Here is a 72,089-nt window from a genome sequence, read left to right as displayed (position 1 = left end):
TCGACACGTCGGGAGGTCCTGCTAGTCTTGCCTTACCTTAGCGATATATCTTGTGTATAGGAATCCCACTGAAACTTTGGTTTCCCCTAGAGTTGAGGTTTTCCTCTAAGGAATCCGACGAGATCACGAGATTCGTGATAGAGGATTACTTTGCGGCCTATGTACGTTTGTGATGGACTAGTTGGAGCACCCCTGCAGGGTTTAATCTTTCGGAAAGCCGTGCCCGCGGTTATGTGGCAACTTGGAATATTTTGTTAACATCCGGTATTAGACAACTTAAACAAAAGCTAATAAAATTGCCAACTGTGTATGTAACCGTGATTGTCCCCTCGAAGACCTCTCTTCGATCGGGAACACGGTGGGGTTATGAATGACGTAGGTAGGTGTTCAGGATCACCTAGTGATCAAGTATTCACGACCGCTAGTATAGTCCACTCTCATTCATGTTCTATGTAAGTTAGCCACTAAATTAAGCTTAGGATGCTCCAACCTTAAACACTTCACCTTATCCTACCTAATAACTTGACTAGTTCTGGCACCAAGGTCTTAGATTGCTGAGTCCCCGTGGCTCACGGATTCCTCCAAAATCCCAACAGGTTCAAGTACCCCAGAGACAGATGATCCCGACGGCACTCAGCTGGCGTGGCAGTACGACGAGGAGACAGACCGCCTTTACGTGAACTATCCAGAAGATTGAGGCGTGGTCGTGATCGTGGGCCTGCAGGCAGGGTAGCATAGCCTTTCTATGTTTTGTAGCCCATAGCGGAACTACCTTGGTTCTATGTGTGATGTACTCTGAGATATTTATGAGAAGGCAATTGAATCCCTAATTGTCTATCTTTATTATTATGTATGTGCTGTGTTACCTGTTTGCGAACGCTTAGATGCGCTTCTTTCCTATTCGGGGCCTCGATCCCCAGATCAGAAAGGACCGCATCTTGGTCGTTACAAGTTGCTAATCAGAGCCTTACGACCATAGGAGCCTTTGTGTGATCGTACTTGTCCGAGTTGAGTCTAGAAAATGTTTTGAGTCTTAGTTATATCGGAGAGTAGGATTCTTTTTTCTCCTCTTCTATGCTCTGGTGAGGTTCCCGTCTTAGGAAATCTTTAACTCTACTCCTTTTCTTGCTCAAATTTTTTTAGGATCACGCGGGTATTTGTGAAATCTATATGATTTCGATGTGACGGAATCCTGTCCTGATGCCTCCTATCTGCTCTAAGTCTCAGGGGAGGTGAGCTCCGGGGGATTCTTGCGCACATCGCCATCATTCAGATTTCTGAGTATCTAAGAACGAAGGATGTTCGTTATTGCTTCAATACTGGTAGTGGTGAGATAACCCCGATGTCCCCAGTACTGGTGTAGATTGTTCGGGGGTACTACCACACTTGGTATCATTGTGATCACGAGGATCTGTTGTAGATGAAGGTCCGAGATGCTGGTTGTGTGTTGAAGGATGTGATACAGGTGACGGGTTAGTTTAGGAGTTGTGTGAAATACTCCTTGTATCCGTGTACCAGATTGCATGACCAGTTATTTTGGGAATTCATAGGTGGGATATCTAGTAGTATCTTATAGGACTATCTTCCTACAGACGCTTGATGGAGGTTTGGGGAATCTCGGTCATATGTTTGTTCCGAGCAATTCTAGCTCACACTTGTTTCCAGTGGTCCTTATCGGAATTTTGTCGTCCGTCACTTTGAGGATGCATTCTTGCTATCATGTTCAAGTGCAATTGCTTAATTCTGTTCAGATATTCTGTCTTTTGATTCAGCAATATCTTCAATTATTCTGTGGACTAATATGCTGTCCGTCTTCAGGATGGCTCCACCGACTCGTCAGACCCTAGGGCGTAAGGATATGCCGCCTCCACCACCTCCTCCTCCTCCTCCGCCGCCGCCTCCTCCTGTAGAGGTCTGGCAGGCGATGATGGCAGCTACTAATGCAAATACTCAGATGTTGTTACAGTTGATCCAAGAGAGAGCCAATCAACAGCAGGGCAATTTCCAGCAGGGTGGCAATCACTTCGCCAATCTGAGTCAGTTCCTGTCGAACCAGCCTAAGACGTTCACTTCGTGCGACCAGCCATTTGATGCAGAAGATTGGATCCGTGATATGAACAAACATTTCGAGTGTAGCAATGTGCGTCCGGAGGACTATGTCAAGTTTGCAACATTTCACTTGAAGGGTCAGGCTTCTATATGGTGGCAGCAGTTCAAGGACTCCAGAGGCGCGAGGGTGATGTCTTGGGACAAGTTTTGTCGTGACTTCAGGTCCCACTACACCCCTTCCAGTTTTGTAGAGGAGATGCGTGAGAAGTTCAGGCGTTTGAAGTAGGGCGGCAATTCTGTGTACAAGTACAATGTCGAGTTCCACGAGCTGGCCCGTTACGCGCTGCAGGATATCCCGGATCAGAAGAGCAAGATCTACCAGTTCAGGGGTGGCTTCAAAGAAGACTTGCAGTTAGCTCTTGCCTTGCACGATCCTGAGGAATTCGACAAGTTCTACAACCTAGCTCTCAGAGCAGAGGCAACCTTGCTCAGGGTGGAAAATTCCAAGAAGCGCTTCAGAGATTCCAGCTCTTCCTCGACTCAGGTGGTTTAGAAGCAACAGAGGTTTTGGGTTTCTCCTCCTCCTCCTCGGCACTCACAGCAGCTGAAGCACTCAGGTGGTCGTGGTTCTTCCCACCCACCCATCCCTGGCTTCCAGCAGAGATACCAGCATCAGAAGCAAGGGCCTCCTCAGACTCAGTACCGGCAGCCAGCAGATGTCACTTGTCACAAATGTGGGTAGAAGGGTCACTATGCCAACAAATGTATTTCTCATCTCCGACTACCGCCTCCTCCTCCAGGAAAACCTCCAAGCAGTGCTATTGTCAAATTCAACCCCAGATCAGCTCGAGTCAACATGGTGAACGCAGCTGAAGCAGAGAACTCGTCTAATGTGATCATGGGTAACCTCCTCGTCAATGATATTCCTGCTAAAGTGTTATTTGATTCTGGTGCTTCTCATTCATTCATGTCTAGACCATTTGCATGGAATCATGATTTCATTTCTAAGACCTTGGACAAACCTTTTCGTGTGGTTTCCCCGAGAGCGTTGTTGAGCTCTAATGATGTCATTCCGGATGTTTCTGTCAAGATGGGCGCTTATGCTTTTCTGGCATCTTCTATTGTCTTGGGCAATTCCGACATCGACTTGATTCTTGGTATGGACTGGTTGGCCATGAACAAGGCGTCAATTGATTGTGAAGCCACAGAAGTGAAGCTTACCCACTCTTCGGAAGACGTGATTATATTCGCGGCGCGCGATGATACAATACATCTGTTCTCCTTGAATGAAAAGGGTGAGATCAATCCTATTGAGCAAGTTCCAGTGGTCTGCGAATATCAAGATGTGTTTCCTGAGGAACTGCCAGGTATGCCTCCGCACCGTGAAGTTGAGTTTGTCATTGAACTTGAGCCAGGCACAGAGCCAGTCTGCAAACGGCCGTACAAGCTGGGTCCAGAAGAATTGAAGGAACTTAAGAGGCAACTCGATGAGCAGGAGCGTTTGGGTTTGATCAGACCGAGCTCGTCTCCGTGGGGCTATGGTGTTCTATTTGTCAAGAAGAAGGATGGCTCGGACCGGTTGTGTGTCGATTACCGTCCATTGAACAAGAAGACAATCAAGAACAAATCTCCACTTCCGAACATAACTGAGTTGTTCGAACAGTTGAAAGGTGCTAAAGTATTCTCCAAGCTTGATCTCAGAATGGGCTGTCATCAAATTCACATTCGCGAGGAATACATTCCGAAGACGACATTCAGGACTAGTTTTGGCTCGTATGAGTATACGGTCATGTCTTTTGGTCTGGCAAATGCTCCTCCGACATTTTGTCGATTGATGAACTATATTTTCTCCCCATACAAGAATGAATTTGTCTTGCTCTATCTCGACGACATTATGGTCTTTTCTAAGACTGAGGAAGAACATGAAAAACATCTCAGGTTGGTGCTTGATAAACTCAGAGAGTACAAGCTGTATGCCAAGTTTTCCAAGTGCGAGTTCTGGCTGAAAGAAGTGGTTTATCTTGGGCATATTATCTCTGCCGAGGGCATTAAGGTTGATCCGTCCAAGGTTCAAGCCATTGTTGAATGGGAGCCTCCGCAGAATGTGAAGCAGCTTCGAAGCTCTCTCGGGCTTGCTGGATATTGCAGAAGGTTCGTGGAGTACTTCTCTAAGATCGCCAAGCCGCTCTCTAGTCTTCTTCAGAAGGGTGTTAAGTATGCTTGGTCTCGAGAGTGTCAACTGGCCTTCGATACACTCAAAGAGAAGCTTATCTCCACTCCTGTCTTGGCCCCTCCGGATGATTCCAAGCCATACCAGGTCTTTTGCGATGCTTCTCTCCAGGGTCTTGGTGCAGTCTTGATGCAAGATATGAAGGTGGTTGCTTATACCTCCAGGCAGTTGAAGCCTGCGCAGAAGAACTATCCTGTGCACGATCTCGAGCTAGCAGCTGTTGTACACGCCTTGATGACTTGGAGACATCTCTTGTTGGAACGTAAGGCTGAAGTTTTCACCGATCACAAGAGTCTCAAGTACATCTTCACTCAGCCTAACTTGAATCTTCGGCAAACACGTTGGGTGGAAATGCTCCAGGATTTTAATCCGAGTGTTGAGTACACGCCAGGCAAGGGAAATGTTGTGGCGGATGCATTGAGCAGGAAGGCATATTGCAACAGTCTGATTCTGCAACCTCTCCAGTCGGGTCTTTGTGAGTCTTTCAGGAAGCTCAACCTTCAGCTAGTACCTCAGGGATTCCTTGCGAACCTTCAGATCTCTCCTACCTTGGAAGATCAGGTCAGAGCAGCTCAGCGTCTTGACGCTATGGTGAAGAAGGTGAAGATTGGCGTGGGAAAGAGTCTCCCCAAGTATAAGTGCTTCACTGTTGATGCCAGGGACACGTTGTTTTTCGAGGATCGCCTTGTCGTCCCGAAAGGTGATCTCAGGAAGGTAATCATGGAAGAAGCTCATAACTCTCTGCTCTCCATTCATCCTGGAATCTCCAAAGTGTACCATGACTTGAAGCATACATTCTGGTGGACTCGTATGAAACGTGAGATTGCTCAGTTCGTAAACGAGTGTGATTTATGTCGAAGAGTGAAAGCAGAACATCAACGCCCAGCAGGCCTCTTGCAGCCTTTGCCGATTCCCGAGTGGAAGTTTGATCACATTGAGATGGACTTCGTCACCGGGTTTCCGAAGTCCAAAAAGGGCAATGATGCTATCTTCGTCGTCATCGACAAGTTGAGTAAAGTGGCTCATTTTCTTCCAGTCAAGGAGTCCATTTCAGCAGCTCAGCTGGCAGAGTTGTACATCTCCAGGATTGTCTCTTTGCACGGCGTGCCTATGATGATCTCTTCAGATCGCGAAAGTATCTTCACTTCCAAGTTCTGGGACTCTTTTCATTCTGCTATGGGCACGAAGATCCGCTTCAGCACAGCGTTCCATCCTCAGACTAGTGGTCAAGTGGAGAGAGTGAATCAAGTTCTTGAGGATATGCTGAGAGCCTGTGTTATCTCTTTTGGCATGAATCGGGAAGATTGTCTGCCTTTCGCGGAGTTCTCGTATAACAACAGTTATCAAGCTAGTTCTGGCAAGGCTCCATTTGAAATTCTCTATGGCAGGAAGTGTCGTACTCCGCTCAACCGGTCCGAGACCGGCGAGCGTCAGATCCTTGGGAATGATATGATAGAAGAAGCTGAGGAGATGTGTCGGATCATTCGCGACAACCTGAGAGCAGCTCAGTCCCGTCAGAAGAGCTATTATGATAGCAAGCACCGTGACATGTCTTATGAGCTTGATGACTTTGTCTATCTCAAGGTGTCGCCTATGAAGGGTATGCAGCGCTTTGGCATCAAAGGCAAGCTTGCGCCTCGTTTCGTTGGTCCGTTCAGAGTGGTTGGCAAGAGGGGCGACCTTGCATACCAGCTCGAGCTTCCGTCAACCTTTGCAAATGTCCATGATGTGTTCCATGTTCCTCAGCTTCGGAGGTGTTTCAAGACCCCCCGAGCGCACTGTGCATCTTCAAGATATCGACCTTCAGCCTGACCTTTCTTATCGTGAGCATCCAGTTGCGGCTCTCGAGGCGACTGAGCGCAAGACCCGTAACAACACTGTCAAATTTCTCAAAGTGCAGTGGTCTCACCATGCCGATAAAGAGGCTACGTGGGAACGCGAGGATCAGCTCCGTTCCGAATTTCCCAATTTCTTTCAGTCTTAGATCTCGAGAACGAGATGTTCTTTGTAGTGTGGGAGAGTTTGTAGTGCCCCAAGTGTAAACCTTCCCTATTTGGAACCTATTGTAAGTGGGTCCACCTTGTCAGAGATATGATGATATCATTTATGCCATGAGTTCTTGTGATGTCCCTTGTATTTTTTCCTTCCTTCCCATGCATGCATGCATAGCATATCATTGTTTGCCTTGTCTTGTGTTGTGTTATATGATCTTAGCATTTCTTGTGGTGTGGTGATCTTGTGGTTAGCTACTTTGTGATGTTGTGTATGTGTTGGGGTGCTGTATGGTTTCATGTGTGTGTGACTAGTTCTAAATGAAGTGGGCTTGTCATATTTGCAAACCTCTCTCTCTTTTATATCTCAAGCCAATATTCACTTGTCCCAACCTTGATTCAAAAATGCCCATGATTTAGTATATTTTGTGGTGGATGTCAAGATGTGTTTTTGCTGTTTTGTAACTTAGTTTTAAGGGTGCAACTATTCACAAAACAGACCCAACAAATTCTGTTTTGTAAATATTTAATTGCTCTAGTGATTTCTTTTCTATTTTATTCAATTAGGTCATAATTTCTTATGACCAGGGGCATTTTTGTTTTGTTTTTAACCCCAACAGATTTGTCTGTGATTTACATCCTTGTCCCTGTTTGTTTTAATTAGAAAAACCCCTCAAGTTTTTCTCCTCTCCTATCTGGCGCCAACTAGTGGGCCTCCTCCCACTAGCACGCCCATCTCCCCTCTCTCACGCGTGGCTTACCTGTAGACGGCGTCCGTGTCGTCTCCTCCCTCCGTCAGTGTTACACTCCGGCGGGTTCAGAGCAGCGGCGACTTGACGGCGTCACAGATGTCGAGGAACGTTCCTCACCCCTTCCCTCCATAAAAGCGACCCCCCTTGGCGTCCGTGCAGTTAGGTTTACCTCTCTTGCGCCGCCACCTCCTTTCCCCTCTCCACCTCGCTCTCTGAAGATCTGCGTCAGGTAAGGTAGAGCCCCTCCGCCATGGCAGTAGGTTGAGTTTCTCCTCGCCGCCGCGTCCGGGTCCCTTCTTCCCCTCTAACGTCTCGGCGAGCACGCGGGGTCATCCACGAATCCATCCCCGCGGCTAGGACGACGTGAGCGCCCCTGCTTCCTCTTCTCCACGACGGCGACAACCGTCCCTGACGAGCAGGCCAGAACGGCGACCACCTCTTCTTCCCCTCCTTCCTCTCCGTCGCGGCCGAGTTCTCCTACCGTAGGGTGAGCAGATCCATCTCCTACCCCCTTCCCTGCAGTAGATCTTCGTGTCGGAGCAGTAGGGCGTCGACGTGCTGCGTCTCTATCGCCAGCGCTGCCGCGCACCGTAGCTAGGCCACCGTAGTTTGCCTCGGGCGAAGTTAACAAAGGAAATGAGTTTGTGTGTGTGCGGGCTTCCTCCCCTCCATGAGCCGGAGCTGGATTTGGCTCGCATCGCCGGCGAGACCCCTCCCCTGTTCCGGTCTGCCGCCGGTAGCAGTTCAGCAGAGAAGACCCCCTTCAGTTGTTTCTTTGTGCAATATAGTTCAGACATCGTTCCGTAGCGTAGTGGTAGTAGTAGTGGTGCCTGTTGCCTGTTGCCTGTAGGAGGGCGTGGGTTTGATCCCTCCCCTCGGCAACCCCTTTTTTCTCATTTATTTTCTTCGGCACGGTAGCAGGCAGTTTAAGCATACCCGGAGAGAACCCCCCCTCTCTGGTCAGATCAGAAGTTGTAGCAGAGTGGTAGCTGCCTTGTGCCTGTGTGTGCTCGAGCAGCAGGTCTGGGGTTCGACCCCCAGTACCTCCCTTTTATTTCTTTTCCCTTGTCCTCTGCATTTCTTTTTCCTTTGCTGTTCACCACCTTGCAACCTTGTTCTTTGTAGCTAGGTACTTATTTTTCTTGTGCACTTAGATGTTTATGCTACCTCCTCTCTTAATCTGCAAGTATGTTCATTTGTTGGTGGCTTGTGAATAAGTGGTGATACACTTGTGTGTGTGAATATGCACTTAGTAGAGTTGTAGATGCATGTGCTTATAGTCTTGTGCTTATCACTTTAGTTGAGATTGGCATTTTATCTCCTTGCTTGTGTTGTATAGTAGTGGAAGGTGATGTGGTGTATGTTTGGGTGCTTGTGAGAGGTGCATGTGTGTGTGTGTGCATACACATGAGGTTAGTCACACATGGGTGTGTGTGTATGGTGATGCTTCCTAGTAGATGATCTTATGTAGGTGGCTTGTGTTTATGCTTGTGTGACTAGTAAGAGGTGGCAGTAGGTGATGTGCATGTGTGTGTGTGTGTGTGTTGCACACACATGAGGTGTTGCTAGTGTAGGTATGCATGTGTGTGTGATTGCCATATGCATGTGTTAGCATTCTTTGTGTTGCTAGCATGTGTAGGTGGTGTGGGTTTCTACTAGATGACATGCATATGAGTTGATGATATGCATGTGGTGAAAACAGCCCCACTTTGCAACACTTGTGCTCCTCCTCATGTGCATATGAAAGAGGGCATGAGGTGTGTGTAATATATATGTGGAAGTAGTAGTGATTGTGGTGTTGTTGTGCATGACACAAGACATGGGGTCCAAACCCTCATGTCACTTTGTCATTGTACACATGAGCTCAACCATTTAGTAGTTGATATAGTGAAACTACAAGAAAGGATGCACTATTCACTAGGCATGATTTGGAGTAGTTCCCTCTTCCTTAATTTGTGGTCACTTGATCCAAGTAAGTGCCCACATATTATATATGATTTTGGGGTAGAATCTCCCAAGGAATCAAGTGGTCAAGTTAGTTTTACCATTAGGATACTTTCTGTAGTTAACATATTCAGATGTGTTGCAAGTTTGCTCTTTGTTTCCATGGAATAGGTGGACCCCAAGGGCATGAGCTTTCGTGTGGTAGTAGTAGGGATTTTGCTCTACACCATAGTGGTGTCATTTATCTCTTGGTGTTACTTGTGTGCATGTTAATCCTAAACAAAGTGGGCATGTGGCTGGAAATTCCAGCTTAGTGAAATCTGGAATTTCACTAAGTCTGAGAATCTGGAAACATTTTCTTCTTCTGTAGATGAGGTTGTGCTGGTCATTGTGTTGTGATCTAGCCTTATTTTAGTGCTAGGAATTCGTACCTTATATGTTTGTGAAGCTCCCTCTTAAATTTCATACCATTTGGAGTCTTGTAGGTTTTGTTTTGGCTGCTGTCAAAAAGCTTCAGAACAAAGACAGAAAGTCAGGTGCAGGAATTTTCACTAAGTCCCTGAGATCTGATGGTTTTGGAAAAGTTTGAAGACTTGTATCTTCCTGTGTATAATTCCTCTTGGTGTGATTCTTGCTTGTGCTTGTAGTGTTCTTGGTTGGCTACATCCACATATATTATTTGTCTTATTTGGAGGGCTGTAGCTATGTTGCATGTAGCTCACAAAGTGCTAAGATGCAGATTATGGTAGATTGTGTAGTTTTGTCATTTTGGTGTTTGTGAGTGCTTAGTTGGGGATGTGGTGTTCTTCCTTGCTCCAATCCATTCATGTTGGGTTGTTATTTGTCTTGCCAACCTGGAAACACCAGGGTTGTGCCAATTGAATGTGTGGTGAAGATTTTGACACGTAGGGCTTCGTATCTTGTTTTGTTGATTCCCGTTGATCCGTAGCTCCGATTGTAATGTTATTTATATGGTTTTGCATCGTTTTCACGAGACGCATTTGATCATGTCATTCTCATGCATGTAAAAATAGCTTAGGGTACAGTTCTGTCCAGAAACTTGTATTAGCTTCTTTTGCTTGTGCTAGTGATAGAAATAGTGATGCATGCTCATTTTTTCCATCTCATGCATCATGTGCTTGTTGTATCTTGAGGTGTTGTTGTTCATTGGATGTTATTCTTATGTTGGGTAGCACCGGGGTCGGAGAACGAGTACGTGGATTCGGGAGAGTACGTGCAGGACGAACAAGAACCATTCCAAGCTGAGGATATCACAGGCAAGATGATATGACCTTGATTCCATCTCTAGACTTGTTATGCTAGTTTGCGTATCCATGTCATATTGCTTGCTGCCTACCACTGAATTAAATTGCCTCTTGATATGCCATGATCCCATACACTGATCCCTTCCTAGCAAGCTTGTATGGCTAAGTAGGCTTTGCTCAGCTACTAATGTTAGCGTTGCTAGATGCAGGTGCTTTGACTCATGTGATAACATGAGCTTGATATCATTATCTTAAATGCTGTTATTTAATCAATGTACCTATATACTTGGTAAATGACGGGAGGCCTAGCCTTTTGCCGGGTGCTTTGTTCCGTTATTGCCGCCTTAGTTACCGGCTACCAGTGTTTGATTCCATAATGATCGCTCCTAACACGTTCGGGGTTGTTATGGGGACCCCCTCGATAAATCGTGTAGTGCTAAGGTTTGTCCGGCAAGACCCAACATTGGTGTTAATTTGCTAATCACTTAATAATTAACTGCATAGGGAATAGCTACCCCGAGGAATTTAATCAACAACCCGCGCCAGTGCTCCTCATGAGTGTTGATCCAAACTGGGCACTGCTCGGGGCCAACTCAGGGCAACTTGAGTGATTTCTATCAGGCCATCATGCGCGTAGCTCATCCGGCGTGTCCTGAGACTGAGATACGCGGCTCTTATCAGGGTCGTCGACACGTCGGGAGGTCCTGCTAGTCTTGCCTTACCTTAGCGATATATCTTGTGTATAGGAATCCCACTGAAACTTTGGTTTCCCCTAGAGTTGAGGTTTTCCTCTAAGGAATCCGACGAGATCACGAGATTCGTGATAGAGGATTACTTTGCGGCCTATGTACGTTTGTGATGGACTAGTTGGAGCACCCCTGCAGGGTTTAATCTTTCGGAAAGCCGTGCCCGCGGTTATGTGGCAACTTGGAATATTTTGTTAACATCCGGTATTAGACAACTTAAACAAAAGCTAATAAAATTGCCAACTGTGTACGTAACCGTGATTGTCCCCTCGAAGACCTCTCTTCGATCGGGAACACGGTGGGGTTATGAATGACGTAGGTAGGTGTTCAGGATCACCTAGTGATCAAGTATTCACGACCGCTAGTATAGTCCACTCTCATTCATGTTCTATGTAAGTTAGCCACTAAATTAAGCTTAGGATGCTCCAACCTTAAACACTTCACCTTATCCTACCTAATAACTTGACTAGTTCTGGCACCAAGGTCTTAGATTGCTGAGTCCCCGTGGCTCACGGATTCCTCCAAAATCCCAACAGGTTCAGGTACCCCAGAGACAGATGATCCCGACAGCACTCAGCTGGCGTGGCAGTACGACGAGGAGACAGACCGCCTTTACATGAACTATCCAGAAGATTGAGGCGTGGTCGTGATCGTGGGCCTGCAGGCAGGGTAGCATAGCCTTTCTATGTTTTGTAGCCCGTAGCGGAACTACCTTGGTTGTATGTGTGATGTACTCTGAGATATTTATGAGAAGGCAATTGAATCCCTGATTGTCTATCTTTATTATTATGTATGTGTTGTGTTACCTGTTTGCGAAACGCTTAGATGCGCTTCTTTCCTATTCGGGGCCTCGATCCCCAGATCGGAGAGGACCGCATCTTGGTCGTTACACTTCTCCTCCCACATCTGGAGACTTGGCCATCTCTGCTCTCCCACCAAGGATTCGTGTACAAGGGTAAGTCTTCTTTGTTAACCTAAGCTTTCTAAACAATAACATGTGCTTTTAACCTTGGTGCTTTCATCACAGGGCACAAGCAAAGAGGAGGAAAACCGGCGACTCTCCTTCTGCACACCAAACATCTAATGCCTTACGCACGGGCACCTATGTTCCTGAGGCTGAAGAGGAGCAAAAGGCGGCTTGCGACATTCCTGCAGGCGATATTCCCGACGACCGGGATGACTTATCCATCATTTTGAAAGATACTGCTGGCCAGAGTGACCCGCCAAGCCCTCTCAAGGCGACCGACGATCCAGACGTCATGGTTACCGGCTTTGGCTATTCTACTCCCCCAACTGTCGTGCTCTCCAAACATACTTCGAAGGCAAGTCGCCTTGCCCCGGATGGCGAAGCAGAACCCCTCAAACTCCCCCAATATGAGAAGCTGGAATTTGACCAACTGTGCTCCGGCTTCACAACTCACCTGGAGAAGGATTTTGAGTTGAACAAAAGTCTGCTCCGCCTTATGAGCACCAAACACGAGGTATGCGGATGTATATCCCTATACTCATTAGCCTTCCAAGGGCCGGGTCATTTTCTTTGAAGATGAGATGGGTCTTTGCATTAGAAAACTTCAACCTGTAGCCCCCAAGGGCTGGGTCATCTTTTTAGAAGATGAGTCGGGTCTTGTATTTAGAAAACTTCAACCTGTAGCCCCCAAGGGCCGGGTCATCTTTTTTGAAGATGAGCCAGGTCTTGCATTAGAAAACTTCAACCTGTGGCCCTCAAGGGCCGGGTCATCTTTTTTGAAGATGAGCCGGGTCTTGTATTTAGAAAACTTCAACCTGTAGCCCCCAAGGGCCGGCTCATCTTTTTAGAAGATGAGCAGGGTCTTGCATTAGAAAACTTCAACCTGTAGCCCCCAAGGGCCGGGTCATCTTTTTTGAAGATGATCCAGGTCTTGTATTAGAAAACTTCAACCTGTAGCCCCCAAGGGCCAGGTCATCTTTTTATAGGATGAGCCGGGTCTTGTATTAGAAAACTTCAACTTGTAGCCCCCAAGGGCCGGGTCATCATTGCAGAAGATGAGTCGGGTCTTGTATGTGGTATGACTTTTTGATAAAAAATTATACATTAGCCCCCAAGTGTCAGGAGTATTGCTTGCAAAAATTCTGAGAGTTTTCTCCCCGAATATTATGTGCAGGAATCTATGGCCCAGAGTGAGGCAGCGGTAGCCAACTTAAAGAAAGACTTGGCTGGTCAACAGGACGCTTACTCCGGGCTGGAAGCTAAATTCCTCTTGCTGCAGGCCGATTTAGAAAACATGAAGGCTGACTAGAAATGTTTTGAGAAGAAAGCCAATGCCGACCAAGCCGCCATCTTGAAGCGTGCTGAGCAAGTAGAAGAGAAGCTGGAAGCCGCCCAACAGGAGCTGACTCGCTTAAAAAAGCATGTGTCCAAAATGACAGTCGCCATGTTTGGTAAGCTTGACCGTTGAACTCTTTTGACTAACCAGGTTGGGATCGAAAATTACCAATACTTATGTCCCCTTTGTAGGTGCCCGAGCTGTCAATCTGCCAGACGACTGCCTGCTCAAATTGAGAGCCATATACAGCTTTGCTGAGCAGCTGTACACCGGAGGCGTGCTATCAATCAAGGCAGTGATGGGCACTAAGGGACCAGTAATGACCATCAAGCAAATGCTTGGCTTCTTGTCCATGTTGCCTCCTCAAATAGAAGAATTAAGGAGATCAGCCGCCTGAATAGGAGTTTTGAACACCCTAAGTCGGTACCTAGCATACGCCCCGGAGCTCAAAACCGAGGAAATAGTCACCGGCTACCCTAAGCTGAAGGTCGAATTCACCGAGGTGGATTCTCAGCGGACCATCGTAGAATCTCGCTATGCGGCGACTCAACTGGCAGCCAGCTTGGATCTGAAGAAATATCAAGCCGCCTATGACGAAAACAAAAAGAAGGTGACGCCTCCTTCATATCAAATTGCTAGCCTGGTTCCCAGCCGCCCCAAGAATCCTTTTGATCTTGACTTGGACCTGTCTCACTTCCTGGCTGAGGAAGACGAGTTCATCGCCTTGTCCAGGTGTAACTGGAAGTTGGGCGACTTACGAATTGAAGGCAGAGAAAGCTCAAGGCAAGGCGACTCGGCGGCGGCCTGACTCGCCCATGGATCCTTCCTTTGCCGGGGAATGATACCCATTCTGGCCGTGCGAGCCATGTAATTATCTTGCTAGTGTGTGTGTAACACCAAACATGTCGTATTGTCTTTTGGATAGAACCATTTGTAGTCCTTGAATCTTATGCATGACTCTCCTGCAACCGTTTGGTAAACCAAGGAATGTCACAAATTTTTTCCTGGTATGTTTAAGAACAATAGCAGCCGAGTCAGTAAATCACGGCCAGGAATAAACCAGCCCCCTGGATCAAGGCAAAAGATAGATTAGCCCCCGGGATATGGCGAGAAATATGAGCCGGGGCGAGTTATAATCAAAGCCGGCTCAAAGTAAAAAATTCATCGACTCAATGAGTTTCGATAGGATAAGACGAGTTTGCAAAACTCTAGTGTTACCCTTAGGAAGCTTTTGCAAAAAAGCCTTGTTGTTTTAGACCGGCTGATCAGGCGCGAGTCAAGATTCTGTGAAGCAGGTTCAATGAACCAATGGTTTCTCTATTTTCCATGTGCGACTCTGGCCGGTACCTTTTATGTTTTAACCAATGCGAGTTCAGGGTCCAAATAACGGATTGACTCGCCTCGAGTACATAGGTCTATGTGGCGACTTGTTCAACACATAGTCCAGTATAACCATTTGTAATGCGGTAATTTTTCGCTAGCCAAGAAGTTATTCAGGCTGAACTCAATGAGTGGAAGCCCCCAAGTGACTTATGGTTGAGGAAGAAACTAGGCATAGGATTACAGAAGCGTATACGCTCTTACTGCAAAACGACTTCGGAACTTGTAGCCCCCAAGTAAGCCGGTTCACTTCTCCAAAACCATATAAGGCACCTATGTTTGAACCGTGCGACGTGGCAACTTTGGTCCTCTTTGGCTTACCAGTATCCAATTTTGAAATAAGTGTAGCATGGCGACTTATGCTCTTTGATACTGATAGCGTCCATGTTTGGGCGACTTATAGAACAATAAAGACTCATGCTTTCAAAAGCTGAAACGGCAAAGGACCCAGAAATTAATGGGTGCCGGCTTATTGCTTTCATAATTTACAAAAAACTTGATAAAATAAAGAAAGGGAGCTCATGGCTCTATGTATAGTAAGGCCGCAGATGGGCTATGTTCCAGGGGCGAGTTGTCTCAACCTCCATAGTTGGCCGATCTGGAGGAAGATCCATGAAATAGTAGGAGCCGTTCCGAAGATTCTTGCTGATGACAAACGGTCCCTTCCATGGAGGTGACAGCTTGTGCATACCGGTATGATCTTGAATAAAACGGAGCACTAAGTCGCCTTCTTGGAAAGCTCGGCTCTTGACCCGACGGCTATGACAAGGGTGTAAATCATGTTGGTAAATCGCCGACCGTGACGCGACCAAGTCACGTTCCTCCTCCAAGGCGTCCAGCGAGTCTTGTCGCACTGACTCGTTGTCCTGCTCCACGTAAGCGGCAACTCGCGGGGAATCATGTTTGATGTCACTTGGTAACACTGCCTCCGCCTCGTAGACCAGAAAGAAAGGAGTAAAACCCGTGGAGCGGTTTGGAGTCGTCCTGATACTCCACAGAACTGATGACAACTCCTCAACCCAACATCCTGGCGTGCGTTCCAAAGGTACCATGAGTCAAGGCTTAATCCCTCGTAATATTTCCTGATTCGCCCTCTCTGCCTGTCCATTAGATTGGGGATGCGCCACTTCAGAAACATCAAGTCGGATACGCTCTCGCGAGCAGAACTCTTGCATTGCACCTTTGGATAGGTCAATACCATTGTCTCTAATGATACTATGTGGATATCCGAACCGGAAAATTAGCTTCTTCAAGAATTTCACGGCCGTATCAGCATCACAACTGCTAATAGGTTCTGCTTCCACCCATTTGGTAAATTTGTCAACCGCCACCAACAGATGTGTCTTTTTATTAGAAGACATTTTGAAAGGGCCAACCATATCGAGCCCCCAGACTGCAAACGGCCAAGTGATTGGTATCATCCACAATTCCTAAGCCGATACATGCATCTGACGTCCAAACTTTTGGCAGCCATCACATCGGCGGATCTCCTCCGCATCTGCGTGAGCCGTCAACCAATAAAACCCATGCCTGAAGGCTTTAGAAACCAAGGATCGGGATCCAGCATGATGACCACAGTCGCCCGCATGAATCTCATTGAGGATCATACATCCTTCCTCGGAAGAAACGCATCTCTGAAATACCCCTGAGGTGCTTCTCTTGTGTAACTCGCCGTTGTGTATAACCATAGATTTGCACCGGCGGACAACTTGGCGAGCTAACAACTTGTCGACAGGTAACTCACCTCTGGTGAGATACGCCATGTAGGGAATCGCCCAGTCCGGAGTAGCGTGAAGAGCCGCCACGAGTTGAGATTCGGGGTCTGGTACCGCCAGGTCTTCTTCCGAAGGCAGTTTTACACAAGGGTTATACAATATATCCAAAAAGACATTGGGAGGAACCGGTTTACGCTGCGAACCAAGGCAGGAAAGAGCGTCCGCTGCTTCGTTAAGCCGTCGATTGATGTGATCCACTTGATAGCCACTGAAATGACCCGCCATATCAGACGCAGCCCATCTGTAAGCCGCCATCAAAGGGTCGCGTGAATCCCAGGTGCCAGAAACCTGTTGCGCCACCAAATCGGAATCACCCAAGCATCTCACCCTCGTGAGGTTCATCTCCTTGGCGAGTCGCAAACCATGAAGCAGAGCTTCGTATTCTGCTGCATTGTTAGTACATGGGAACATGAGTTGGAGGACATAGCAAAACTTGTCACCATGAGGCGAAGTTATCACCATGCCAGCCCCCGAGACTTCCAACTGTCTGGACCCGTCAAAATAGATGGTCCAATATGTAAGGTCTGGTCTTTCCTCATGGATTTGTAACTCGGTCCAATCATTGATGAAGTCCACGAGCTCTTGAGACTTGATAGTTGCCTGAGGTGTATACCGCACCTGATGGGGACCCAGCTCGATGGCCCATTTGGCAATACGTCCAGTGGCCTCTCGGTTATGTATGATATCACCGAGGGGAGCGGAGCTGACGACCGTGATCGGGTGTTCCTGAAAGTAATGCTTCAACTTTCGACTCGCCATGAATACCCCAAAAACCAATTTTTGCCAATGCGGGTAACATTGCTTGGAGAGGGTAAGGACCTCATCGATGAAATACACTGGTCTTTGGATGGGCTATTCCTTCCCTTCCTCCTTTTGCTCGACAACTATTGCCATGCTGACTGCTTTGGAATTGGCCGCAATGTACAGGAGCATAGGTTCTTTGTTTGTCGGAGCCGCCAGCACCAGCGGGTTAGCTAATTGCTGCTTCAAGGCTTCGAAGGCGTCGTTGGCCTCATCTGTCCATACGAAACGATCGGTCTTCTTGAGCAGCTGATAGAGAGGGATGGCCTTCTCCCCAAGGCGACTTATGAAACGGCTCAAGGCCGCGATTCGACCCGCCATGCGCAGTACTTGGTTAACGTTGGCTAGTTTCCGAAGCGAAGTAATTGCTGCAATCTTCTCCGGGTTGGCCTCGATTCCTCGTTCTGACACCAAGAAACCCAATAGCTTCCCCACGGGGACACCAAATACGCACTTGGTGGGGTTAAGCCTCATCTGGTAAACACGTAGGTTGTCGAATGTTTCTTTGAGATCCTCCAACAGCGACTCCTTGCGGTGAGATCTAAACACGATGTCGTCCATGTAAGCATGGACGTTACGGCCTATCTGGTTGTGTAAGCAGTTTTGGATGCAGCGCTGGTAAGTCGCCCCCACGCTCTTAAGCCCAAACGGCATGGACATATAACAGAAAGCTCCGAAAGGATGGATCTCTTTGTCGCCCTAGGAGCAAACCCCTCCTGCCCCTCCTCCTCGAGAAGAGCAGGGCCGATGGCTAGGTACGCCCCTCCCCCTCCTCCTCGAGCAGGGCAACGCCGACACCCTCATGCCGTCATCGCCATCTCCACACCATGTTAACCTGCTGGAAAGGGGCGGATAGGATAAAAAGGTGAGGAGCTCAGGGTGGATCCATGCGAGGAAGGATGGGACGATCCAACCTAGCCAATGCCGGCAACGGACCTTGGGAGCTCCATCTCGCCATCGCCGGTTCCGGCGGGTTCCGGCAAAGAAATCCTGGCCGGAGATGGTTGGATGCTGCTGGGTTGGATCTGGCGACGAGATGGGAAAGGGAGCGAGAGAGGCGACGACACATGTTCTCTGGAGGAGGAGGGTCGGGCGAGCAGAGTGAGCCACGGGCTGCTAGGTTTTGGGTTGGCTTCCTGAGAGTGGAGTGAGAGACGTTGGATCCGTCGAGTGTGGACAGCTCAGATTGGATATAGTGGGGTGATCCATGGGAAGAGTTCTCATTGGTTGGGAACATCTCCAATTTAAAATACTAGTTTGTAAGTGCTAAAAATAAGGAGATTTTGTGAACCAGCTATCAAAAATATTGTGCAAAAGGGAAACACTAAAATTTTCAGTCAACTTAGACCACATTTTATGGATGATCGCCGATTTGTATGCATTTCCGATCTTTCTAGCTATTTTTGGCCATTTAGACAAATTTCCTGTGATTTAGCTGGAAGTGGGTCAAATTGGAACTGCAACTACATCATAGTTTGCTCCATATTTTTTTCCAAAAATCATTTCTAGGTACACAAGTATCTATTTAATCAGAGAAACACCAAAAACTTTGCAACATTCAACCCCTAGCTACGAGCGGTCATGCCCGTTGTTTTGACCGCGTTTTGAAACATGCAAGAAAAATTCAAAAAAAAACAATTTGGTAAACCTTCGCATTTTGTCATTATATGTGACCAAGTTACTAGAAAAAAATAAAAAACTTGTAATACGGCGATTATTTTAAAAAACTGTTCTTGGAAATGAGCTATCATGTGTGAAGGTTCCCGACTTTCAAGCCAAATGATCAATCTTATGGCCACATTCATGGCATAGTTTGTTCAAATGATATAATATTGTGCACAAGGGTGCATATTGGAATGGCAAACAATGTTTCCTAAGGAAGTTTTCATTTTCTTTGGGAAAAAATTCATTTTCCATTTTTCGAGTGCCCAAAATAAGTTTTTTTTATGAAGGACCTACCAAATATTTGGTGCAAAATTGGACGAAATCTATTTTGTGAAATATTAGGATATATTTAATATACAATTGTTCAAATGGTTGAGTGTCAATAGTTTTGACCCACCTCTCGTGAAAAAGACAAATTTCCGACGATTCACCTCAAAGTGGGTCAAATTTGAACTACAGCTGCGTCATAGTTTGCTTTTTTTTAAATCATTTCTAGGTACATAAGTATCTATTTAGTCAGAGAAACACCAAAAGTTTTCTAAGATTCAACCACTAGCTAGGAACGGTCATGCCCTCCATTTTGACCAAATTTTGAAACACGCATGGAAAATTCAAAAAAATAAAAAAAATTTGGAAAAGCTTCGTATTGTGCCACTAAATGTGACCAAGTTACGAGGAAACATAATAAACTTGTAATACGATAATTGTTTTTAAAAAGCATTCTCAGAAATGAGCTATCATGCGTAATGATTCATGGCTTTCAAGCCAAATAATCAATCTTATGGCCATATTCATGGCATAGTTTTTTCAAATGTTCTAATATTGTGGAAAAGGGTGCATATTCGCATGGCAAACAATGTTGCTAAAGGGAGTATTCATTTTCTTTGGATGTAAAATTCATTTTCCATTGTTCGAGTGCCCAAAATGAGTTTTTGTGAAGGACCTACAATATATTTGTTGTCAAATTGGACCAAATCAATTTTCTAAAATACTAGGACATATTTCATGTCCAATTGAAAAATGGTTGGGTGTCAAAAGCTTTGATCCACCTCTCATGAAAAAGAGAAAATTCCACCGATTCAGCTGGAAACGGATCAAATTTGAACTATAGCTGCCTCATAGTTTGCTCATGATTTTTTCCAAAATCATTTTTAGGTACACAAGTACCTAATTAATCAGAGATACAGGGTGTGATGGTCAGACATCGTGGTTTGGACGGTGGTCGAGGGCCCCAACTCCAGAGCGCATAAAGTGGCATGCCAGTCGCGTGGTCACCACGTGACCATGGCGTTGCCACACGTTCTCGGTGGACTAGGAATGTCTGGTGGGTTGGTCAGTCTCGCGTTAGGTGTTAGGAAGAATAATATAACAGAAGAATCTCACGAGGAGACTGAACTAAGCTTAAACATGAATTAGTAGCCATGTGTTTGATTAGTGGTGCGGGAAATGCACATGGCCAATGGGCTTGATTTTTGGCTGAGGATGATCATATACTAAGTAGACTATCTTGGCAAGTTTTCAGCTCCAATGGAGAAGCGTAGGTGGCACGTGCTTTGCAAAGTACCACACTGGACAAAATATGGATGTTGAAGCTCGGCTCAAATGAATTAATGGATTGAGCTGAAATTTGGGGGAGGATATTAATTTGGGCATAGGAAAGCACTATAAAAATTGGATACCATTTGGACATGCCAAAGCGGTACTTACTTCACAATGCTCTTCTATGGACAGAAACTTCAAAAAAATATTGAGAGCAATTGACTAAATGAAATGAGCTCAAATTTCGTGGAAGTAAGTTCTATATGTAGATACATTCCCTGGTAAAGTTTTAGCAATAATTAATCAATATAAAATATAGTTGCTTCACAAGCTAAAAAAATGACCAGAACAAAAGATTGTATGATGAGATCACATGGATTGTTGGATAACGCTGAAATTTAGTGGAAAGTGACTAATTGAGCATATGAAAGATTTAAAAAATATATAAGATCATTTAGATAATGCTATATAGTACTTCCTTCACAAAGCTTTTCCATGGATAATAACTTCGGAAATCTTCCGAGGAAGATTTACTAGGAAAACAGAGCTAAATATTGTCATCTCGCAATTATTTGGATATGTAAGAGTGCCCAAAAAGTTTGAGGGAAAAAATATTGAGGGCAATCAAGAAAATATAAACCCCAACCTGTCAACGTACTTAGACTTTGTGGCCTTGTCGACACCTATAGAAGACACGTAGGAGAAATTGTCGAGTTGTCTGCCTAGTCACCTCTATTTAAGCCTATGACCTTCTTATTTTTTTCATGGAGGACCTACAATGCGAGCATAAATAGAGCTACACATGCCAGTGACCATTTTGTGCAAAGGGATTATGACCTTCTTGATAGAGATGGTCAAAAAATTCTAGGGTTTGGACCCTCTTAGACACCTCATGACCATTTTGTAAATTTTAGTCATAGATCTATGACGAATTCAACCGCCATCATTAATTTTTTTTCATAAAAGGCTTAGATCTATGACCAAGGGCACATGCGCCTAGGGTTTGGGGAAACTCTAAGGGAGGGGGCGCCCCACTTGCCTTGGGGGCCAAGCCTCCCTCTAGGCTGTCGCCCCTCCCTTGGAGGAGGCCCTATGGCTGGCGCACCTCCACCCATCCCCCTATATATATGTGAGGAGAGGGAGGATAGCCAACACATAAGCCTTGGTGCAACCCTCCCTCTCTATCTAGATTGTTTTGTCCTCCGATCATAGTTCCGGTAGCGCTCAACGAAGCCCTACACGGATTGCCACACCATCATCGTTGCCACACCGTCGTGCTGCTGGAGATCCCATCTACTACTCCACCATCGCTCGCTGGATGGAGGAGGCAGAGAAGTCATTGAGCAGCACGTGTGCTGAACGCGGAGGTGTCGTCCGTTTGATGCTTGATCTGGACGGATTGCGATTGGATAGTGAAAATGTATAACTGCATCAACCACATTTAGTGCATGCATTAAGCATGAACATTATATATGAATCTTGTTTATTGCGAGAAAGTTACTCATTTAAGTCAGAGAATAATGGTTGTTCTATTTATATGAGTAATATCTTTTATGGTGATGCACCCAATGTGAGGGGTTTATTCATGTTGAATCTCGTTAGTAATGATACACATATACATAACACTGAGACCAAAAGATGTAGAGTTGATAATAATAGCACCACTTTCTTGTGGCACTGTTGCTTAGGTCACATTGATGTAAACACATGAAGAAACTCCATGTTGATGAACTTTTGGAGTCACTTGATTTTGAATCACTTGACCCATGTGAACCATGTCTCATGGGCAAGATGACTAAGACTCCATTCTCCTGAACAATGGAGCATGCAAGTGACTTGTTGGAGATCTAACAAACTGATGTGTGCAGACGGATGAGCATAGAGGCGCGCGGTGGATATCGTTATTTTGTCACTTCCACTGCTGATTTGAGTAGATATGGTTATATTTACTTAATGAAGCATAAGTCTGAAACATTTGAAAAGTTCAAGCAATTTCAAAGTGAAGTTGAAAATCATCATAACAAGAAGATCAAATTCCAACAATCTGATCGAGCAGGTGAGTATCTGAGTTACGAGTTTGGTGTTCACTTAAGACAATGTGGAATTGTTTCACAGTTGACACCGCGTGGAACACCACATCGTAATGGTGTGTCCGAACGTCCTAATCGTACTTTATTAGATATGGTGCGTTCTATGATGTCTCTTAAAGTTTGGGGATGGCAAGAAGCCAAAGTTCTCGTTTCTTAAAGTTTGGGGATGTGATGGTTATGTCAAAAAGCTTCAGTCTCAAAAGCTGGAACCCAAAGCGGAAAAGTGTGTCTTCATAGGTTACCCAAAAGAGACAGATAGGTATACCTTCTATATCAGATCCGAGGGCAAAGTGTTTGTCGCTAAGAACAAAGCTTTTCTTGAGAAAGAGTTTCCCTCGAAAGAATTGTGTGGGCGGAAGATAGAACTAATGAGGTTGTAGAACCTTCGCTTCAACCAGATGGTGGCGTAGGACAGAAAGAAGTTTCTGTCGGGGCTACACCAATTGAAGAGGAAGCTAATGACGATGATCATGAAACTTCAGATCAAGTTGCTATATGACCTCGTAGGTCGACAAGGGCACGTACAGCTCTTGAGTGGTACGGGAATCCTGTCTAAGCAATCAAGATAATCGTTTATTATCCATGCTATAATTGTATTGAATGGAAACACAAATGGATGTGTGGTTATATAGACAAATAATGTCCCTAGTGAGCCTCTAGTTGACTAGCTCGTTGATCATATATGGTTAAGGTTTCCTAGCCATAGACAAGTGTTGTCAGTTGATAACGGGATCACATCATTAGAAGAATGATGTGATGGACAAGACCCAAACTATAAACGTAGCATGTGTCATGTCATTTTGTTGCTATTGTTTTCTGCATATCAAGTATATGTTGCTATGACCATGAGATCATGTAACTCACTGACACAGGAGGAATGCCTTGTGTGTATCAAACATCGCAACGTAACTGGGCACTACTAGAAAAAGGCTTATCCCCAATATCACTATTAGTGGCGCACCATGATGATGGTGCGCCACTCCTATATAACAGTGGCGCACCAGAATCAGGTGCGTCATTGCTATGTTTTTACTAATGGTGAACCACATGAGGAGTGCGCCATTGCTATTTTTTGGTCCATCCCCCACCCCCCACCAGACATAGCAATGGCGTACCACACCTAGGTGCGCCACTGCTATGCTACATAGTAGTGGCACACCTAGGTGTGGTGCGCCGTTGCTATTTTTTGGTCCATCCCTCCCCCACCACACATAGCAATGGTGCACCACACCTAGGTGCGCCACTGCTATGCTACATAGTAGTGGGGCAGATGGGTGTGTTGCGCCATTACTAACGTCACACACACACAAACACCCCCCCTGTGGATCGTCTTTTAGGCTTTTAAAAAAATAAAAGAAAATGATAAAAGATTCAAAAAAATAGATGCCCATGTGCTATGTGTTCTAGTTGTTAGGAAAATTAACAAACATGAATTTTGATTTTTTTTGCAAAAGGCCACCGTTTTTCGGTAAAATGGCCGTAATTTTTGCATACGACCTCCGATGAAAAAGTTTTTTATATGAAAAAACATCTACTCGAAAAGTTACATCCGAATTCAACTGGGGAACGTTGTTGAAGATTTTTAGAATCCCCAAAAACCTAACATAAAAAAAGTTATGATGCTTTTAAGATCTGGAAACAAAAAAATTCAAAAAAATGCAAAAAATAAATAAATAGTAATGATGCACCACGCCTAGGTGCGCCGCTACTATGTAGCATCGCAATGGCGCACCAGTGCAAGGTGCGCCACTGCTATTTTCCCGCCTTCACAATTCAAAAAAATAGCAATGGCGCACCAGTGTAAGGTGCGCCACTCGTAAGTTGGGCTAGAAGGGCCGACGAGCCACTTACACCTTCATTCTTCTCCTCCTCTCCTCCAATCCATCTCCTCCTCTCCTCCACTCCATATCCTCCTCTCCGGCGACCTCCTCCTCCTCACGGTGCTCCTCCTCCACCAGCGACCTCCTCCACTCCTCCTCTCCATCAACCTCGTCCTCTCCTCTTCTCCTCCTCTCCGGCGACCTCCTCCTCTCCTCCTCTCCGGCGACCTCCTCCTCTCCTCCTCTCCGACGACCTCCTCCTCTCCTCCTCTCCGGCGACCTCCTCCTCTCCTCCTCTCCGGCGACCTCCTCCTCCCTCCTCTCCTGATCCTCACGGTTTCTCCTCCCTCCTCTCCTCCTCACGGTTTCTCCTCCCTCCTCTCCTCCTCACGGTCTCTCCTCCCTCCTCCTCTACTTCTGACCACATGTGGAGCTCCCCCAGCACAAAGAACGTACCAGATCCAGGTCGAGAATGGAACTTGAAAAAAATTCAAGCAACAAAAAAGAGCAAAAAAACAAACCAAAAAAATGAGCCAGATATAGATCCAGATCCAAATTCAAAATTCGAAAATAGCAATGGCGCACGGTGGGGGTTAGACGGTGCGCCACTACTATTTTCCTGCCTTCAAAATTCAAAAAAAATCAAAAAATTCAAAAAAAAGTTACTAGTAATGGCGCACTACAAGGTGCACCACTGTTACCTGCAATACTAATGGCGCACCAGAGGTGCGCCATTAGTATTTGTTACTAGTGGCGTGGTAATAGTGGCGCACCTATAGTGCGCCATTAATAGCAAAAAGTGGTGCGCCACTAATAGCCTTTTTTCTTGTAGTGGGGTGACTATAAAGGTGCTCTACAGGTACCTCCGAAGGTGTCCGTTGAGTTAGCATGGATCGAGACTGGGATTTGACACTCCGTATGACGGAGAGGAATATCGGGGCCCACTCGGTAATACAACATCATAGACAAGCCTTGAAAGCAATGTGACTAAAGAGTTAGTCACAGGATCTTGTATTACGGAACGAGCAAGAAGACTTGTCGGTAACGATATTGAAATAGGTATGGAGATACCGACGATCATATCTCGGGCAAGTAACATACCAAAGGACAAAGGGAATGATATACGGGATTAACTGAATCCTTGACTTAGAGGTTCAACCGATAAGATCTTCATAGAATATGTAGGATCCAATAAGGGCATCCAGGTCCCGCTGTTGGATATTGACCGAATAGTGTCTCGGTCATGTCTAATAGTTCTCGAACCCGCAGGGTTTGCACACTTAAGGTTTAGTGACGTTTTGGTATAGTTTAATTATTATGTTGGTAACCGAATGTTGTTCGTAGTCCCGGATGAGATCTCGGACGTCACGAGGTTTCCAGAATGGTCCGGAGATGAAGATTGATATATAGGAAGTATCCATTTGGCTTCCGGAAGGTTTCCAGGCATTACCGGTAAAGTACCGGGAGTAATGAATGGGTTCCGGGGTTCCACCAGGAGGGACCACCCACCTGGGAGAGAACCAAGGAGGCCCAAGGGTGGCGCACCAGCCCTTAGTGGGCTTGTGGCAAGCCGAAGAAGGCCAGTTCCGCCGAAAGAAGGAGAAAGGAAAGGAGAGGAGGCCAAACCGAATTGGGGAAGGAGGACTCCTCCTTCCAAGCTGTGTTGGAGGAGGACTCCTCCCTCTCCTCTTGCGCCGGCTGACCCTATGGTTTTTTTCCCTAGGGCGCCACCCCTCCCTCCCACCTATATATAGTGGAGGTGAGAGAGTCTTTTGGCACCTCAAGCCATAGTGCAACCCTCTCTGCCTCCACCACTTCGTGACACCCCGTAGCTAGTTCGGCACGACACGACGAAGCCCTGCCGGAGTAGCTCCTCCACCATCACCGCCACGCCGTCGTGCTACCGGAGAATTCAGCTACCTCTTCGTCTCTCTTGCTGGATCAATAAGGCGGAGATCGTCATTGAGCTGTACGTGTGCTGAATGCGGAGGTGCCGTCCGTTTGGTACTTGATCGGGACGGAGTTCATCGGATGCTTGTGATTCGGATCGCGAAGACATTCGACTACATCAATAGCGTTTCTTAACGCTTCCCGCTTAGCGATCCACAAGGGTATGTGGATCCGATCTCCCCTATCGTAGATGATCATCACCATGATAGGTTTGGCATCTGCATACAAAAATGTGTGTTTCCCATGCAACGTTTCCCAACACTTGGGACCCGAGTGGCAACATACTCCCATGATCTATTTTAGTTTGTTGTTTGCTATGGCCATGACGTGCTGGAATCCGCACACATGGCCTCATTACCCACCTGTCTGATGCATTGTCTCCATTGCTTGCGCCAAATGTGCCAGGAGACATCGTTGGCCAGCATGGAAGGGCGAGGAGCGGGTGGTGATGGCAGCGGCGATGTATTTAGATGATTTTCCGGCAAGCCAACCTCTATCGAGCTGCCTCATCGGGCAATCGAGGCCGTGCCAATGTCGAACACCTCCTTCTGCTCGCGGAGGCCATGGCGAGTGTTGTATCGGAGAACTCCTTTTCTGCTCGCTAGAGTCCATGACGAGTGTTGTACACGTAAGATATAGAGACAGTGGAGGCGCGATGTGGTTCTTGCCCGGCCTGACCACATTTATATAGCGGACGGATATGAGGAGCCATCCAGAGATGCGTTTAATGTTGGCTGGCACAAGAACAAACGTGTGGCGCTCGGAGCACCAGAGTCGGTTCCTAGGCGCACCCGTCGGTTAAATGGACGTATACGGGCAGACAAATGTCATTTTAATGCGGAGAGAAGATGTTGCATAGCACGCGACATTCCCAGCCGGCGAGCCACTTCAATGCCACCTCTAGTGAGCGGTTGCATCCGCTCCGAGCCGGCATGAATGTGGGCAGCGGGCTTCGAGCGGGAAAGCATGCGGGCGCGGTAGATCCGCGTGGTCCAGTTGATTTGAGGGTCGGCGTTGGGCATCGTCAAGGCACATCCATAAACCTCCCGCACCGTTTCGTACTACGGAAGCCATCCAACACAATCGTGTATAGGTTTGTGGATTGGTCCGGACGCGAGTTCTTCTACAAACAGGACACAAACATGGGGTAGATTTCGGGAGTCCATGCCGCTACTTCGCACGATTCTAACCGCCATGGCCCACCAAAAACCCCTTCACCCTCCCGCGCACGCTTTCCTTTTGGCGTGAGCTGTCCGAATTCATGGTGTTGTAGAGCGTGTCGCTCTACATTGTAGGCAGCTGAGGACAGATGTGACCGCTCACTTCCATCGCCATTAAAGCGACCCGTGAGCCGAGGGCGCCGCCACCTAGACACTCGACTCAGCATACCTCCTCGCAGCATTCAAACGCCTACATTAAACCCGCATGGAAGCCAAGAAACCTACTCCGGCCACACGTTCGTTCAAGAGCTGACCGACATTAAACGCAACACCGGTCGAGCTCCGGCTCCTTCGCCTAGCCCGACGATGCGAGTTGTCGCCCCAAGCCGGCTCGATGAGGAGTGGCGAGTTGCTCCACGCCGGCACGCCATGGAGCACGACCACGACCGTGCATCTCGTGTGTACGACCGCTTCTTCCGTGCTTGCCACCGCGCCTCCCCTGCCTGGCCGCGCCATGCAGACGAAGACACAGGCCGGTTGTGCAGAGAGCGACGAGTCGGTAGCCAACGCATCTACGTTCGTCGCCATCATCGAAGAGAAGTAGAACACGGGAGTCTGTCGTTGCTTGGGTCCCATGACCACCGTCGGGGCGACACCGCCATACACAACCGGTGTCTTGCCCGGTTCTTCTCTTGCGAGTACCTTCGTCGACCCCGCATGAATGGCACGAAAGCGGAGGTCCCTGCTTCACCTCCCGCCGAAGCATGAGTCGGGGGTTCCGCTCCGACTAGCGGTGGGGAAGCTAGGCGTCCTTTGCACTGAAATATATGCCTCCGGCGCGCTCGGTAGTCCGGTGAGCACGTTGCCTGACATGGGGAAGACAAAATGATCCGCCGCGGCGGGCGATAGACGTAGAGTAGTGTAGCGTATTCAGATCGTGGGAGTGGAGCTCTGCGCGACCGTGCGTGTGTATGGTTTTACCTTTTTAGTTAAAATATGTTTGAAGTGTAATGAAATCCGTCGTGTTTGCATGAAATCCTATCGTGCTGCATGGATTTCGTTCGATTCATTTAATTTGTTTTTTAAAATGTATGCGACTAGCGTGGAATGTTGTTGGTTCCATGTCCGCGGACAGATGCCTAAGAAAATTTATGAGTTGTCGTTGAAGATGCCCTTAACCCACATACAAGTCATCCTGCAAGTTACAACCTAGCTGCCTCTTGTTTCTTTTGGCCAGGGAACAATCTAAGAATTTCAATAGCGGTTGTGGAAATGATTATGGTTTTGTTGAAGGATGTCCTGGCAGCGTGTATAGCACAAGACTGCGAGGCAAGCACTACTAGTTACCAATAATGAGTCGATAATATATGTAGTGGAGTTGCAAGCGTCTGCGTCCTACTACAAGTCAGCGGGAGAGCTGCAAATCTGTAGGTTGTTGAGCCAGATTATATTGCTGAACATTTGGAACAGGGGCGACACTGCACATGCTTAGCTGCTGCCTGGATGCCGACGTGTGAAGGACGCTGAGTCCACCTACACATTTCACTGATCGGCAAAAGAGTACATGCTGGGACTGGCGATCGATGCTCCTCATTCGACGAGTGTTGTCTTCATGATGACATGATGAATACTGGTTGGCGTACGTAGGTAGTACAAGGTACAGTGTATTATTGTTCTATTGGACAAATGATTAATTCATGCATCATTGATGTAGTCTTATTCATGTGCATACCAAGGCACCAAGCTATACCTAGGACAGGTCTGGGCGTCTGGCACACTAATTCTGTTAAGAAGAACACAGAGAAGTGTTCACTCATAGTGTACGCACGGGGACTGAGCAGCCGAAAAGTTGTTTCGTTGTCACTTTCCCCATTTGCAAGCGATTTACCTAACAAGAAATGGTTCTAATAAGCAAGCGACTGCTAGCTACTCAGGGCAGCGATCAAGCTGGCTTATATGAAGGGAAAAACATCAGTCTGACTCAGATCTGATGGAAGATGCATGCAGCTCTCGTCTTCCTTCTAGGTGTGGAATGGAACGAACGTCTCGAGACTCTAGCGCTATTGAGGGTCGCACGTCACACCACCAATGATTTTGAGAGCTATATTTGGGAATTTACTTAGCGAGGTGATTAACTACCCCAAGTTGGGTTGGTTGTTAGTGCATCTCCAACACCAATCTTAAAACTATCCATAACCGTATGGACCATGCAATTCGGACGTGTTTTGACACCAACGTGTTTCTGCATTCGTCCATGGGTCGGTCCGAACATCCCTATTTTTGCAAATCGGGAGGTGTGGGACCTTGCGGGAATAGACCGGTGCCACGGACAGTCAGCCCAACCTCACCCGCCCTAGCTAACGTTATATCCCGGAAGATCTGCCGGCATGGACACTTGCGGGTGCGTTCAAGGACGGCCACCTTGCGGTAAGGGATACAACAGAGAGAAAGTTAAGTCAAAGTTTTTTCTTCGTTGAGAGCCTTTTTCCCACTTGAAACGATCCCCTTTGTATGAGAAAAACCTGCACGCAAGGAACCCTTATCGAATCTGTCTCCGCTCCTTGTTGTTTCGAATCGGCTCAATAACCCAAGCTGCTGCGACAGGGACGACAAGGTGGCCTGGCCGGCAACCGTGTCGTCGACAAGCTGATAAGGACCCATTCCTAATGCGCTTGTGGCAAGAATACGCGCATGTGTAGGCATTTTCAGTAAGCATAAGGATGGAAACATACAAGTCCGAGTTCATGCATAAGGGAGAATGGCCACCCGACAAACGTAATAACGCTTAAAAACATAGCGGACCGTACCCTACAATTTTCTTCGCATTTTTTGCAGGATTACATAGGGTATTGTTTAAATACAAAAGGATATATGTCACTACGATGTAGCGATTGATCCGGAAACGAGGCCTCGCAGATGGAGCATCAAGTCCGGACCAGCAAAGCCAAGGCGCGACGCCATCTTCCAAATCCCGCCATGGCGCCTCATGCCTAATCAAAGTCGTCACCCTCAAGCTTGACGTTGGGGAAGCTGTCACCATCGTCACTCTCGCTAGAGGTGTCAAGCTCCCTGTTGTTCGAGGTTTCCGCGCAGCACTTCAGCCGGCTTTCGGAACTCCCGAAGAACTTCACATAGAGCAGCACGTCTCCGTCAAACTTGAATTGAAGAATATGCCCCTGACCCAGGTCGCAGGAGAGGGCAAACGACTTCCACCCCCGTGTCAAAAACATGGCGCTTTCGGGGGAGAATTCGACCGCCACCTAGGCGGGTCCATTGCAGCAATCGTTCGTCCGGAGCCACAGGCCGACGGGCCTATTGCCATCCATGGCCCTAGCCGAAATGTCGGGGAGTCGCATCTAGCTTTGAGGACGCCGGTGCAGCGCCACCATGAACTCGTGCGCTGCGTCCCATGCAGGGGGCTCCGCCCGGGCCGACGCAAAATGAGCGCCGCTGTGACCACCTCGACGCGGAGTACCTCGTCCTCCGCAGCCTAGAGCCACACTCCTACCACGGGAGCCGGTGTCCGGGCCCTGCTGCTTGATACATCTATTTTGCATCATGTTTTGTTACATTATTTATAGTGTTCTTATGCATTTTGTCACATGGTAGAGTAATTCTAATGCCTTTTCTCTCATAATATGCAAGATTTACATCAAGAGGGAGAATGCTGGCAGACGGAATTCTGGACCTGAAAAATCTACATCACACATACCTATTCTTCACATCTGCAAACGGGCTGAAACTTTACAAACATTTATTTTGGAATAAATAAAATATACTGGAGCGGAGAAGTATCGGAGGGGGGCTACCACGCGCCCACTAGACACCGGGGTGCGCCAGCCCCCCTGGCGCGGATTAATGTCTAGTGGCCCCGTGGGCCACCTCCGGCGACCATCTTCTAGTATAAGTTCCCTTTTAACCTGGAAAAAATCAGAGGAGGACTTCTGGAACCTGGGCAAGAGCACTTTTGCCCTCCGACGGAGCAATTCCGCGGGAGGAACTTCCCTCCCGGAGGGGGAAATCGAAGCCATCGTCATCTCCAACAACCCTCTCATCTTTGAGAAACCAATATTCATCAACATCTTCATTAGGACCATCTCCTCTCGAATCCCTATTTCATCTCTTGTGCTCAATCTTGTACGGGAACCTCGGATTGGTACCTGGGGTGTGACTAGTTGTATTGATTGCATCTTGTATTTGATGCTTTATGGTTTATTTGGTGGAAGATCATATGTTCAGATCCAATATGCTATTTAATACCTCACTAATCATGAGCATGCTTATCACTTGTGAATAGTTACTTTTGTTCTTGAGGCCACAGGAGAAGTCATGTTGCAAGTAGTCATGTGAAGTAGATATTCCTTCGATATTTTGATTATGTGAATGTTGTGATTCCCTTAGTGGTGTTATGTGAACGTCGACTAGATAACACTTCACTATCTTTGGGCCAAAGGGAATGCATTGTGTAGTAGTAATTATATGGTGGGTTGCGAGAGTGACAGAAACTTAAACCCAGTTTATGTGCTACTCAGTAAGGGGCTGATTTGGATCTCTGTGTTTAATGCTATGATTAAAATTTATTCTTAATATTTTTCTCATAGTTGTGGATGCTTGCAGGAGGGTTAATCATAAGTGGAAGGCTTGTTCAAGTAAGAGCAATACCGAAGCACCGGTCCACCCATATATCAAATTATCAAAGTACCGAACGCGAATTAACCCAACATGACGAAAGTGACTAGATGAAAATCTCGTGTGCCCTCAAGAACACTTTGCCGATTATAAGAAACTGTTCATGTCTGTCCTTTGCCACAAAAGGATTGGGCTGCCGTGCTGCACCTATTGTTACAATTGCTACTTGTTACTTGTTACAACTATCTTTCTATCAAACAACCTCTTACCGCTATTTGAGTGCTTGCAAAATTACCTTGGTGAAAACCGCTTGTCATTTCCTTGCGCTCCTCATTGGGTTTAACACTCTTACTTATCAAAAGGACTACAATTTAACCCCTATACTTGTGGGTCATCAAGACTCTATTCTGTCGCCATTGGTGAGGAGTGAAGCGCCTTTGGTAAGCGGAATTTGGTAAGGAAAAAATTATATTACGTGCTGAAATTTACTATTACTTGTCACTATGGAAAGTAATTCTTTAAGGATTTTGTTTGGGGTATCTTCACCTCGACCGAAAACACCAAGAGTTGTCCCTCAACCTGCTAAACCTACCAAAAATGTTTATTATGAAATTCCTTCGGGTATGATAGAGAAACTGCTAGCTAATCCTTATGCATGTGCTAGAACAAAACATCCCGATATGCACTTAATCTATGTGGATGAAGTTTGTGGATTATTTAAACTTGCAGGTTTATCCGGAGATGAAGTCAAAAAGAAGGTTTTCCCTTTATCTTTGGTGGGGAAACCATTGACATGGTATACGCTATGTGATGATACATGATCCTGGAACTGGAATCAATTGCAATTGGAGTTTCACCAAAAACTTTATCCTATGCATCTTGTTCATCGTGATCGGAATTTTATCTATAATTTTTTGGCCTCATGAAGGAGAAAGTATCGCTCTAGCTTGGGAGAGGCTGAAGTCAATGTTATACTCATGCCCCAATCATGAGCTCCCGAAAGAAATTATTATTCAGTATTTTTATGCTCAACTTTCTCGTAATGATCAAACCATGCTCGATACTTCTTTTTCTGGTTCTTTTATGAAAAATACAATTGAACTCAGGTGGGATCTTTTAGAAAGAATTAAACGCAACTCTTAAGATTGGGAACTCGGTGAAGGTAAAGAATGAGGTATAAAACTTAAGTTTGATTGTGTTAAATCTTTTATGAATACCGATGCTTTCAATGATTTTAGCACTAAATATGGATTTGACTCTTAGATAGTAGCCTCCTTCTGTGAAACCTTTGCTGCTCATGTTGATCTCCCTGAAGAGAAATGGTTTAAATATCATCCACCTATTAAAGGAAAAGTTTAAGAACCAATTAAAGTTCAGGATGAAACTATCATTTACAATGTTGACCCAGTTGTGCCTACTGCTAATATTGAGAAACCACATTTCCCTGTTAGGACGAAGGAACGTGCTAATACTTCAACCGTGGTTAACAAAAGTTATGTTAGAAGAACCAAACCCTCTGAGCAAATCAAGGTAGAACCTAGTACTGCGATGGTTAAAGATCTCTTGGTAGATAATATTGATGGGCATGTTATTTATTTATGTAATGAAGCTTCCAGAATTGCCAAACGTGATACTAAAGATAAGAATAGACGTGTTGTTGGCATGCCTGTCGTCTCAGTCAAAATAAGAGATCATTGCTATCATGGTTTATGTGATATGGTTGCTAGTTTTAGTGCTATTCCTTTTACCTTATATCAAGAAATTATGCATGAGATAGCACCCGCTGAAATAGAAGACATAGATGTCACTATTAAACTTGCTAATAGAGACACCATCACACCACTTGGGATTGTAAGAGATGTTGAATTCTTGTGTGGAAAAATAAAATACCCTATAGATTTTCTAGTACTTGGCTCACCACAAGATGATTTATGTCCCATAATATTTGGTAGTCCCTTCTTGGAGACTGTCAATGCTCAAATACATTGCAAAAAGGAAACTGTGTGTGTTAATTTTGGTGGTATGTCTCAGGAGTTTCATTACTCCAAGTTTAGTAAGCAACCCCATGATAAAAAATTTCCTAGTAACGATGAAGTAATTGGTCTTTCTTCTATTGCCATTCCTCCTACTGATCCATTAGAACAATATTTTCTAGACCACAAAAATGATATGCATATGCGTGAAAGAAATGAACTACATAATATGTTCTTTGAGCAAAAGCATATCCTTAAACACAACTTGCCTGTTAAAACTCTAGGAGGTCCTCCTCCACCCAAGAGTTATCCTGTGTTTGAACTAAAGAAATTACCCGACACTTTGAAATAAGCTTATCTTGATGAAAAGAATATATATCATGTTATTATCACTGCTAACCTTACACAGCATGAAGAAGAAAGATTGTTAAAAACACTAAGGAAGCACCGAGCTGCTATTGGGTATACTCTTGATGATCATAAGGGCATTAGTCGCACTCTCTATGAGCACAAGATTAATATGGAACCAGACGCTAAACCCGTTGTTGATCACCAACGAAGACGGAATCCCAAAATGAAAGAAGTGGTAAGAAAAGAAATATTAAAGCTTCTGGAAGCAGGTACAATTTATCCCATAGCTGATAGTAGATGGGTAAGTCTCGTTCATTGTGTTTGTAAGAAAGGTGGTATTACTGTTGTTCCTAATGATAAAAGTGAACTCATTCCACAAAGAATTGGGACTGGCTATAGAATGGTAATTCATTTTAGAAAATTACACAAAGCTAGTAGAAAATATCATTATCCTTTACCTTTCACAGACCAAATGCTAGAAAGATTATCAAATCACACACATTTTTTGCTTTCTAGATGGTTATTCTAGTTTCTCACAAATACTTGTGTCACAACCTGATCAAGAGAAAACCACCTTTACTTGTACTTTTGGAACCTATGCTTATAGACATATGCCTTTTAGATTATGCAATGCACTTGCTACCTTTCAAAGATGTATCACTGCTATATTCTCTGATTTTTGTGAAAAGATGGTTGAGGTCTTCATGGATGATTTTTTTTCGTTTACGGAACTTCTTTTGATGATTGCTTAAGCAACCTTGATTGAGTTTTGCAGAGATGTGAGCAAACTAACATTGTCTTGAATTGGGATAAGTGCCACTTTATGGTTAAGGAAGGTATTGTCTTGGGTCATAAAATTTCCGAATGATGTATTGAGGTGGATAAGGCTAAAGTTGATGCAATCTAAAAGATTCCATGTCCTAAAGATATTAAAGGTATCCGTAGTTTCCTTGGTAATGTTGTTTTCTATAGGAGGTTTATTAAAGACTTCTCTAAAAATTTCTAGGCCTCTTATTAATTTATTACAAAAGGATGTCCCTTTCGTTTTTATGATGATTGTGTAGAAACCTTTGAAACACTTAAGAAAGCCTTAACTTCTGCACCTATTGTTCAACCACCTGATTGGAACTTGCGTCTTGAAATTATGTGTGATGCTAGTGATTATGTTGTTGGTGTTGTGCTAGGATTCATTATGCTAGCAAAACAATAGACAGTGCCCGGAGAAATTATGCCACCACCGAAAAGGAATTTTTAGCAGTTGCATTTGCTTGTGATAAATTCAGATCTTACATTGTTAATTCTAAAGTAACTATTCACACTCATCATGCTGCTATTAAATATCTTATGGAAAAAAATATGTTAAGCCTAGACTTATTAGGTGGCTTATTTTGCTACAAGAATTTGATTTGCATATCATTTATAGGAAAGGAGTCGAGAACCTCATAGTTGATAACTTGTCTAGGTTAGAAAATGTTCTTGATGACCCACTACCTATTGCTTATAGCTTTCCTCATGAACAACTCCTATTGCTTATAGCTTTCCTCATGAACAACTAGCTATGGTCAATGTTTCTCATAACACACTGTGGTTTGGTGATTATGCTAATTACATTGTTGCTAAGTACATACCACCTAGTTTCACCTATCAGCAAAAGAAAAAAAAAATCTTTGATTTAAGACATTACTTTTGGGATGACCCATATCTTTATAAAGAGGGAGTAGATGGTATTACCATACGCTGTATACCTGAGCATGAACAGGAACAAATCCTTCGGAAGTGTTACTCTCAGGCTTATGGAGGACACCATGTGGGAGATAGAACTGCACACAAGGTATTACAGTCTGGATTTTATTGGCCTACTCTTTTCAAAGATGGTCGTAAGTTTGTCCTCTCTTGTGATGAATGCCAAAGAATTGGTAATATTAGTAGACGTCACGAAATGCATAAGAATTATTCACTTTTATTGAACCATTTGATGTTTGTGGATTTGATTATATCGGACCTTTTCGTTCCTCTAACGGGTATACACATATTTTGGTTGCTCTTGATTATGTTACTAAGTGGGTAGAAGTTATTCTAACCAGTAATGCTGATCCAAAATTAAAAGAAAAAGTTAAAAGATGGCATGACAAAAGAATCCAAAATTAAGAATTCAAAGTTGGTGAATATGTTCTATTGTAAAATTCTTGTCTTAGATTTTTAGCAGGAAAGCTTCTCTCCAAATGGGAAGGACCATATATCATCGAAGAAGTTTATCGGTCTGGAGCTATTAAGATCAACAACTCGGAAGGCACTAATTCGAAGGTGGTCAATGGACAAAGAATAAAGTACTATATTTCTGGTACACAAATTAATGTTTAAACAAATATTATCCAAACCATGACACCGGAGGAGTACACTAAGGAAACCTTCCAGAACACTCCAGAACCCTTAAAAGGAACAGGTATGTGATACAGCAAGTAAACGGACTCAAAAGAATCGGCAAAAATATCTTCTCGTAAGTTTTGGAATATTAGAAAAATTAGTAAATTGAGTAACACACGGGAAGGCAACCGAGTGCCCACTAGGCACCAGGGCACGCCAGCCCCACTAGCGTGGCCTGGTGTCTAGTGGGCCCCTCGGGCACCTTCCTGGCTCCGTTTTCTTCTAGGACACGTATTTCCTTGTGTAAAAGTTCTTTATATATCTCTATCAATGTTTTGATCCTAGTACCACGGAGAAATCCTCTGTTCTTGTTTCGTAGGTGTTTTTTTGACAGATCTAGATCACCATGGTCTCGACAAACTCCTCCAAGTACAAGTTCTTCGAGAGGGTCATCAACCCCTGCATGCCGGAGGTGATGAAGCACCCTCAAACCATTGAGATGTGTGATGGGGTGCTTCACATCCGGGATGTTCAAGGGCCCAAGAATAAGGGGACTGTGGAAGCTAGGCTTGAGGCAATGGAGCAAGAGATCTTCACATGCCAAGGCATGGTGGAACATGGACTCAGTGCCACGCACTCCATGATCATGGAATTCACCCGTGATCGAAAGGTGGATGGCAGGCCCTTGGAGGATATCGTCTTCACCCTCAACGAGCAAATCAATTTTCTGCAAGTCCAAATCTTCGATCTTCAAAACCAAATCTTTGAGTATGAAGCAAGTACAAAGTTTAGCTACCAGTTGCAGGACTCTCGAGACTCGTGCCTCTTCTTAAAATGGTGAGCCACTGCCATGGAAGCCGGAGGACAAGTTTTACACTACCTCATCATCTACACCACCACATCCATCTTCACCACCAAACAAGGAGACTTGGGTACACGGGTATGGGCACTCCCCTTGTGTTGTTCCAAGCTTGGGGGAGATGTCCCGGTATCGTATCACCATCACTCTTATTATCTTTATCCATCTTAGTTTGATCTTTAGTAATTTTGTGATTTAGTCAAATAAACTTTTAGTTCGATCCTTTTCTTTTGAGTGCTAGTTTCGTGATCTATCCATCTATCTATGTAATCGAATGAGAGTTATATAATAAAGTTTAGTTTGAGTTTTCCTTCTTTACTTTATTGCTGCAATCAAAATAAAGGAAAATAATGAAAAATATCATATGCCAATCTTATAGTTAGTAGTGACCTCACACAAGGAAAAGTATAAGTGGTAAAATTTGTTGAAGGATGAGAAACATAGCATTGGTCGATGATGCAACACATGAAAGAATTAATAAGGGAAGAAAAGATTTACATGCAAATACACTATCCTTTACATCTATTATGATTGTGAGGCCCTATTAATTATAATATGCCAAAACTGTTGACATTGGACAAGGAATACAATGAAATGATGTATGCTTGTTCACATTCACATAGAAGTTATATTATTATAAATCCTCTAACATGTGGTGCTTGCCCAATACCTTTGTTAGCCAAAACTCCACACTAAGCAGAGATACTACTTGTGCATCCAAAACCTTAAACTCAAATCCATGTTTCAAGAGTCCGCCATACCTACCTATGGATTGAGTAAGATCCTTCACGTAAGTTGTCATCGATGCACAAAGCAAAAAAATTACTTCTAAACATGTTTGATGATTTAGTGTAAGGGAAACTAACCGTTGTACAAACTTGTGATGGCGATAATAAAAGCGACGAACTGCATAATAAAGGTTGCCATCACAAGGGGCGAGATATCGTAACATTCCTTTGCACTAAGAGATTTGGCATACAACCAAAAAGTGTATGAAAACCTATGCTCCCCTCTGCGAAGGGGCTATATTTTACCTTTATGTATTTACTTTTGTGCAAGAGTCAAAGTATTTTCCTCTACTCCCTTTATCTTTTCTTTTACAGGCATCATGCGGTGGGGAAAGATCTAGACATGTATACGCAGCTGAATGTGGGTGGTCATGAGTTATTATTGTTGACATGACCCTTGAGGTAAATACGTTGGGAGGCGACACTATAAGCCCCTATATTTCTATATGCGTGGTTGAAACCTTTTTATCATATATATGTGGTGAGTGTTAGCAATCATAGAATACTAAATGATGTTTTAGTATGTAAACTTCTTAAAAGCTCCCATATGTGACCCTTCCTGAAAGTATGATGAATTCTGTTGCAAAGTTGACTGAAAACATAGTTTGTTAGTTTTCAATTGAGTTTATGCATCATACTTCTATGTTGTGATGAATTGCTACTTGTTTATAAGAAGCCTTTATGATGAAATTTATGTGATGAAATTGTTGTGATGAAGTATTTTATAAAGTTTTATTTGCTATTATAATAATGAGCATGATGCTGCTATGTCCATATATTGTTTTTATCGACAACTCTCTCGCTCAAAGCATGTGGTCATGATTTTCATTATCGGTTTTCCTTTGAGGACAAGCGAGGTCTAAGCTTGGGGGAGTTGATACACCCATTTTGCATCACGTTTTGTTACTATTATTTATAGTTTCTTATGCATTTTGCCACTTGGCGAAGTAATTCTAATGCCTTTTATCTCATAATATGCAAGGTTTACATCAAGAGGGAGAATGCCGGTAGACGGAATTGTGGACCTGAAAAAGCTACGTCAGAGATACCTATTCTGCACATCTCCAAATGGGCTGAAACTTTACAAAGATTTATTTTGGAATAAATAAAAAAATACCGGAGCGAAGAAGTACCAGAGGGGGGCTACCAGCCACCCACTAGAAAACAGGGTCTGCCAGCCCCCTGGCGTGGCCTAATGTCTAGTGGCCCCCTAGCCCACCTACGGCGACCATCTTATGGTACAAATTCCCTTTTAACCTGAAAAAAATCATATGAGGACTTTCGGGACAAGTGCCACCGTCTCGAGGCGGAACCTCGGTAGAAGCACTTTTGCCCTCCGATGGAGCGATTCCACCGGAGGAACTTCCCTCCCGGAGGGGAAATCAAAGCGATCATCATCACCAACAACCCTCTCATCTTGGGGAAGCCAATCTTCATCAACATATTTATCAGCACCATCTCCTCTCAAAACCCTAGTTCATCTCTTGTGCTCAATCTTGTACCGGAACCTCACATTGGTACCTCGGGTGTGTCTAGTAGTACTGATTACATCTTGTAGTTGATGCTTTATGGTATATTTGGTGGAAGATCATATGTTCAGATTCAATATGCTATTTACCTCTCTGAACATCAGCATTCTTATCACTTGTGAGTAATTACTTTTGTTCTTGAGGCCACGACAGCAGTCATGTTGCAAGTAGTCATGTGAAGTTGATATTCGTTTGATATTTTGATGATGTGAATGTTGTGATTCCCTTAGTGCTATTATGTCAACGTCCACTAGATAACACTTCACCATCTTTGGGCCTAAGGGAATGCATTATGGAGTAGTAATTAGATGGTTGGTTGCAAGAGTGAAAGAAAATTAAACTCCAGTTTATGTGCTACTCAGTAAGGGGGTGATTTGGATCCCGATGTTTAATGCTATGGTTAGAATTTATTCTTAATACTTTTCTCGTAGTTGCGGATGCTTGCGGGAGGGATAATCATAAGTGGGAGGCTTTTTCAAGTAAGAGAAGCACCCAAGCACCGGTCCACCCACATATCAAATTATCAAAGTGTCGAACGCGAATTAACCCAACATGAAGAAAGTGACTACATGAAATTCCCGTGTGACCTCAAGAACTCTTTGCCTATTATAAGAAACTGTTCTGGCCTATCCTTTGCCACAAAAGTGTTGGGCTACCTTGCTGAACCTATTGTTACTATTGCTACTTATCACTTGTTACAATTATCTTGCTATCAAACAACTTGTTACCGCTATTTCAGTGCTTGCAGAAATTATCTTGCTGAAGACCGCTTGTCATTTCCTTCCACTCCTCGTTGGGTTTGACACTCTTACTTATCGAAAGGACTACCATTGACCCCCTATACTATTGGGTCATCATTGTTGTGACCACAATGCACGTCTGGGAGGGGGTCCTCGAGCCGTCCACAGGCGCTCGGGCTCGAACGTGACATGTGCCCCTTGCCATCGCAACGGTGGCTCTCGGTGAAAAGGAAGGAGACGAAGAAGAAGGGCAATGGTAGCTGGAGATCTAGTGGGAGAAGAGGTGAATGAGCAACACTGCCCATGGACTCCCTTTCATAGGGAGGAGGCGGGGGTTGGCTCTTCACTACTGTGAGGAGTAACTACGCATGGCCAAACGCACCACCGCTGTCCACAGTGGCCAGCCAGTTCCACCAATCCCATGCCTTGCAAGCAGCACACAACCTAAACATTAACGGATGAGAAGGAAAACAGAGGAAGTCGAACCAGGATGAGCAGCACCTCTGTAAATTTCTCCCATTATTTTTTACAAGGGTGGAATGCGTAGAGACCACCTCTCCTTGTTCAACTTACCCGTGCTTCCCAAGACCCGCCCTGCAGGCACTGCTTCGCTCCACCACTCCCACTGCCCGCATAACGCACGTCACGGGAAAATAGTGACAAACCATCATCACAATCGTAGCAAATATCGGCCGCGTATGTGTGCACTGCTTTTGGGCCTAGCCCAACAAGCGTTGCATACTTTAGTGTGGAACTGGTCCGGGGGCTACTATCGGTGTACTAAAGAGCGGGTTCCTTAGTACACTGACTTGTGCACAGACGACAACGGCCTTCTCGGGCGACATCACTCTGTCAAAATACAATTCAACGCCAAAGCATCAAGACCAAGCGTCCGGCAAGCCGCCTTGCCGGGGGAGAAGACCCGACAGCCATAATGCCCGGCAGGACTCCTTCACATATTCGCCGCTCTACCTCATCTGGTTGATTGTCAATATCAACAAGGTGTCTAGTAAGCAAGCATTTAGGTGAGCCTTGTTAGAGGCCTATGGCAACAGTCAAAGACATGCAACAGCTTTACTGACACCCGTCCCACGATGTGGCAAGAGAATAAGAGGTAGTTCGGCGAACCACATAGAAGGAGAGGCAATCCTTACCGAGAGACGTCACGAGCATGACACATCACAGTGCATTTAATGCGCATGTCCTAATCCGTCACGATTAGGTATTTACAACTGTAGCTCGTGTCAGTAGTTTTGGTAGCTATAGAACCCACTGTTCAACCCATACAAAGACCATTTTAGCCCGTGTGGTAACCCCTTGCCCTATAAAAGAAGGTCCATGGCTACCTTTATAAAGGTCGACACTTTGTCCATTTGCATGCGTAACTACACTCCTTGTGCATCCTTGCCGGGTTGTCGCGCTCCCGTACTTGGATCCAAATAATCCATGAACATAGAACATAGGGTTTTACGCTCTCGAGCGGTCCGAACTTGTCTAAACTCTCGCAAACGTATGTGGTTGATGATGCTCTTTGTGCATGTGCGACCCTGCATGAACCACAAGGGACCTCATTGATCCCATAGACCGTCGCTTCCCGGACATCTTTCCGCGATGGCAGCAACACATCTTAAAGGCAAAGAAGGAATCCATTTTCACAGAGGTTCATGTGGCAATAACTGAATTTGACTGGGGCACCACAATGACATCATCAAATCCGCATCATTCGCACGACGGCTGCAGGACGACGAAGTTGGTACGTATGCAGGCACCATGGACAACAAGGAAAAGTATACCGTGGGAGGCCGCAACGCCTATGTCCCACGAAGGCCACTGTCACTGCCTCGTCGGGTTACATAGTCGGTTACTTTCCCAGTGAGCAGGGGCATAGGCCACGACGACCATCTTGCCACACTCAAAAACCACCCCTGATATGTCCTTTGCAACAACTGAGGAAGGATATACTCTTCCCCTCCTGCTGAAGCATATCCATCCGGGCCTCACGACACTCTCATGAACGGGTTGTCGGACATGGGAAAAACATATCGTGGGAATGGAGATCCGTAGTGACCGGCATTACACTACTTTTTGCCTAGTACCATATAGTATAGGTAAAATATGTATGAAATATAAAGATGTTTTGTTCAGTTTATATAAGAATCCTTAGTTTATTAAAACCCGGCTTTGAATGACCAGCTTTCCTAGTCTTTATCTAATAATAAAGCAGTTATCGCTTCTGTCGGAAAACCCGCCGAGGTGTTTTTGCAAAAACGTCCCTGCTATTTCTGATATTTGAACCCGCAATCCCTACATAAGTGGATCTGGGATAATGTTTGCTAAAAAGAAAAACATTTCGCGGTCCCCGACCCACACCCGAGCCAGAGCGAACCCCATCCCGAGCCTTTCCCTCGCCGCCGCCACACCTCATCCCGCTGGTCGCCAACACCTCCCCTCACCCCGCTCGCCGCCGCCCCTCACCCCGCTCGCCGTCACCGCCTCACCTCACCCTGCTCTCCGCTGCTGGGGGCGGCGGAGCAGCAAAGTGGCTCGATGCAGAAGGGCGGCGGCGGCTGGAGTTGAAGGGGTCAGATCCATCTGTGGCAGGTGCTCGGGAGATGGATCCAAAGGTGGTCGGCGAGGTGGGAGTCATCGATGATGACGAGGAAGGCCGGAGCGCGGCTTCCCGTGCGCGTCCATGGCATCCGCGGCTCCTGGACAGAGAGGTGACACGGAGGTGAGGGAGAGAAGAAGGGAGAAAGGAGGGATGGTGCGGCAACCTAGGCAAGAGCTCGTCGAAGCTGAGAGTCATGTACTCGACGGGGGCCATGTTGGCGGCCGCGGCGGTGCCGGCGCGCCAGGCGGCGTCGCGGGTCGACAAGGCCACCAGCCACCTGCTCATGGGCCCCAACTGGGCCGTCAACCTCGAAATTTGTGACATCATCAACGCCGACGTGTGGTGGGTGATTCCCTTCCGCCGCCTCCCCTTCCTTGGAGCCCTCTCTCTCTCTGCCCGTGCCTTGTTGTTTCACTTCCTACGAAATTAGGCGCAGGGTTTTTATGATTTTGGGCTCAGGACTTGATCCTTTAGTGGGTTGGATTGTCCAACCGCCCCCTGTTTCGGCCGAAATTGGGGTTTATTTTTGGCATGTTGCGATGAGAGGAGGCAATTTGGGCAAGGGAATCCAAGATGATCTTTAGCTTTCGGTGGTGAATCGACTCCAATTTAGCTTTGAATGTTAGCACGAACTCACCCTTTGCCGGTCTGTGAGCTGTTGCTAAGAGACCTTTTGGTCATTAGGGTGAGATGGCTTCTGAAGGGCCATGGCCAAAGCTAGGGATAATAGAGCTTACTGCATACATCTCACAGTGAATCATACTGAATGATGAGGGGAACAAAGCATGGGGGAATTTTTGATCATGATGAAGACTAAAGGGTTACCCAAAGCCGTTATGAACTTTACACGACTTACATTATAGTTATCATTAGTTATTTATAAAAAGACCTCTGGGATCCTGTACCGGTGGAGAATTAAGGTACACACATAACCAGATGGAAATATCACATTTGCTTAAAAGTGCATTATGTGGGCGATGGAAGTGTACCTTGCATCTGCTTAGCCCATTAATTGATTCCTGGAAGAAATTAAACTGTAAACATATTTTGCACCTTTTTCATTTGTATACTTAGGCAAACATGTCAAGATTTGCATTTCACTGATATTATTTTTACGCATACCTTTCTGTTGTATACGTCCTTGCTTTGTTTATTGTATTCAGAAAACAAATTCTTAGGGTAGCATCATTTCCATAAAATTTGTGCAGAGTTATCCATGTTTGATTCATGAATGATAGCTCCAAGGAAGCATAGATGAAATGTTTTGCAGTTGAGAAGAGAATTAACAATGATTTAATACATTTGAATTTGTAGAGATGTGCACGGAGGTTTCACTATAATTAATGGATTCTTTATTAGCCTGCATAATTCCCGCCACAAATTAATGAAACCTTTATTAGCTTGCGTAATTCCTGCCATAATATTAATGGAAAAAAATCTCTTCTACGAATCTACTCATACTATTGCTTAACTTCATGAAATGTACATTTGTTGTCTCTAAGTGTGATACTCTAATTTATCCATTCATCTTTGGTTAATCTTTACTTGAAAATCTCAGAAAATCGGAACAAAGATTGCAGGTCAACAAGAGCTTCTACAAAAATATGACCTGAAGGACAAGAAAACTTGATACAATCTTCAAGCACAAGGTGTTAAGTCAAAAGAGGGGTTTTAAATTGCGGCCTTTAGACTTCTTGGTTAATTTGTTTTACTAAGTAATGAGTAATGAATCATGACTTGAAGAATATCCGCTATCTATATAAATGTGCTATGTTATTTTATATGAGTATGTCATAAAAATATTTCTCAATCGGTGACAACAACTTTTACCTCTTGTGCAAACGGAAAGTGTGGTGTTGGGGAAATTTTAAGATCTGGTTCAACACCCGACGAGGGATTAAACTCCATGTTAATTGCACTTTGCACAATTTAAATATTGTTAGATGTAGCTGAATATGGAAGAAACATATAGGTTGCCACATGGACGTGTATGAGTGGTCGACATGGTCAATATTTAACCCGTAGCAACGCACGGTCCCATTTACTATAATTGATGGAAGTGGCATATATTTGTTAGCATTAATCAACTTGATTGATAAGTTGTTTTTTTATTTTTGCAATATGTAAACAATAATTGGTAAACTAACTACAATTAATTTTGTAAAACTGTTGCAATGCACGGGTTATAATTCATGGTTTGAACAACAATCCGTAGCAACGCACGGGCATATTTACTATAATGCGTATAAATTGATCGTCGATTCACAAGCCGATGTGGTGTTGGGTTTACTGGTCGGCGTCGGAGATGCCTAGTCGTCATGCGGTGCCCAGTGGTAACCCGCAAACACATGACTGGATGTGGTAAATCCATCTCTTGCACGGACAGAGATCCAGTATGTGGCCTCACGCTGTCACTGGCGACCAGCCATCCGTTGGATAAATGATGGGTGGCCCAAATTAATTACTACAGCTGAGACACTGTAGTTGGCACTACAGACGAACATTATAGACCGGGTAATGTGGACGACCTCCTGTAAACGAAACAATTGTACATCGGATAATGTTCATGCAGATCCATCCATTGAGTCTTGATCCGACAATTTGAAGAAGGGGACAGTCATCGTGTTGCTCACGAGTGACTTATCCACAACAAGCCAATGGATCTTACAGCATCTACAATCGGACCCCTTAAACCCGTCTCAAATGCTTGAGCAGCCTGCCCGGTCGCTGACTGTTGGGGATATTGCCTGTTAAGTGACCCGCCGAATATGGGCCGGGTTACTGTTAAGGCGATTCATCCTTTAGGGCTAGTTGGGCCTCAGCCTGGGCGGTTCAAAGTCGCAGGATGGTTATGATTTATGGAAGGACTCTGGGTTTTGCAAGACGGCGACCTAGGGATCGCGGTGGTCACGATTTGTAAAGAGGAAGGGACTCTTGTAAACCCTAGGGCTTCGACCTATATATAAAGGCGAGTCTGGAGGGGAAGAGGTAGGTTAGAAATCATCGAGTGCTAGGTTTAGGCGAGTTACGTCTTCCTTGTAATCGAATCCATAACAATACACACAAAGCAGGACGTAGGCTATTACCTTCTCTCGAGGGGCCGAACCTGGATAAATCGCCGTGTCTCTCCCGCTTAACCCCTTTGAGTCGCCACCAAGGTGCGATGGCTCCAGTATCAAGTCCTTTCACGAGGACATCTACCGTGACAAAACCACGACAGTTGGCGTCCACCGTGGGGCCTGCGCACGGTGGAGTTGAGTTCTCAAAGGGAGCCCTATCAGGGTCTGGGAGTTATGCGGCGGCGCTCATGACTTGGAGCCGACGCGGCATAGCCTACATCGACAACCGGCGATGGGGATCTGAAGCAAATTCTCTCGAATCAGGCTACAGGGTTCCCTTCGGCAAGATCAACGTCTTCATCGGCATGATCGGGTCATCTGTTCCTGAGCCGGACATCTCCTCCGACATCGTCGAGCCGGCCAGGTACGTTCATCCAGTCGTAACCCGGAATCTGACCTGCCCGGTCTTTGTGGGCTTCACGCAGGGGTCGGAGGAGCCAGAGCACGCGGCGGCTCAGGAGGTTACCCCCATCAACTTTGACGACGAGTCATCCATGGGCGATTCCGATTCCATCCAGTCCCTCCACGGAGACGGTCTCGGGGGCTTGTCATTGGCCATGGATCCGGAAATCCTCGATCGAACCCGCCGCCAGATCGCCATCTACATGGCCGGGGCGACTCAACCCGCACAGAATCCCGCCGGAGGCGATGGAACTGGCGGGACGTCCAGAAGTGCGTCAGCAGTCCTGGTGGATTTAGCGGCGGAAATCACAAGACTAATGTCAACCCCCCTCACGCCTGAGAACCAAGAAGAGATAAATGCGGAGTTAGCAAAACTGAGGGAGGCGGTGGCAAAGGCCCATCAGGATGCTGAGACGGAGTCCGCCAGGATGGAAACTCGACAAGCCCAGATTACGGCCGAAAGGATGCGGTTGAACACCGACAATTGGCGGCTTGAAAGACAGCAGCGCGCATCCGACGTCGTCCATCAGCGGAGGCACCAGGGACGCCTGCCCCATGATCTTAGTCCAACTCGCCTGTTTGACACTCCCCAAACACCCGGGATGGGAGCCGCTCCAGCAGGAGGGCTTGGCCGCCCTCCTAACCCGCCGATTCAGACGACTGAGGGTCAAATTCCTCGTTTCCGTACCCCTCGAGGCCACTTCTCTAACCCGGTGGATAACGTGCTTGCCGCAACTCGCCATCTGGAGTCTCTCCCGATCCACGGCAACACCCCAGCTGAGATCGAAGCAAGGAACGCCATCGAGATGTTGAAAACGGCGGTGGTCCAAAACGTGCAGTTCTCGCACAACTCCGAGCGATTGCACTCCACCCCCCAGGCGAGCTATACCAGGGGTTGGCCGGAGGATCAGCCAGCCATAAACAGCGCCCCGCGACACCTCCCGCAGGACAACCCGCCCGAGCGGGACCCGCCGGGCAAAGGTCCACCCAACATTCAAGAGGCTCAGACTCATCCAGCGGGGACCGGAGGGCGAGTTGGGGTGCCCTGCTTGTCCCTGGCCCTTCGAAACGAGAGAATGCCCAAGGATTTCAAAGGACCGAGAAAGGTGCCTAATTACACACCAGATCTCGAACCAACATCTTGGATCGAAGGCTATGAGATCGCCATGGACATGCTCGACGTAAACGAGGCGGTTTGCGTCAGATATTTCACCATGATGCTCGAGGGATCGGCACGCACTTGGTTGAAAAATTTACCCCCCAATTCTATCCAGTCCTGGGCCGAGTTGAAGGAGCGTTTCATCAAAAACTTCCGGGGAACATGTAAACGGCCGATGACAATCGTCGACTTGCAACACTGCGTGCAACGCCCGGATGAGTCGGCGCATCATTGGTCGCGGCGAGTCACGGAAATTATCCATTCATCGGATGGCATCACGGCAGCGCAAGCTGTGCTTATCCTCGAGCACAACTGCCACTACGAACCGCTGGTCCAGAAACTAGGGTAACTCAAATGGAAAGTTCAGGATATGGGCGAGCTGATGGATACCCTCACTAGGTACGCCGAAGCCGATGATACCAAGGATCCCGGCGAGGATGGTAAGGGTAACTCGCCCAAGAAGGGCGATTCAACGAATAAGCATACCCGCCTCCAAGGCCGCAACCGTCATAACCAGGGGACCAACGGCAAGCGTAGGCCGCATGAGGAGCCCTCGGATCTGGTTGCCAACACCAACGCCAATGACGGCAAAAAGAAGAATCGAGGCTTCAGTGGGAAAAGACCGCGTAACTACGAAGAGCTTCTCAAAGGCCCTTGCCCGCACCACGCCACGGCCGACGGCCCGGCGGGCCACTCCTGGGAGAACTGCTTCGTGATGCGAGAATTTCGGGCCGAAGCAATCAAGAAGAGCCAAAGTGAAGATCCAAACCGTCGCCAAGACCAACTCGCCGCGCCCAACCAAAGGCACAACCCCTTCGGCGGTTTTCCCGAACAAGAGGCACAGGGGGGCCCGCAGCCAGGCGGCGGCCAATACCCGGTGCACCACCAACGGCGGTACAACCCGCCGGGAGTTTTCCAGCAGCCGCCCCCACTGGGGGCTCCGCAGGACCAGGATGACCATGGGGGCGTCCGCAACAATCCTAAACAGCTAAGTAATGGGCAATATCGTGTTTTCACCACTAATGCTTGCACACGTGATAAAAAGGTAAATCACCGGGCGTACAGCGTAATTGAGCCGGCAGTTCCCAGATATCTCCACTGGTCCGAACAGACCATAACATGGAGTAGAGAGGATCACCCGCCGAGAATAGATAACCCGGGCGACCTGGCATTGGTCGTGGCTCCCCAAGTGGCGGGTTACACTCTATCGAAAGTACTAATGGATGGCGGCAGCAGCATTAATATCCTATACTTCGACACCTTCCGGAGGATGAATCTATTAGAGAAAGACTTGATGCCTTCAACCACGGTCTTCCACGGCATCGTCCCGGGCAAATCGGCTTATCCGATAGGCCGGGTCAGGCTCTCAGTAGCGTTTGGAACTACGCAGAATTACAGGTCGGAGTTTCTGGTCTTCGAGGTGGTCAAACTAAAAAGCCCGTACCATGCGATGTTCGGGCGACCGGCTTACGCTCGCTTCATGGCCCGCCCGTGCTACGTCTACCTCAAGCTCAAAATGCCTGGTCCTAAAGGGCCCATCACGGTCGACGGAGATAGAAGAATTGCAAAGGAGTGTGAGGAAGGAGACGCGGCCTATGCGGAAGTCGCCTGCGCGGCGGAAGAGCTCAAAAACCACCGGGCCAATGTTGACCCGGCAGACATGTCACCACTCAAGAAACCGACTACAGATTCCGAGTCGCCCCTCAAGTTCAAACCAACGGATGACACGAAGACAGTCGACTTTGTCCCTGGCGATTCATCCAAGCAGTTTACCATTGGAACGGGTCTGGACCCCAAATAGGAAAGCGCGCTCATCGAATTCATCCGTGAGAATCGGGACATCTTCGCATGGAAACCCTCTGACATGCTGGGTGTACCGAGAGAATTCGCTGAGCACCATCTTAATATTGACCCAAAATGCAAACCTGTCCAACAATACCTTCGCAGGTTTAACGAGGAGCGACGGAAGGCAATTGGAGAGGAAGTCGCCCGTCTTTTAGCCGCCGGGTTCATCGTGGAAGTCTTTCACCCCAAATGGCTAGCTAACCCGGTGTTAGTACTCAAGAAGAATGGCACGTTCCGTATGTGTATTGACTATACGGACCTCAACAGAGCTTGCCCCAAGGATCCTTTCGCTCTTCCCCGCATCGACCAAATCATTGACTCGGTGGCGGGATGCGAACGATTGTGCTTTTTGGACGCTTATTCAGGTTATCATCAGATCAAAATGGCTGTGGAAGATCAGGAGAAGACTGCTTTCATAACCCCCTTCGGGGCCTTTTGCTATGTGTCCATGCCGTTCGGGCTCAAGAGCGCAGGAGCGACTTACCAACACTGCATCCAGAATTGTCTTCATAGCCAAATTGGCCGCAACGTCCATGCTTATGTTGACGACATTGTGATCAAGACACGCCGGGAGGAGACACTTCTGGAAGATCTTAAGGAAACCTTTGATAATTTACGGGTATATCAGATGAAGCTAAATCCTACCAAGTGCGTTTTCGGCGTACCTGCGGGAAAACTACTGGGTTTCTTGGTATCGGAGCGCGGCATCGAGGCTAACCCGGACAAAATTGAAGCGGTTACTTCCCTCGGCAAGCCGACGAATGTTAACCAAGTTCAGCGATTGGCGGGTCGCATTGCGGCTCTCAGTCGTTTTGTGAGCCGCCTCGGAGAAAAGGCGATTCCTCTTTATCAATTGTTGAGAAAGTCCGACCGATTCGTGTGGACAGAGGAGGCTGACGAGGCACTTCAGGCCTTGAAACATCAATTGGTTAACCCGCCGGTCCTCGCGGCCCCGACTGAAAAAGAGCCTAGGCTCCTGTATATCGCCGCGAATTCCAAAGCGGTCAGCGTGGCTGTGGTCGTCGAAAGAAAGGAGGAAGGAAAGGAACACCCGGTACAACGCCCGGTGTATTTTATCAGTGAGGTGTTAACTCTTTCCAAACAGCGATACCCACATTGGCAGAAACTGGTCTATGGGGTGTTCATGGCGAGTCGAAAGCTTAAACATTATTTCCAGGAACACCCGATCACCGTGGTCAGTTCCGCACCCCTCGGCGACGTCATCCAAAACCGCGAGGCAACAGGGCTAATCGCCAAATGGGCAATAGAACTTGGGTCACATCACATACAGTATACCCCCCGCACGGCCATCAAGTCCGAGGCACTAGTTGATTTCGTCAATGATTGGACGGAGCTTCAGGCTCCGGAAGATCGGCCTGACCTTACCTATTGGACTATTTATTTTGATGGATCCAGGCAGTTGGAGGGCTCGGGGGCGGGTGTGGTATTGATATCCCCTCAAGGAGATAAGTTCTGCTACGTCCTCCGGCTCATGTTCCCTTGTACAAATAATGCAGGAGAGTATGAAGCTCTGCTTCACGGTTTGCGACTAGCAAAAGAGATGAACCTGACCCGAGTCAGATGCTTTGGGGACTCAGATTTGGTGGCGCAACAGGTTTCAGGCACCCGGGACTCTCGAGATCCTATGATGGCGGCTTACAGGCGAGCTGTATCTGACGTGGCGGGCTACTTTCATGGGTACCAGGTTGATCATGTTGATCGGCGACTCAACGAAGCAGCTGATGCCCTCTCGCGACTCGGCTCACAGAGAAAACCGGTCCCCCCTAATGTTTTCTTGGATGTCCTGCATAAACCGTCCGTAACTGTACCCACGGAGGAGGAATTGGCGATACCAGATCCCGAGTCTCAGCTTGTGGCGGCTCTCCATGTCGCTCCGGATTGGGCTCTTCCTTATCTAGCTTATCTTGCTCGTGGCGAGTTACCCACTGACGAAGTTTTGGCTCGCCAGATTGTTCGGCGCAGCAAGTCCATGGTCATCATTAATGGCGAGCTATATAAACGAAGTGCTTCAGGGGTCTTTCAGCGGTGCGTTTCCTCCGAGGAAGGATACATAATCCTAAATGACATCCATTCTGGAGACTACGGACATCACGTCGGGTCACGTTCTTTGGTATCAAAAGCCTTTCGACACGGTTTCTTCTGGTTGACGGCTCACGCAGATGCAGAAGATATAGTACGGCGGTGTGAGGGGTGCCAACGATATGGGAGACAGGCTCATGTGCCGGCTCAAGAATTGAGGATGATCCCCATTACTTGGCCTTTCGCGGTCTGGGGGCTGGACATGGTCGGTCCCTTTAAGATGTCCTCCAACAAGAAGACTCACTTATTGGTGGCGGTTGATAAATTCACTAAATGGATTGAGGCGGAGCCTGTTGGGACTTGCAATGCGGAGAGTGCGGTAAAATTTCTGAAGAAGCTGATTTTCCGTTTTGGATATCCACACAGTATCATCACGGACAATGGTACTAACTTGTCCCAAGGAGAGATGCTGGATTTCTGTCGCCGTGAACATATCCGGCTTGAAATCTCTGCAGTTGCTCACCCGCAGTCAAACGGGCAGGGCGAGCGGGCGAATCAGGAAGTCTTGCGAGGGATCAAACCTCGGCTCATAATTCCCCTGGAAAGAACTCCAGGATGTTGGGTGGAGGAGTTACCTTCGGTATTATGGAGCATCCGGACCACCCCGAATCGGTCCACGGGGTTCACCCCTTTCTTTTTGGTCTATGGAGCAAAAGTCGTCCTCCCTACCGACATAAGGCATGATTCTCTTAGAGTCGCCGCATATGTGGAGCGAGACAACGAGCTGGCGCGTCAGGACTCTTTGGATGCCTTGGAAGAGGCACGTGACTTAGCAGCGGCTCGTTCGGCGATCTATCAGCAAGATCTGCGGTGTTATCATAGTCGCCGGGTGAAGAGTCGGACTTTCCAGGAAGGCGATTTGGTGCTTCGACTGATACAAGATCGGGCAGGCATGCACAAGCTTTCGCCCCCTTGGGAGGGACCTTTCGTTGTCAGCAAGAACCTCCGCAATGGTTCTTACTACTTGATGGATCTTCGGCCTGATCGACCGACTACGGGGGCTGAGTCAACTCGCCCTTGGAATATTGCCCATTTGCGGCCTTACTACACTTGAGTTCTTAAAACTCCATGCTTTGTAAGTCTTTCAGTTTTATTATGGAATAATATAATGTTTCCCTGACTTGGGGGCTTCTTCTTTAAGAAAAAGAGAGCAATTTCATGACATCCTGTTGCGACCTTATGAGCCGACAGAACATGCATTAAGGGTGGGTGCACGAGCTTTCTGACTCGCCTCCTCCTGTCGCGACCGTATGAGCCGACGAAACCTGCATTAAGGGTGGGTGCATGAGCTTTCTGACTCGCCTCCTCCTGTCGCGACCGTATGAGCCGACGAAACCTGCATTAAGGGTGGGTGCACAAGCTTTCTGACTCGCCTCCTCCTGTCGCGACCGTATGAGCCGACGAAACCTGCATTAAGGGTGGGTGCACGAGCTTTCTGACTCGCCTCCCCCTGTCGCGACCGTATGAGCCGACGAAACCTGCATTAAGGGTGGGTGCACGAGCTTTCTGACTCGCCTCCTCCTGTCGCGACCGTATGAGCTGACGAAACCTGCATTAAGGGTGGGTGCACGAGCTTTCTGAATCGCCTCCTCCTGTCGCGACCGTATGAGCCGACGAAACCTGCATTAAGGGTGGGTGCACGAGCTTTCTGACTCGCCTCCTCCTGTCGCGACCGTATGAGCCGACAAAATTACTCGTGTTATGATTTGACCTTGGAGATTTTTATCCTCACTGCTTATTCATTGAAACTGTTTGTAGTTCTTTTATTTTCACAGATAATGTGCTCAAGGTTTTCATCCTTGACGGATTGAGCATTTCAGGAGATTCTGATAAGGATTAACAAAATATTTTAAACCGCCTCAAAAGCGGTATAAGGGTTTTTTGCAGAAGATGTCATCAAAAGATAGTATTGACTATTACATGGCTCTTTGGCCAAATTCAAGGAAAATCTATTCCACTAAGTCCTGGCGTGAGCTCTGACCAGCTTCGATTTGTAAATCGCCCAAGACCCAATTGCATCTGGACAAAGAGGCAAAATCGTCTTCATCGGTCAAGATTGATGCCAGGCCTGTTTCCCAGTCGAAGGGATTCTTGGGTCGCCGAGGGATAAGGTTGGTCACCACGAAGGTTGGCGGGCTGATTTTCTTATTCTTATCATCGTAAGCCGCCTGATATTTTGTCAAGTCAAGGCTGGCGGCGAGTTGAGTGGCGGCCAGCCGAGAATCTTTGACAACCTTCTGGTAGTCTTCTTCCACGAACTCCGAGCCATCATCTTTAAGCTGAGGGAAGCCGGCAGCTACTTCTTCCAAATTAATTTCCGAAGCATACGCCAAGCAGCGACTCAGAGCCGTCAGGACACCCTTACGGGCGGCTGATCGGGTTAACTCGCCGATCTGGGGTGGAAGTGTGGATAGATATCCAAGCACCTTCTTGATGGAAGTTATGGGCTCTTTTGCACCTATCACGGCTTTGACGGTCAGCACACTGCGTGTGTATAGTTGTTCCGTCAGTGTATAGATCGCCTTCAGCATCAACACACAGTCGTCTTACAGATTGGCGACTCTCGTGCCTGGGATTGAATAACCGGTAAGTTAACATTAAGGAATTTGCCCAAGGAAGAGGATAAGATTGAAGAGTTAGGTAAAGCTTACCAAAGATGGCTTGTGTCATGTTGGAGATATGGCGCTTTAAGCCGGATAGCTCCTGCTGCACAGTTGCCAGCTGTGCTTCTGCCTTTTCGGCTCTCATCAAAACCGCGCTGTGGTCAGCGTGAGTCCTTTCTAACTCGGCTTTGAACTTTTCCATTTCAACCAGAGCCAGCTTATATTTGTCTTCCGACTGAGTTCGGGCATCTTGTTGGTCAGCCAAGTTTTTCCTTAAGTCGCCCAGGGCCAGTTTGGTCTGGGCAAGGCTTTCCTGTTCAAAATTTAAAACAAAGACAAGTCTCAGAATTATTGCAAGGCAATACTCCTGACACTTGGGGGCTAATGTATAATTTCTCAAGGGAAATTATACAGAAATCGAGACCCGGCTCATCATTTTACTGATGACCCGGCCCTTGGGGGTTACTGGTTGCGAAGCTTTTAAAAGACCCGGCTCATCATTTTACTGATGACCCGACCCTTGGGGGTTACTGGGAATAATATAGAGTATAAATTTTACCTCATGCTTGTTATTTAACATCTTTAGCAGATTCTTTTCCATCTCGTAACTCGCTTCCAGGCGACTTGCGAAGCCAGAACAGAGTTCTTTAAACTCCAGACCTGCATAGTCAGAAAGTTTCGCCTTGGAAGGCCCAGACTCGGGAATTGATGGAGAAGGGGGTGCTATATGTTTGGAGAGGATTGTCGCTGCCGGCTTGGAGAAACCAAAACCAGTAATGACCACAGCATCTGGGTCATCAGCTGTCGCCATTACGACCGGTGATCTAGGGACGTCCGTTGATCCTTTGGGCGACTCAGGAGGGTTTGCTTGAATTGTCGGCTCGTTTTGACTCGGATCTTCTTGAGTCGGAGTTGTTTTCCTTGGAGGTTCAGAAGTGGCATCAGGGATTGATCCACTGGTTTTCCTCTTTTTGGCTTGCGCCCTAATGAATGAGATAGGCGTGTTAAAAAATTAAAAAGAGTGCTATTCTCAAGGATCAGGACAAGAAACTTACCCCGGGACTCGGATCATTGGTGGAAGGGTCGACATCACTGAGTCGCCAGAAGTAGGGGGAGAATCCTGTAGAATTTGTACATCGATAATACAGGCGGGTTATGACTGTGATCCAAAGCAACACGAACAATGGTTGCTCAAATAAAAAAAAGGAGGTACCTCGCTTGGTTTTCTTTTGTTCATTGTTGGCAAGCCAGGTGTTAGGTCGCCAGAATGACTTCGCGTTTTCCGTTTCAAGGCGTGCTGCGTTTTCTTCAGTAAGAAATTTGGGTCCAAATGGGCATTTGGATGTGAGAGAGGTACTTTTCCACATATTCGCCGGGCCGGCTTAGGTGGAGAAGGAGATGAATCGGAGGAGACGGAAATTACCTCGACAGAATCTTCCTGGCTTTCGTTATCTTCATTCTATTATAAGAGGAGTGAGAGATAAATAAAAGTTAAAAGGTAATAGGTGGCGAGTGAAAAAGAGGACGGATTGGTACGTCGGAGAGTGCGTCGCCAGCTTGAGATTCGTCGACTTCAGATGGCTCGGCCGCAGCCGATTTACCTTTGCCTTTGTTTTTCTTGGAAGGCGGCTTAGCACTCTTCATGGCTTGTTTCTTAGGTCTCCTAGACCAGAACTTGTCGCCTTTCTGGAAAGGGATGTGGCATGAAGTCACAATGACAGTAAAACAGATGGAATAAAAATTGAGGGCGAGTTAGCCTTGGTTACCTTGGGCGCCGGGTTAATCTTGCAGAAGGGCTTAAGGCCGATTTGGCCGCACTTTGCTGTAGGCTCGCCGGTCAGCTTCTTGATGATGGCGACGATGTCTTTTTCTGTTAATGCTGTGTGAAAGTAGCATTGGGGATGATCCAGAGTACCGTCAAATTCGCACATCAAGCCTTCTCGGCGGCTCAGAGGAAGGATCCGCCATTCGACCCAGCAGCGGATCAGGTCAACCCCGGTGAGACCGTTGTTGGTCAAGGATCTCAGTTCAGACAGAATTGGGACGAATTCCGACTCTTCTTCCTCGGTGAGCTTGTCAGGGAGCTTGAAGTTGACCGGAAGGCGGCTTGGCCTGTAGCCCTGAAGTTTGTTCTCGCCGGCAGGGGATGTTTCTTTGTAGTAAAACCAAGATTCACCCCAGCCTTTGGGATGGCTAGGCATAGTGAGTGAAGGGAACGGACTGTCCCTGCGACGCTGGACGTTGACCCCGCCGAGTTCCAAACTGGGACCATTGTGGAATTCCGTCTGGCGATTCAAGTGGAAAAAGTACCAAAACAGAGGGACGGAAGGCTCGATCCGCAAATAAGCTTCGCAAAGGACTTGGAATTGACTTAGGTTGCTTATGGAATTGGGTCCCAAATCCTGGAGTCGGACGTTCATAAAATTCAGGGCGTCTCTAAGGAATTTAGATCCGGGCGGCTTAAAACCCCGTTCTAAGTGTTCCACAAAAACTACTATCTCCCCTTCCTTGGGGTTGGGGAGGTCTTCTCCTAACCCGGTGCGCCATCCAATGACGTCTTGAGGATCCAAGTAGCCCGCTTTCACGTAATTCGCCAAGACAGCATCATCGACGTTGGTGGGAAGCCAATCGCTCTTGAAAACGGCACCCATGCTACAAATAGGCAAGAAAATGGTATTACATGTCTCGAACATTTACTATGTGAGTCGGGACTAGCTCCTGCTTAACCCGCCGGATTGGGAGGCCGGGTTGGGCTGATGTGGCGACCTATCGAAGCAGGGCTATTCTCAGAAGCGACGCTACTATGGGTGGTAAAATTTATTCTTTCCGAAACACTAAGGGAAGGATGAGGTTTCCAAACAGCTTTTTACAAACAGTGAAAGAGGAATGGATCTGTTCAACAGATATAAACGCTTACGGACGTGGCTAAAACATGAACGATGTGTGATCAGGGTGGTGCCTCATGTTTGAAAAGACTAGTCTATTTAGAAAATTCGCAAGGGCACAGATGGATAGGATTATTCGAAGCGCTGGGTGCCCTAATGGCGCTCGAACTAATCAGTTCGACAGTTAAGGTGGTGACGAGCATAGGGCTTCGGAACTATGGCAATGGCGGCAGCATGAACAAGAAATAAATCTACCCTTAAAGAAGGGGAAACAGTGGCCTAACCTGAAGATCTTGGTCGAAGAAGATCGGCGATGTAGGAGGCTGTTGGAGAATGAAGGGACCCTCGGCGGCGGCGGAGCCTGGCGACGGCGACGACTTGCGGGCGGCGCCGGAGCTCCTCTAACGGCACAGGAGCTCTTCGAACGGCAGCGGCTTGCGGGCGGCACCGGAGCTCCTCGGGCGGCGACGGCTTGCGAGCGGCGCCGGAGTTTCTTCGAACGGCGACGGCTTGCAGGCAACACTGGAGTTCTTCGGACGGGGGTGGAGTTTGCGGCCGGCGGCGAAGCCTTCGGGATGCGGAGCGTCTCTTCTCGCTGAGATGATGGTGGAGGGATTGACGAGACTGGTAGGTGGCCGGTGTCAGGCCTGTCCCTTCCGCCTATTTATCAGGGCGGGCGCGGGGATGGAGGCGCTATGAGCGGGAACCGTCGAGGAAGGAGAGATTCGCCATGATGACGTCCGAAAATTTTGGGATAATGACGTACTAAAATATCCGTTGGGATTGTGTTGGAGTTCCCGAAAATCGGGGGCTAAGGAAAGTACTGATGGGAAATGCGTTGGCGGCTCAAAGACTTTTTCCGGTACCAGTCGGCGAGTTAAGATTTCTGGCGTACGGAGGAACACAGAGGAGTGAATCGCCTTCAACTAAAATGGAAGCATTGGCATGAAGATTCAAGTCAATTTGGGGCCTAATGTTGGGGATATTGCCTGTTAAGTGACCCGCCGAATATGGGTCGGGTTACTGTTAAGGCGATTCATCCTTTAGGGCTAGTTGGGCCTCAGCCTGGACGGTTCAAAGTCGCAGGTTGGTTATGATTTATGGAAGGACTCTGGGTTTTGCAAGACGGCGACCTAGAGATCGCGGTGGTCACGATTTGTAAAGAGGAAGGGACTCTTGTAAACCCTAGGGCTTCGACCTATATATAAAGGCGAGTCTGGAGGGGGAGAGGTAGGTTAGAAATCATCGAGTGCTAGGTTTAGGCGAGTTACGCCTTCCGTGTAATCGAATCCATAACAATACACACAAAGCAGGACGTAGGCTATTACCTCCTCTCGAGGGGCCGAACCTGGATAAATCGCCGTGTCTCTCCCGCTTAACCCCTTTGAGTCGCCACCAAGGTGCGATGGCTCCAGTATCAAGTCCTTTCACGAGGACATCTGCTGTGACAAAACCACGACACTGACCGGTCACAAAAATAGATCCAGTCGGACCCCTCATGCTTATCTCAAACGTCCGGACTGACCGGCAACCCTCATATCAATTTAAAATATGAGATTGATATGAGGGTTCGCGGACGTGCCCGGTCACACTCAGTTAGTCCGTCACGTAGAACGTGACCACACCCGTATCACATTTTTTTCTTTATTCATTTTTTTTCTTTTTTCTTCTCCATCAATCACATGCAAATGATCCGACATATGAGAAAAATATACGAAAGGTGCAGCTACGCGGATAAAAAATACATGTTCAAAACGGACAAGCCCGGTCTTTGACCGGTCCTGTCTACGGACGTTTGAAGGGTCGGATTTATAAGTTCCGGGTGTAAATGCTCTTAGTCCTCTTCCACGGGTTTTCCAGGGCCAGGATGTTCTTTTTTTCTAAACAGAACCCAGGCCATTCTATGATAGGATGTCGTGTATTGTACTGCTTGTGTACTGAACGGCCGTGACAGGCTAGGATTGTACTCCCTCCTTTCTGGTTTATAGGGCTCAAATCTGAAATCTCATCAACCAAGATGAATTATGAGTGGATGGCACTAGTTTTAACTAGACGATGAAATATTTTTCACATATTCAATTTCCGTGGCAAGAAATGCAGCATCCTCCTTTTCATTGGACTTGCATGATGCAGGTAGAAAAAGATGCATGCATACACACTAATTTCTTTGTTCTTATCTTTATGAATTAAATATGACGTGAGACTCAGAACACTTTAACTCAATTAGACTCAAATGAGGCTAATATAATGAAAATATTTTTTTAAGATGAGCCTATAAACCGGAAGGAAGGGAAATACTGCATTTCGGGAACTGTGGCATCGTGGGCTTGACGAGGATGAGCAGTACGAGTACTACCCAACCTGCTCGGGTATCGCGGGCCTTCACAGACTTGAGACTATCCACAATGGGAGTAACATATGTACTAATTAGAGGCCACCTAAGCAAGAAATATGATGTGGCAACTAATTAATGAGAAGAGAGAGAAATTGAGTAACTTAGCATGTTACTCATACTAGGAGTAACATAGCGGATACCAAGGCAAGATGAGTCTATAGACTAATAAATGAAAGGCTCAATGTTACTACATTTATGTTACTATCCACTATGAAGGCAGTAACTTAGACTAATAACATATGTATGTTACTACTCTATGTTACCCCCATTATGAGTAGTCTGAGTGCATTTAGGCTGGTCATAGTGGTGAGTATCATATAGTAGTATCATGTATATGATACTATTGTATGATACTACCTTCATAGTGCATAGTATCATATAGTAGTATCATAGATGACATTATTTATTGACATGCATGACACATACTAGCATAGCATTTAACATGTTACATTATCTACCTATGTTACTCTAATCCTCTTTTTTTTAATTTTTTGCCACATCAACATATTTGCTAGTTCCAAATATATGATACTATCTTAGTTACTTGCACTATGGCCAGGCTTACATCCAGGTTGCTATTCCCTAAAAAAAGGAAACAAGTTGTAGCTCTTTTTAAAAATAAAATACTGATTGTCACCCCGTTTCTCCAGGAGCTTCCCCGTAGGGTAGAACAAACTACAAGGATTGAGAAAATTAGAAAATGAACTCAAACAACAAAAGACGAGGTCTGTGCTAGCATTTCCACCGTTTCTAGCAGTACGATTGCACGATGAGGATGCGCCAATTATTCATTCAAAATGAATTTGTGCATTCAGCAAAAGAAATCGTAACAAGCATTCTCAGAATTATAAGTGCCTCTCTGATATATCTCCTCGCCTTCAGAGTAGACAAGTGGAGATCTTAGAAGTATAAGTGCGTTCCTAATATATTTGAGTTTGTGTGTTAAATTAACATAGCGGTCCATTTGATAGCCGGGTATTTTTAAAGTATTCAGAGAATGCGGTACTTCTTTGGACTACCATGGTTTTAATTAAAACGAGGTGTTTGGCTACCCCTATGAACTCTGGTTTTAATATTGCAGTATATTGGGTAAATTGTGATTTTTTTTCTCTGTATAAAAAAACTCAAAACCTCTTTTAAAAAAATAGTGTAGCTGAAAAAAGGGACTAGCTCATTATCTTCTTCTCCGTTGTGTGTTAACAAATCGCTCGATCATCCCGCAAGATTAACAAGTGACTCGATCCAAAAAAAGGCATCGCTCCCGTCGCCGTCACTGTCAACTTTGGAGATATCTCCCTCGGAGGCCATGAGGGAGGAAAGTGAAACCACATATGCTTCCTTGATGGTTTTGATAATTCACGACAACATACATTTTTTCCTGGACTAACTCTTTTATCTAGTATATTTCAAGTATAGTCCACATAAAGCATTGGCCAAAGGATTCTGAGGAGAAGCCCATTGATGCAAGGAAACGAATAGGATTTGCTCAAGCTTTAAGCAAGAGGACTCTACATTTTACATTTGTGAGAAATCATTTTTTGAGTCCATAGGAAAGTCAATACTATTAAAAGGGGGTGAAGTATTATGATGAATTCATTTCTCAAGTGCTTAGAGATAGCCACCAAAAATATTCAATCATTCTCCCATAAAAATCTCTCTTCCAAGCGAGAACAGCAAAATCGGTGCCACCAACTTTTCCCACTCAGCCCAACCGATTTTTCCAGTGATAGATCCTTTGCCAAACCCTAATCTCTCAATACCACCAAGTTTCATATCGGTGCCACCGAAAGCATGTCACCAACTTTCTGTTGAGTAGTTTTCAAGAATCGGAATTTCTGGGTTTGAAATCGGTCTCACCGGGATTTGGAAATAGCCCTAGGTCATCGCATCGGTACCACCACGATTTATAAATCGGTCTCACCGAGAATTCAAAAGTTGCCACATTTAGTGCAACTCGATACCATCGATATTCATTTCGGTGTCCCCGAATTGGGCAATAATGTTGTAATGGTTGGATTTTGGGGGATGCCTATATATACCCCTCCACCCCCTCTCAATTGCAGAGGAAGCACTCAGAACACACACACTCGCGAGATCCATTTTTCTGAGAGAGAGACACCTACTCATGTGTTGAGATCAAGAGATGCCAATCCAACCATTTGAAACTTGATCTCTAGCCTCCCCAAGTTGCTTTCCACAAAATCAATCTCTCCGACCGATGCCAAATCTGTGGGAAGGTGACTGAGTGTTGAGGAGACTATCTTTTGAAGCAGAAGAGCAAGGAGTTCATCGTTCTACCGCATCTATTTCCTTTCGGAGGGTGTTGCCTCCTAGATTGGTTAGGTGTGTCTTGGGAGATCCCTACTTCGTGTTGTGGAGTTGAACCAAGAAGTTTAGACGGGCAAGGAGATCGCCTACTTCGTGAAGATCTACCGTCAGTGAGGCTAGTCCTGTGTGGACGTAAGCCATGGTGAAATAGACAAGGCCGCTTCTTCGTGGACCCCGTGTGGGTGGAGCCCTTCGTGGACTCTTGCAGTCATTACCCTCCGTGGGTTGAAGTCTCCACTAACGTGGACGTACGATAGCACCACCTATCGGAACCACACCAAAAATCGGCGTGTTCATCTTTGCGTTTGATCTTCATAGGCTCTACTCCTTATTTACTTGTTCTATTTCTTTACTTTCTGATGCCATATAGGTTGACTAGCATGTGTAGGGTGCACTAGACTTGTTAGAATTGCTAAGATCTGCCAACCATTAAAATTGGGAAAATGTTAGGATTTTGATTTATGCAAGTAGTATATTCACCCCCTCCCCTCTAGACACCCCTTCCATCGATCCAACAATTGGTATCAGAGCATTGGTCTCCATAGCCTTGGTTTAAACACCATTGGAGGAAGATGGATGTGCGTAGTTTGAGAAATATTAGTTGTAGAGTGCCTATTCTCGATGGGGAGCATTATAGACAATGGAAAGATGAAATGCTTGATATATTTGATGTATTCCATTTGCGCAAGTATGTTGAATATCCCTATGAGCCTCCTATTGATCCCTTACATCCTTCTCGTGATGAAGAACTTGATATGCTTTGTAATCTTAAAACTGTAAATCTAATCATTAGAGGACTGCCAAGAAATGTGCTTAATCAAATGTAGAATTTTGAGTGTGATCATACTTTGTGGAAAAATTTAGAGAAAAGATATCCAAACTATCCCCTGAAAAATCTTGATATCATTTTCCAGAAATGCATTGCCTTTCACAAAATGGAGACAAATGTTCCTAATTTTGATAACTGTCTATTTGAGCTTCGTGACCTCATGCGTGCTAAAGGAGATGTCATTACCATTAACAATATCATTATTGAAGCCATTCACATGCATAAACATGAACATTGTCATAGTCAAAATTCTAATGAAACTCTTGAGTCTTATGACGAGGATATTCCGCCTGACGATGACAATGTGGAGCATGGCTACTACGACGAAGATGAGGAATTTGACATCGAGTATGAGAATACCATGAGGAACCTTAGTCTTATGACAAACCTTAGAGACTACATGGTCGGAGGAAAAGAGTGGATACTTGATAGTGGATGCACCAATCACATGACCGGAGATAAAGACATGTTCCATGAGATGACACCAAACCATGGACCTTGAAGGTATGTGACCTTTGGAGACAACTCCAAGGATTAGGTACTTGTTCTTGGTAAGGTGGACATATCTCATGATAGATCCATTCAAAATGCCATGCTTGTTGAATCCCTTGGCTACAATCTTCTTTCTGTATCTAGACTAGCTGACTTTGGTTTCAATGTGCTATTTACGAAAGTTGACTCCCAACTGTTTCGTAGCGATAATCATAACATGGTCTTCACTCATTTTCATAGAGGTGATCTATACATGATCGATTTCACTAAAAAATTCAAACCCCTTACATGACTTATTGCAAAATCTTCTAAAGGTTGGTTATGGCATAGAAGGCTAGGGCATGTTGGTATGCATAACATTGACAGGCTTATCAGCGGTGATCATATTCTTGTTGGAAATATGCCCAAGAGGCAATAATAAATTAGTTATTATTATATTTCTTTATTCGTGATAATCGTTTATTATCCATGCTATAATTGTATTGATTGGAATCTCAAATACATGTGTGGATACATAGACAAAACACTGTCCCTAGTAAGCCTCTAGTTGACTAGCTCGTTGATCAAAGATGGTCAAGGTTTCTTCACCATAGACAAGTGTTGTCGCTTGATAACGGGATCACATCATTAGGAGAATCATGTGATGGACTAGACCCAAACTAAGAACGTAGCATGTGATCGTGTCATTTTGTTGCTATTGTTTTCTACGTGTCAAGTATTCATTCCTATGACCATGAGATAATGTAGCTCACTGACACTGGAGGAATACCTTGTGTGTATCAAACGTCACAACGTTACTGGGTGACTATAAAGGTGCTCTACAGGTATCTCCGAAGGTGTCCGTTGAGTTAGCATGGATCAAGACTAGGATTTGTCACTCCGTGTGGCGGAGAGGTATCTCGAGGCCCACTCGGTAATACAACATCACATACAAGACTTGCAAGCAGTGTGACTCAAGTGTAAGTCACGGGATCTCGTATTACGGAATGAGTAAAGAGACTTGCCGGTAACGAGATTAAAATAGGTATAGGTATACCGACGATCAAATCTCGGGCAAGTAACATACCGAAGGACAAAGGGAATGATATACGGGATTATATGAATCCTTGGCACGGAGGTTCAACCGATAAGATCTTCGTAGTATATGTAGGATCCAATATGGGCATTCAGGTCCCGCTATTGGATATTGACCGAGAAGTGTCTCGGGTCATGTCTACATAGTTCTAGAACCCGCAGGGTCTGCACACTTAAGGTTCGATGATCTTTTAGTATAATTGAGTTATATGTGTTGTTGACCTAAGGTTGTTCGGAGTCCCGGATGATATCACGGACGTCATGAGGGTTTCTGGAATGGTCTGGAAACGAAGATTGATATATAGGAAGATGGTGTTTGGATTCCGGAAGGTTTTCGGGCATTGCCGGCAGTGTACCGAGAGTGACGAATGGGTTCCGGGGGGCCACTGGGTGGGCCCACCAGGCCCCAAGGGGTCCACGCGGGTTTATTGGATGTACAATAAGGTATAATGGGTTGACAAAGTCATCCGAGGAAAGCCCATGAGGAAAAAGTGGAAAATCCAAAAGAGGTGGGAAAATAAGGAAGGAGTCCTAATCCAAGTGGTATAGGAGAAGGACTCCTCCCTTCCCCAAGTCGGCCGACCCAAGGAGGCCTCCTTGGCCGGCGTCCTAAGGGCTTACCCTACCCCTTGGCTCCTCCTATATATACTGGAGGTTTATGGCTATTTGAGACGCAACTTTGCCACGTGCAACTCAAACCTACACCTCGTAGTTCTTCCTCTAGATTAGATTTCTGCGGAGCTCGGGCGGAGCCCTGCAGGAATTGATCATCACCAACACCGGCGCGCCATCACGCTGTCGGACAACTCATCTACTTCTCCATCTCTCTTGCTGGATCAAGAAGGCCGAGATCGTCATCGAGCTGTACGTGTGTTGAACGCGGAGGTGTCGTCCGTTCGGCGCTAGATCGGAGCGGATCGTGGGACGACGGTGGAACTTCTTATGGTTTAGTCATTTTTGATGATTTTTCCATATTTACGTGGGTATTCATTCTTGATGATAAGTCTTAGGTACAAAAGATCTTCAAGAACTTCGCTCGGAAATCCAAAAATTAGTTTGAAGTGAAGATCAAGAAAGTTTGGAGCTACAATGGAACGGAGTTCAAGAACACAAATGAGGATACCTTTCTTGACGAAGAAGGTATCTCACATAAGTTCTCGGTGACGTACACATCTAAAAAAATGGAGTTGTTCTGAGGAAGAAGCAAACTCTCATAGAGATGGCGAGAATGATGCTTGACGAATACAAGATGCCAAGACACTTTTGGGCAGAAGCCGTGGAAACATCTTGTCACACCATAAACCGACTCTACTTACACAAGCTTCTTTGTAAAACGGCATACAAGCTACTCACCGGTAACAAACCACAAGTTGGATACTTCTGAGTATTCGGCTCTAAGTTCTACATTCTTGATAATTATCGTCACTCTAAATTTGCTCCTAAATCTCATGAAGGTTTCCTGCTTGGTTACGGATCAAATTCTCTCACTTACCATGTCTACAACAGCTTCACTCGAAAAGTTGAAGAGATGGTAGATTGAAGTTTGATGAATCTAATGGTTCGCAAGTCGAACAATTGCCAAATGATGTAGGAGATAAGGAACCTTTGGAAGCCATCCAAGATCTACCAATCGGCAAGATTTGTCCCATGGAGGTGAAGGAAAGTACTTCATCAACTCAAGTGGAAGCTCCTACTTCACGTCAAGGTGAACCACAAAATGACATGGAGGCATCCACAAGCGGTAAAAGACATGATGAAGAAGAGGAAGAAGTACATCATGACGATCCACCTCAACCTTCCTCACCACCACCTCAAGGAGATGACACTATCAACGACAACGAACAAGACGATGATGATGAGGAAGCTCCACCATCCAACAATAAGAAGTTGTCAAGAGTTCGAGCAAGAGTGGTCAAGGATCATCCGCTGAATCAAAAATTTGGTGACATACAAACCGGGATAATCACTCGCTCTAAACCTCGTTTAGCTAACTTTTGTGAGCATTACTCATTTATCTCTAGCATTGAGTCTATGAAGGTTGAAGAAGGACTTCAAGACCCGGATTGGGTGAATGCCATGCACGAAGAGCTATACAACTTCGAGAGGAATGAAGTTTGGACACTTTTGGAAAAGACCAAGGGCGAGCACAACATCATAGGTACAAAATGGGTGTTTGAGAACAAGCAAGATGAAGATTGTCAAGTTATACGCAACAAGGCGCGTCTCGTATCCCAACGATATATGCAAGTCGAAGGTATGGAGTATGGTGAGACTTATGCCCCCGTTGCTGGACTTGAAGCAATTCACATTCTTCTCGCTTTATGCCAATCATCATGGTATTACTCTTTACCAAATGGACATTAAAAGTTATTTTTCTAAATGATAAAATTGAGGAGGAGGTTTATGTCAAACAACCTCCCGGTTTTGTGAACCCTAAGAAACCTAATCATGTTTACTAACTTTGTAAAGCTTTATATGGTCTTAAACAAGCCCCTAGAGTTTGGTACAAATGCCTAACGAAGTTTCTCATTGAAAAGGGTTTTGAGATTGGTAAAATGGAGGCAACCTTATTCACTAAAAGAGTTAATGGTTGTTAGGGCATATTTCTCCCTAAGTGGTTTTGGTGATTGATTACAATGCGTGTGCCGACTAATCATGTGCGTTGAGCATTTTAGATAATTCATGACTAGGCACAAGACGATTCGGTGCCCCTTTGAGTATTTCAAAGACGGTTGCTTTCTACGTTTCCCTTTGGTGGATTTGAGTCGTAGGAAAGCCGTACTATTAAGAGGGGGTCCGCTTCGGAAAGGTTTGGGTGGAATCAACACGTACACATTTCTATTGCACCACCTTTCCCTTGCTTCAATGGAGCTCCAACTTGTTTTTCCCTCTATGTGCAAAAGGGTCAGCGGTAGTACCGCAGGCACAGCGGTAGTACCGCTCTCTGGGCCATAGTAGCTTTTTACTAGCGCTCTCTAGGCCGTAGTACCGCTCTCTCGGCAGTAGTAGTTTTTACTACCGCTCCATCGGACTTTTTTGTGCATCCTTTTGCTTCAGCAGTGGTAGGCACGGTAGTACTTTTTTACTACCGTGGTTGGTGAACCTACCGCGCGGCAGTACTGCTCCTAGAAGTGGTAGTACCGCTCTGCTCATGCTTTGAGTGGGGGTAACAATTGGATTCCCCCCCACTATATAGAGGGGTCTTCTTCCTCTAGAAGCTCACCTCTTACCTCCCCAAGCTCCATTGTTGCTCCAAAGCTCATTTCCGCCCGATCTCTCTCCCTAGCCAATCAAACTTGTTGATTTCCTAGGGATTGGTTGAGAAGTCCCTGATCTACACTTCCATCAAGAGATATTAGATTCCCCCACTAATCCCTTGCGGATCTTGTTACTCTTGGGTGTTTGAGCACCCTAGATGGTTGAGGTCACCTTGGACCCATAATCCATTGTGGTGAAGCTTCGTGGTCTTGGTGGGATCCTCCAAGCTTTGTGTGGAGTTTTACCCAACCTTTTTTGTAAAGGTCCGGTCGCCGCCTTCAAGGGCACCAATAGTGGAATCACGGCATCTCGCATTGTGTGAGGGAGTGAGGAGAATACGGTGGCCTTAGTGGCTTCTGGGGGAGCATTGTGCCTCCACACCGCTCCAACAAAGACGTACTTCCTGTCAAAGGGAAGGAACTTCGGTAACACATCCTCGTCTCCACCGGTTCCACTTACGGTTATCTCTTACCTTTACTTTATACTTATTATTGTTGTGGTGTATCCGTTGCTTGCACTTATTGTCGTTGTTGTTAGCATCATATAGGTTGCTCACCTAGTTGTTCATCTAGAGAATCTTTTGTTGCTAACCCTAATTTGTTAAGAAGAGCGCTAAAAATTGGTAGTTTCCTTTTCACCCCCCCCCCTCTAGTCAACCATATCGATCCTTTCAATGGTGAACTATTTGTGTGCCACATTTTAGTGAGAAATTATCTTTGGTTCTATTGACCCACATTTTAGTGAGAAATTTAGAAGGTTGATGTGAGAGAAGTATGAGATGTCTATGATGTGTGAGCTGAAATTCTTCCTTTGTTTACAAATCAAACAATCGAGTGAAGGTACATTTATCTCTCAAACAAAGTACACGAAGGACTTAATCAAGAAGTTCAACATGCAAGAATGCAAAGGTATGAGAACCCCCATGCCTACTAGTGGACATGTTGATCTCACTAAGGAGGACAAACCAGTTGATCAAAAGGTTTATCGGTCAATGATTGGTTCATTTCTATCTCTATGTGCCTCCCGTCCCGATATCATGTTAAGTGTTTGCATGTGTTCCTAATATCAAGCGGCACCCAAAGAGTGTCATCTAAAGGCTGTGAAAAGAATTGTGAGGCACTTGATACATACACCAAACTTTAGCATATGGTATCCCAAGGGATCTTCTTTTGATCTTGTTGGCTATTCCGACCCGGACTATGCCAGAGACAAGGTTGATATAAAATACACCTCGGGTACATGTCAATTTCTTGGAAGATCTCTTGTGTCTTGGTCATCCAAGAAACAAAACTCGGTATCTTTATCCACTGTCGAAGCGGAATACATTGCCACTGGATCATGGTATGCGCAATTACTATGGATAACACAAATTATTAAGGATTATGGCATTCATGTGAGACATGTTCCATTACTGTGTGACAATGAAAGTGCTATTAAAATTGCCTATAATCCTGTGCAACATTCTCGAACTAGATATATCCAAGTGTGACATCATTTCATTCGTGATCATGTTGATAAAGGAGATATAGATCTCAAGCATGTTCGTACCGACAAACAATTAGCTGATATCCTTACCAAAACGCTTGATGAGAAAGTATTTTGTCATTTGAGGAGTGAGTTGAACATCATTGATTCTTCAAACTTGAGCTAGACTCACTCGGATGCATGCAAGGGCATGAGCTTGATTGTATATTCCTTGATACCATTGATTTGATACTATCTTATATCTTGGAAAATTATGCTCCCTTGTATTGCATCTAACCTTTTGTAGGTACTCGGAAGAGATGCACTCTACAAGATTTCCATCAACTCACATCAAAAGCAATCTTGACATAGCCAAGTATCAACAATCCCTTCTTCGGAGATGAAGGAAGAAGACAACAAAAGCATATCCTTAACAACTATTTGATGAATACAATCACTCATGTCAATTGGATATATATTACGTTCTTCCTTGCATGACTAATCAATGTAGCTGAAAAGGGAACCAAAACGACAAGGATAGCTCCCAATTCAAGATAATCATCATTAACTTTGAGAATCCACGACAAGTTCCCCTACATGCCATGTCATGAGCATCATTCGAAGGTATGTACTCATATCCTTGATAAAGCTTCGCACCGAGTCATGAGGTAAAGCAACTCAAGTTGTATGAAGACATTAAAAAGATTAATCGAAAAATGGTAATTCCATTTTGCGCTAAACGATGAGTATGACCCATGATCAAGCATTCTTGCTTGACTCCTCAAGTCAATATACTCGATTATAAGTGACCAAGTCACTGCCCAACATCTAGATGGAGATTCATGTACGTTTCACATTTTTGTTGCATGCTTTCTTGGAACCTTTCAACTCTCATCTATATGTATGTATATATTTCAACAACAAAAAATGTCTTCTCTTATTTCCTTTTAGACATTTGGATATTTTCCTTTTCAAATGTGTGGATAATTTACGTCTATATTGAGTTAAGAAGTTGATTTTCATTGCAACTCGGTCTCACGATCAGGGAAACTCAGTCTAACCGATTTCTCCCAGAGGCCTACTATCATTATCGGTTCTACCGAACCATAATGCCTCTGTGAATCCGGAATTTATAACTACTTATGATCTTCTGATATTTCTGGATTTTTTCCAAAGGGGGAGAAAGATTGTCAATGATCCCAAGTTTTATTACCTCCTGAGCACTTATAGATCATTTCTATTTATGCCAAAGGGAGACATAATAATGGTTTCTTATATTTCTTAAAGGCAAGAAAACTTCAAAAGGGGGAGAAATATTCAATGATCCCACAATATAAGAGGGAGAAACATCTGGGATCCCTAACATGGGGGAGAAAATTCAAGGAGCTCTTATCTATACTTAAGGGGGAGAAAAGATTAATTCAAGGAACCCTTATCAAAGAGAGAAGAAATCCAAGATCCCTTATTCTCAATGAGCCCTTACCCTTTGACCTTTTTGGAAACTAATGCCAAAGGGGGAGATATATCAAAGCTTCTAAATACTGATACCTAAGGGGAGGTCTACCTAAGGGGAGATCTGCCAAAGGGGGAGATATACCAGACCTTACATATTGAGAGGGAGAGATACCATTAAGGGGGGAGATATAGAACTTAAACAAATTGTTTTATTGCTATATTTGGATTGAACTTGTCTCACCCTACCTACTCCAAATATCTACATGCTATGATTTAGGGGGAGAGGAAATTCTTACATATTCACTCTAAGGGGGGAAAGTTCTAAATTTTCATGGAGACATGTCTATCATCAAATCAGATTTATCATATGTACTCGATATCTTGGTACCGATGAAGCTCTTTGCATCGTTACAATAGAGTACTCTTGTGTTATCTAACATTTGTTTTCCCAAGTGTACTCCTATTGCTAAGACGCTCAAGAACCTCAAGGTAAGTATATGCATCATTTCCTTGTTCAAGATGATCTCTTGTCTCTTCCACATATTGTTTGCAAGAGTGAGTCTTGAACATGGAAGTTCTTCATTCCCATATGTTTGATGCATATAAACAAGATTTATATGACTTGTCTTGTCCTTCTACCATGTGTGTACCCATGTAGTCCAAAGCAACTATCCTTTAAAAAGGGATTGCACAAATTTAGGGGGAGCTTGTACTAGTCAAGTATCTTACAAAGGTGTCATATTCTAACACATATCTTTATTTGAAGCTTTGATTGTATGTTGTCATCAATTACCAAAAAGGGGGAGATTGAAAGCACATATGCTCCCATGGTGGTTTCGACAATTCATGACAACATACATTGTCTCTTGGACTAACTCCTTTACCTAGTATATTTCAGGTATAGTCCACACAGAGAATTGGCCAAACGATTGTGAGGAGAAGCCCCTTCATGCAAGGAAAGGAATAGGATTGGCTCAAGCTTCAAGCAAGAGGACTCTACATTTTACATTTGTGAGAAATCACTTTTTGAGTCCATAGGAAAGCCAATACTATTAAAAGGGGGTGAAGTATTATGATGAATTTATTTCTCAAGTGCTTAGAGATAGCCACCAAAAATATTCAGTCATTCTCCCACAAAAATCTCTATACCAAGTAAAAACGGCAAAATCGGTGCCACCAACTTTTCCCACTCGGCCCAACCGATTTTTCCACTGATAGATGCTTTGCCAAACCCTAATCTCCTAGTACGACCAGGTTTCATATTGGTGTCAACGAAAGCATGTGACCAACTTTCTGTTGAGTAGATTTCAAGAAACAGAATTTCCGAGTTTGAAATCGGTCTCACCGAGATTTGGAAATTGCCCTAGGTCATAATGT

This window comes from Hordeum vulgare, chromosome 3H (genome assembly GCF_904849725.1).
Source record: "Hordeum vulgare subsp. vulgare chromosome 3H, MorexV3_pseudomolecules_assembly, whole genome shotgun sequence".
Taxonomy (NCBI): domain Eukaryota; kingdom Viridiplantae; phylum Streptophyta; class Magnoliopsida; order Poales; family Poaceae; genus Hordeum; species Hordeum vulgare.
The sequence above is the reverse complement of the archived record's forward strand: the minus strand, read 5'-3'. Positions refer to the sequence as shown.